The following is a 72,089-nucleotide window of genomic DNA, read 5'->3' on the forward strand; positions in this document are numbered from 1 at the left end:
AGCTACCTAAGCCAAGTCCAGGGTCAGGGCTAGGCTTAGTTTTCCTTGGCTTGTTCTCCCCACCCTGCCTTCCATCTTTGCCTAATTGATAGAAGCTGAAAGACATAATTTGCTAAATTAAAAATTCAGTTCCTAGTCACCTCACCATGGCAACTCCATTATTGCCTAGACATATGCTGTATGTAGTCCTTCTGAGAACCCAAGTGTCTCTTAAGAGAACCCACACAAGCCTTCTGTGAGGTTTCACCAGACTTCATATAGAAATTCCCATATTCTCAGGGTTAGGATGGGCTTAGGGTCCTATTTTACTAGAGGAAGAGTGGAAGTGAGTGATACTCATATCAGGGCCTTTTAGCCTGGGTTTCACTGATGGTCTATGGGGACTCTATGAACCTCCATATATTGAATGAAAAATTTGGTGTGTATGTATGTATATTTTTTTACAAAGGGAAGAGACAGGATTCATAGCATTCACCAAGTTTTGAAAGAATTTCATAGCCTCCCTTGCACCATTTGGAGCCTTTCTCTTGATTGATCTGTTAGGTAAATCCAGATTTGCTCTATCTAATTTTAAAACATCATTAAAATACTATGCAAATAAATGGGTTAAAACTGGATTTTTAAGGAAAGAGAAGTATCCTCAATTATCATTAAACTCATAACCTGCTTGCTACTCTGTCCCACTGGTAATTGGTGACCACAACCCAGCTGTTCTGAATTGATAGCCAATAAAATCAACTACATTAAATGGCATACATTGCAAAGGGTGTGCCCTGAGCTGAATGGTGGCTGGAGAGACTCACTGCCATTGAGGGGTCAGTGTGGAAATGACCACAGACCGAATTACAATGTAGGAAGGAAAAAAATATGAGTGTTGCAGTGGTTTACTGCCAGGTACTATGCCACATATTTTCATAAACTAAACTTAATTTTCACAACCACCTTGTGAGGTAAATATTGCCATTCTGATTATATAAGCTCAGAACAGTGAAATGACTTGGTCAAGGTCTTATAGTCAGTAAAGTGTCAGATCTGCAACTGAATTCTTCTATTTCTGTCATTGTCTGGTGTGTTATGAGAGCCTAGAACCAGGAAGAATATCCACAGGGAGTCAGTCTTTGAGTGAGGGTCTGGTCTTTTAGCCTCAGAAGTAATTCACTTGTCATGCCTTTAAGAGAAGTGGGCAGTCTGCTCCAGGATGACTCAGTGGCTCTAAAAAGTACAAATTCTTTTGCTGGGGAGGCCACTGTTTTGTCCCCTTGAGCAGCTCTAAGTCTTGATTCCGTTTGCATGTTCTCTAAATAACACTGGCATTAGCCCACACTAAAACCACCTCCTCATGATTTTGAAGTGCTGCACAAATACTTAAGAGAGAGCATTGTCTAAAGCTATATAAAAGGACTTGAATTTGTCTGGTGAACAAAAATTTTGCAATCATAACACCCTTTACTCCCACGGCAAGCAGAACTTTTTCTTTGTGGATCCAGGAAGCAAACATTTTATTTTCAGAATAATGATGCTCTTTAAAGGGACAGTGCCATTAGTTTAGTTCTTGAGTTACTTCTCTTTGCCATCAGAGGAGAAAACTAGAATTCTAAATGCATATTCTTAAAAGCACTGAAAGCAGAATTTATATTCCTTTTACTTGAATGGATCCATGTGGGCTTTATTGACAAGCTAATAAGTATGGTATTTCAAAGGCTGTTTCTCAGCATCCCTGACATCAGAATTACCTGAGTGCTTATATAAACTGAAGAATCTTGGACTGCACCCTAGACATACTGACTCATAATTTTTTGTGGGGGGTGTGTGATGGGGCCCAGGAATATGCATTTTAACTGCCCCTCTGGAGATTCTTATGCACACTAAAGTCTAAAAACCACTGTAATACAAATATAAAGCTCATAATAATTCTAGTTAGAGTATTCTTGCTATAATAGCATTTGACTGAAATGAATCTAGTAACTACATTCCTTAAAAGAAAGCCAAGTTAAATGCAGTTTTTCTGTAGTAAATCCCCACATGAAGAGAGTTGAAACAATATCTGGATAAGAGCTTTAATGTCTTTAAAATCTGGAAGGGCTGGAAGACATACTCTGAGATGCCTCAGAGGTCAGAACTAGTGTCATATTTTAAAACAAGGAGGGGAAGACATGGAAAAACTGACATCCACAACTAGACTGAGATAAATGGGTTGAGGCAGGTAAACACCCAGCTAGAGAGTCTTGGAAGAAGTTCACAGTTTAGTAGGCCAAACAGGTTACCCCCAAATATGGAAACAGACAGCATGTGAGACTCTAGGACTAGAGCATGCAGGACCTTTTTGGTCCTGAAAGCTGCATCAAGAATGGTGGTGCCAGGCCCAAATGCAGACTCCAGGAAGGAGCATAAAGCCAGATAGTAATTGGAAACAAGCTAAGTCATGTGGATAATTGTACTGCAACTGGCTGCAGTTCCCCATGGATGGTATTTTAAGTGGGGGAAGGAAGTCTGGGCACAGCCTTGGACTGTTCCAGCATAGGGTGACTGGAGGGTTGTTTTTTTTTTTACTCACATTTACTGTGAGTGAGTGTGTGTATCTCTGTGTCTGTCTATGAGAAGGGGTGAGGCATTGTGATGGGATTTGAGGAGTAAACAATAAAACAAAGGCCCTATTACCTGATATGATCAGGTAGGTTAGGCTAATCAAGAAATTAGTTACATCAGGGAATGTTAAAGAAGATGCATATCTAAATATTTCACTTTAGGAGATGTTAAGAAGATGGTGACCAAGTAGGATGGAGCAGATTCCAGCTCCCATACACATGGGTGAAAATCCTGGCAGAGCTACTGAGAAATAGTGCAATCAACTAACAGATCCACAGCACTTATGAAATTGGGAGAGCAGCGATTGTGATGGACACTTAGGGTCCAGTCAGTGGCAGGTCAGTGACTATCGGGGAGTTGAGTGGAGACAGGAGCCATGGTGGGGCTGGTGCCTGGGGCTGGGCACTCTGGTGCTGCCCCGCGGCAGGCCTGGGAGCCAGAGGAGTCATCTGCAGGAGCCGGGACATTCGCGGCCCCCGGTACTGCTGCCGGCCGGTGGGCCTGGGCTCTGGAGGGCTCAGCTACTGGAGTCAGAACACTCAGCGGTGGTAGGCAACCAGTGCAGGGACCAGCACAGGTGAGCAGCTTTCTCTCTCCCCATCTGGGCAGCGCCAAGCAGAGGCTTGTTTGCTTGAGTTTACACAGAGAGAAACAAGAACAAAGGGCTGTGTCTGTCTTTGGACTCTGTGGTCATCAGCCCAGGGGAATCCAAAGACACATTGTTGTCACCGGTCTGGCTGGAGATTGGGCTGGACTGAGAAGCAGGCTGTCGGGAGAGGGTTTTTTTTTTTTTTTGAAAGTGGACTGAGGTGCTCTCCTGGGACAGCTTGGCTTGCATCCCACACAACCTGGCACACAGGAAATACCGAGCCAGAGACCAAGGGGCCCAGGCAGCCTGCAGATGCGCTGGCACCCACATCTCAGTCTGGTAGCCTGGCTGGCTCTGGATGGCAACCCAGCCCACAGAGAGGTCCTGCTGCCACCAGAAAAACCGGTTTGGACAGTTTAAAACCAACAAGGGAAGTTTTTGTTTTGTTTTGTTTTGGGGGGGTTTGTTTGGAGTTTTATGGGTGTTTTTTTTATTTTGAATTTTATTAGTAACGTTATAGATTTTTAATTTTACTATTGCTTTATCTTTCAATACTTTGATCCTCTTCTTTCCTTTTTTACTGTTTTAGTCCTTCTTCTCTTCTTCCAAAACATCGCTTTCTCCTCCTCCTGCTTTTTTGTATTGTTTTCTTTTGTTTGTTGTTTTGTTTTCTTTTACCCACAAGAGACTCAAACAACTGGGAACTGCGAAAAGACCAGAGTGGGGCCCAAGGAGAGGGCATGTCAACAATAGAGACAGAGAGACAAAGCTCACTTTGCTATAGCAGAGAAGCCACAAGTTGCTGCATACCTGTATTATTTTTTTCATCATTCTCACTTCTTTTATATTCTAATAGTATCTTTGTATTCCTCCTCCTTCTATATAGGCTTCTTAGTCTTGGCTGGTTTTACTGTATTATTAGACAGGTTTCCTCTGTTCTTTCCTCCACAATGTATTTCTAATTTTCTATACTTCACACTTCTTGTTTTCCTTTAGCACACTACCCGAAGCTCTACACCCCCTATTCAGACAGAACTCATAGAGTCAGTCATACAATTGTTGCTCTAATACTACTGTAAATAATAGCTGTTCTATATAACTGTAAATACTTCACAAAAAATCTACCAGAACTTAGCCCACTTTACAAGTTCCTGAATTCTATTACTGGAGTAATTAGCTCTTCTTGATTGCACACTACACCTATTTACAATTCCTTACTCTCACCTTACCTCAAAATCTGACCGTCTGCAACCTCACTGCTTTCTAGTTGCAGCTCACAAGACTTCCATCCCCAAAAAGAGGCTTATTTTTTTCTCCATCCTTTCGTAAAAGTGGCAAGTTGGGTTGAGGAATACGGTTAATACTATATATAGGCTGAAGATCACCTATCTCCTCTCTACCGCTGTGACTATAAATATCATAATATACTCTTCTGCTGTCATAAACCATTTTTCCTCCCCCTCCAACTGATAACACACACACACACAAAGGAGTAGGTGGAGATGGAGAATATCAAGATACCTGAAGGCGTCTGAACCACTGAAATTCACAGATATTATACCACAGAGGTTCACACCAGAAACCTAGAGAGTCAGAACAGATCAATCTTAGAAGCTGGGAGTAACAAGAAGAGTCTCAAACAATGGAAAGACAAAGAAACAATCCCCAAATGAAATAAAAAGCAGAAGCTTCAGAAAGAATGTTAGATGAAATAGATGCTAATCAACTATCAGACATTGAATTCAAAGCACTGGTTATCATGAAGTACAAAGAGCTCACAATAAGCTACCAGAAACTACAGGGAAGCTAAACGATCTCACCGCAAACTACATCAACATGAAAAAGGAAATAAAAACTATCAGCAATTGACAAGAGGAAATGAAGAATACAATTTCCGAATTGAAGAACACAGTAGGGAGTTTCAGAAGTAGTATTGATGAGGCAGAGGATTGGATTATCGAGTTGGAGGACAAAGTAGAAAACATCTCACAGAAAGAGCAAGAAAATGAAAAGAGGCTTAGAAAGAATGAAGAGAAATGCAAGACAATATGAAATGTAATAATATCCTAATAATAGGAATACCAGAAGGAGAAGAAGAAAAGCCAGGGATAGAAAATGTATTTGAAAGAGTAATGAGAGAAAATTTCCCTAATTTGATGAGAAAAAAAACTCACACAAATCCAGGAAACACACAGATTCCCAATCAAGAGGAACCCAAAGAGGCCCACTTCAAGACAAATCATCATTAAACTGGCAACATTTCAAGACAAAGAGAGAATCGTCAAGGCAGCAAGGGAGAAAAAAGAAGTAACATACAAGGGAGACCCAGTAAGGTTAGCTACTGACTTCTCAATGGAAACACTCCAAGCAAGAAGAGAATGGCAAGAAATATTCCAAGTAATGAGAACCAGAGGGCTACAACCAAGGCTACTTTACCCAGCAAGGCTCTCAATCAAGATAGAAGGCCAAATAAAGAGCTTCCAAGACAAAAGAAGTCTAAAAGTATATGGCTCACCAAACCAGCTCTGAAATAAATACTAAAAGGACTGCTTTAAGGAAAGAAAGGCAAAGAGGGAGACAGAGAGGAACACAAGTACAAAAATGGCAATGAATAAGTACCTGCCAATAATAACCTTAAATGTCAATGGATTAAATACTCCAATCAAAAGACATAGAATAGCTGAATGGATAAGAAAGCATGACCCACATATATGCTGCCTACAAGAGACCCAACTCAGGACAAAAGAACTACACAGACTAAAAGTGAGGGGCTGGAAACAAATTTTCCAAGCAAATGAATAGGGGAAAAAAGCTGGGGTAGCAATTCTCATATTAGACAAAATAGACTTCAAAAAAAGGGCCATAAAGAGAGACCCAGAAGGTCACTTCATTATATGCAAGGGAAGAATCCACCAAGAAGACATTAACATTGTAAATATATATGCACCCAACATAGGAGCACCCAAATATATAAAGAAAATCTTAGAGGACTTCAAGAAAGATATTGACAGCAACACATTTATAGTAGGGGATTTTAACACCCCACTATCTAAAATGGACAGATCTTCCAAACAAAATATCAACAAAGATATTGCAGCATTAAACAATACCCTAGATTAAATGGACTTCACTGATATATATAGGGCCCTTCATCGCAGAGAAGCTAAATACACATTCTTTTAAATGCACGTGGAACAATCTCAAAGGTAAACTGCATGATAGGACACAAAACAAGCCTCAACAAATTCAAGAAATTGAAATCACACCAAGCATCTTCTCTGACCACAAGGAACTGAAATTGGAAACCAACCCGAAAGGAAAAAACCCAAAGCACCCAAAATCATGAAGACCGAATGGTATGCTGTTAAACAACGAATGGGTCAAGAGTGAAATTAGGGAAGAAATCAAAATGTTTCTGGAAACAAATGAAAACAAACTCACAACAACCCAAAACTTATGGGACACAGCGAAGGCAGTCCCAAGAGGGAAGTTTATAGCAATACAGGCCTACCTAAAGAAGATAGAAAAATTCAAACAAAGAACCTAACCCTATGCCTGCAAGAACTCAAGGAACAACAACAAAGACAGCCCAGAGTAAGCAGAAGAAAGGAAATAACCAAGATCAGAGCAGAACTAAATGACATGGAGACTAAAAGCACAATTTTAAGAATCAATGAATCCAGGAGTTGGTTCTTTGAGAAGATAAACAAAATAGACAAGCCTTTAATTAGGCTCATGAAGAAAAGAAGAGAGAAGACACAAATAAACACAATCAGAAATGAAAGAGTAGAGATTACAACTGATACCACAGAAATAGAAGGGATTGGAAGAAATTACTATGAAGAACTATATGCCAAGAAATTTGAAAACCTAGGGGAAATGGACACATTTCTAGAAAAATACAATCTTCCAAAACTCAGTGAAAAAGAAGCAGAAAATCTAAATACACCAATAACAGCAAAAGAAATTGAAGAAGTAATCAAAAAATTCCCATCATACAAAAGCCCCGGACCAGATGGGTTCACAGGAGAATTCTACAAAGCATTTGAGGAAGAGCTAACCCCTATTCTCCACAGACTATTTCAAAAAATCCAGAAGGATGGAAAACTCCCAAATTCTTTTTATGAAGCCAGCATCATCTTAATTCCAAAACCAGATAGAGACACAACAAAGAAAGAAATCTTCAGGCCAATATCGCTGATGAACATAGATGCTAAAATCCTCAACAAAATATTGGCAAATCGCATCCAACAATATATCAAAAAGATCATACACCATGATCAAGTGGGATTCATCCCAGGGATGCAAGGATGGTTCAATATTCGCAGATCAGTAAATGTAACATCACATAAACAAAAGCAAAGACAAAAACCACATGATCATATCAATAGATGTAGAAAAAGCTTTTGTTAAGGTACTACACTCACTTATGATAAAAACACTCAGGAAAGTGTGAATAGAGGGAGCATTCCTCAATATAATAAAGGCCACATATGAGAGACCTACAGCCAACATCATACTCAATAGGCAAAAACTAAAATCTTTTCCACTAAGATCAGGAACAAGACAAGGATGTCCACTTTCACCACTTCTATTCAATCTAGTATTGGAAATTTTAGCCACAGCGATCAGGCAAGAAAAAGAAATAAAAGGCATCCAAATAGGAAAGGAGGAAACAAAACTGTCACTGTTTGCAGATGACATAATAGTGTACATGGAAAATCCTATAGACTCTACCAGAAAAGTGCTCGAACTAATTAATGAATTTGGCAAAAGAAGGGTTACAAAGTCAATATCCAGAAATCAAAGGTATTTTTGTATACCAAGAATGAATCAGCAGAAGCAGAAATCAAGGAAAAAAATCCCATTCAATATAGCAAAAAGAAAAATAAAATATCTGGGAATAAACCTAACTAAGGAGGTAAAAGACCTGTATGCAGAAAACTACACAGCACTGAAGAAAGAAATCAAGAAAGACACAAACAAATGGAAACATATACCTTGCTCATGGATTGGAGGAATTAACATCATCAAAATGTCCATATTACCCAAAGCAATTTACAGATACAATGCAATACCTATTAAAGAACCAATGGCATATTTCACAGACATAGAATAAACACTTCAAAAATTTAAATGAACCATAAACGACCCAAAATAGCAGCTGCAATTTTGAGAAAGAAGAACAAAGTAGGAGGGATAACAATACCTGATATCAAACTGCATTACAAGGCCACTGTAATCAAAGCAGCCTGGTACTGACATAAAAACAGGCACATAGAGCAATGGAACAGAACAGAGAGCCCAGAAATCAACCCAACTCTCTACAGTCAATTAATATTTGACAAAGGGGGCAGTAACATCAAATGGAGTAAAGATAGCCTCTTCAACAATGGTGTTGCGAGAACTGGACAGCTATGTGCAAAAAAATGAAACTTGAGCACCAACTTACACCATACACCAAAATAAATTGAAGGTGGATAAAAGACTTAAATATAAGCCGTGACAACATTAAAGTCCTAGAGGAGAACATTGCCAGGAAAATCTCAACTATTTCAAGCAGCAACATTTTTACTGATATGTCCCCTAGAGCAAGGAATGTAAAGGAAAGAATAAACAAATGGGATCTCATCAAAATGAAAAGTTTCTGTGTGGCTAAATAAAACAACAGTATTAAATTAGAAAGACAACCAACTGTATGGGAAAATATATTTGCCAATGATACCACAGACAAAGTTTTAATCTCCAAAACATACAAAGAACTTACATGACTCCACTCTAAGAAAACAACCAAACCAAATAAAAAATGGGAAAAGGACTTGAACAAACACTTCACCAAGGAGGACATACAGAGGATCCAGAGACACATGAAAAGATGCTCAATATGTCTTGCCATCAGAGAGATGCAAATTAAAACCACAATGAGATACCACTTTACACCAGTCAGGATGGCTATCATAAACAAAGCAACAAACAACAAATGTTGGAGAGGTTGTGGGGAAAAGGGGTCCTTAGTTCACTGTTGGTGGGATTGCAGACTGGTACAACCATTATGGAAAACAGTATGGAATTTTCTCAGAAAAATAAAAATCGACCTGCCTTTTGACCCAGCAATTCCACTGCTGAAATTATATCCTAAGAATCCTAAAACATCAATATCAAAGAACCTATGCACCACAATGTTCATAGCAGCACAATTTACAATAGCCAAGAGTTGGAAGCAACCTAGGTGCCCATCAGTAAATGAATGGATCCAAAAATTGTGGTACATATACACAATGGAATTCTATGCTGCAGAGAGAAAGAAGGAGCTACTACCTTTTGCAACAACATGGATGGAACTGGAAAGCATTATGCTGAGTGAAATAGGCCAGGTGCTGAAAGACAAATACCATATGATCTCACCTTTAACAGGAAGCTAAACAACAAAACAAACAAGCAAGCAGAAAAAAAAAAAAACAAAGACACTGAAATAGAGAACAAGGGGATAGTGACCAGAGGGGAGAAGGAAGGGAAGTTAACGGGAAAAGGGGGGAGGGATTTGGAGGAACAAATAGGAAGGACACAGGGACAAGAACTAAGGGGGGTGGAAATGGGAGGGAGGTGGGGAGCAAGGGGTGGGGGAGGCTGGGATGGGAAAAATAGACAAAAAACTGTACTTGAAAAATAACTAAATAAAATTAATAAAAAAAGGAACAAACAACAAATGTTGGAGAAGTTGTGGGGAAAAGGGGACCTTAGTTCACTGTTGGTGGGATTGCAGACTGGCACAATCATTATGCAAAACAGTATGGAAATTTTTTAGAAAAATCAAAATCAACCTGCCTTTTGATCCAGCAATTCCACTGCTAGGATTATATCCTAAGAACCCCAAAACATCAATTTGAAAGAACTTATGCACTACAGTGTTCATAGCAGCACAATTTACAATATCCAAGTGTTGGAAGCAACCTAGGTTGTTTGAAAGATGGAACTACTACCCTTTCCAACAACATGGATGGAACTGGAAAGCATTATCCTGAGTGAAATAAGCCAGGTGTTGGAAGACAAATACCATATGATCTCACCTTTAACAGGAAGCTAAACAACAAAACAAAAAAGCAAGCAGGAAAAAAAACACACAAAGACACTGAAATAGAGAACAAGGGGACAGTGACCATAGGGGAGAGGGGAGGGAATTTAAGGGGAAAAAATGGGAGGGATTTAGAGGAGCAAGTATAAAGGATACAGGGACAATAACTAAGTGGGGTGGAAATGGGAGGGTGGTGGGGAGCATGTGGCGGGGTAGGCTGGGATGGGAGAAATGAACAAAGAACTATAACTAAATAAAAAATATTAAAAAAATAAAATGAGAAAAAATTTCATTTTAACTTCATTCACTTACCAGGTTTACTATTACTTATTCTCCATCAAGCGAAATACCCCTAGATATCCTGATATTAATCATGCTTCCTCTAGTCTTCTGTCTGAAGGTGCAAATATTCAGATTGCCCTGATGGTGTTACCAAACAGAAGTGGGGTTTAGCTGCCCACCACCTCCTACAGGCAAATTTCAGAGGGAGAGGTTTGGGGAGAAAAGGAAAGAGGTTGTTTATTCAAAAGCTGCACAGTTTGGGAGGATGGCAGGCTCCTACCTGAAAGCCCACCCCTTCCAGAACACCCAGAGGAGAAACCAGCCACCCTATGCTGGACCAGTCCAAGGCTGTGCCCAGAGTTCCTTCCCCCACTTAAAATACCATTCATGGGGAACTGCAGGCAGTTGCATCCCAGTCATCCAGCTGGTTTAACTTATTCCCAGTTGCTGCCTGCCTATATGCTCCTTCCTGGAGTCTGCATTTGGGGCTGGCACCACCATTTTCAATTCAGTTTTCAGGACCAAAAAGCACCTGCATGCCCCAACCCACATATCTGTGCCATGGGTACATGAGGCAGGGAGTGTGTTTCTCTCTTCTCTTGGTTTAAATCTCCTGGCCCAAACTTCCTGGTGCTCCAAGAGGGTCTGCCCCTGCTCCCCACCCCTGCCTACACCCCAGCCAATCCCATCCTTTTCTCAGGCTAGACTGACAGGTTTTCCCAGTACAGGACCTCCCTCTTCCATTATGTAATGGAATGGAATAGAAGGTCCTTTCCCTTAGCCAAATATTTCACTAGCCTTGCAATACTCAGTGCAATACTTCCTCCTGCCTTGTCTGCTATGTTGTGGGGAAATCTTGTATGCCATGCTAGCTTGTTTACCCATTCAGTGAGGCCTTACCTGAACTGCTTTGGTTGGTTCCTGCGGCCCCTCTCTCACTCAGTATGCCGGTATGAATGGTACTGCACTCCACCACTGGAATTGCTCATTTGATGATTGAGTCCAGGATGAAAGAGCCTTCTTTTTCAGTACAAAGCCAAACCTTTGCAGGTAGTTTTAGATGAACAATTCTATTTAGGGAAACTGTTCTACCCTTTTTTTATTATTTAATCTAGGGAGGAAACAATGTATCTGTGGAGAAATCAAATTACACCTTCCTTTATCATTTTGGAATACAAAGGGAAAGATTTCTCCTTAATTTATTTATGAAGACACACATATATAAAAAAATAAGCAAAGAGGTAAGCAAGTGAGCGAGCAAGCAGTGTTCCTGAACTAAGGCGATTTATTTAATCAGGAAACCACAAGATAATTTACTTTCTTTTATGAAGATATGTAACTTTATGAACAGAGTTCCGTGACCTTGGCATACTTTCTTAAAAAAAAAAGTCATCAATATCCTCTGTTCTTGGGAAATGAACACTTCAATATATCTCATAATATGGAGTTTGAACTCTTATCTGTCTAAATGTAGAACCTGGTGAGTCATTGGAAGGAACTGAATAAAGATAAATATTGAAGGTAGATCACTGGGTAATAATTTACCTAGGTACATGAAATTTCATCTTTTCTCTAATCATGCCTTGACCTTTCGACCTTTGAGTTATTGCATCCAAGGCAAAATTAGAAGTAATGCTCAGGAAGATATTATTTTTTAATTTAAAATTTTTATCAAAGCATTATATACTCAGTTAAAAAGACAATTAGTACTCTAAGGCACATATATAAAAGCAGTAGTCCTCCTACTTTCCTTCATCATTTCAAATTACTGTTCCGCAGAGTTATTTCTTCTGTTATCTTTATATTTAAAAATAGTTTTTATTGTATTTCTTCATTTTTAAGTTTAACATTATCTATTGATTTCATACTGTTTAATATGAAGATTTAGTTATCAAACACTGCCTTCACTTACACACACACACACACACACACACATCTTTTTTTCTTCCATCTCCCTAATATAGGGATGGGCAAAAGTAGGTTTATAGTTGTGACTACATTAAAAAGTTTATTCCTGTAATATTTATTTATTAATTATGGCATTATTTATTATTGTTAACTTAGTTTTGCCCACCCCATATATGGATAAATCAATATTTAGTATTTACATTGTAGCAATATATTGTACACAGCTAGCTGAACTATGTAGTATACGATTTTCTTTCTTTTTAAAAAATATATTTTATTGATTATACCATTATAGTTGTTCTATTCCTCCCCTTCATTCCCCTCCACCCTGCACACCCCCTCCCCCACCATTCCCCCCCTTTAGTTTATGTCCACATGTCTCAAGTTCTTTAGATTCTATATTTCCCATACTATTCTTGCCCTCCCCCTATCTATTTTCTACCTACCATCTATGCTACTTATTTTCTGTACCTTCTCCCCTCTTCTCCTCCTCCCACTCCCCTGTTGCTAACCCTCCATGTAATCTTCATTTCTATGGTTCTGCTCCTGATCTAGCTGTTCTCTTAGTTTGCTTTTGTTTTAGGTGTGGTTGTTAATAACTGTGAACTTGCTGTCCTTTCACTGTTCATCTTTTTTATCTTCTTTTTCTTAGATAAGTCCCTTTAACTTTTATATAATAAGGGCTTGGTGATGATGAACTCCTTGAATTTGATCTTATCTGAGCAGCACTTTATCTGTCCTTCCATTCTAAATGAAAGCTTTGCTGGATAGATCAATCTTGGATGTAGGTCTTTGCCTTTCAGGACTTGGAATACTTCCTTCCAGCCCCTTCATGCCTGTAAAGTCTCTTTTGAGAAATCCGCTGACAGTCTGATGGGAACTCCTTTGTAGGTGACTGTCCCCTTATTTCTTGCTGCTTCTAGGATTCTCTCCTTCATTTTCATCTTGGGTAATGTAATTATGATGTGCCTTGGTGTGTTCCTTCTTGGGTCCAACTTCTTTGGGACTCTCTGAGCTTTCTGGATTTCCTGGAAGTCTATTTCCTTTGTCAGATTGGGGAAGTTCTCCTTTATTATTTATTCAAATAAGTTTTCCACTTGCTCTTTCTCTTCCCCTTCTGGTACTCCTATAATTTGGATGTTGGAGCATTTAAAGATGTCCTGGAGGTTCCTAAGCCTCTCCTCATTTTTTTTTTAATTCTTGTTTCTTCATATTTTTCTGTTTGGTCATTTTTTTCTTCCTTCTAGTCCACTCCCTTGATTTGAGTCCCGGTTTCCTTTCCATTACTATTGGTTTCCTGTGCATTTCCCTTAATTTCAATTAGTTTAGCCTTCATATGTTCCTCTAATTTGTGACTAAATTCAACCAAATCTGTGAGCATCCTGATCACCAGTGTTTTGATCTGTGCATCTGAAAGTTTGACTATTTCTCCATCACTTAGATTTATCAGCTCTGGGGCTCTGAGTTGTTCTTGAGCCATGTTTTGATCTGTTTGTGCCTGTTATGTATGAGGAATGGAGCCCTTGAGGTTCACCAGGGCGGAGCAACCCAGGTAGCTGGGTTGTGATACTGTATGTGGGGGCAGGGTCAAAGAGGGGTAATAATAGTCCCCTCTGCTGCTTCCTGCCACTGGGGCCTATGTAGTCTGTCTCACTGCTCACTCCTTTGCTAGTTTATCTGTGCATGAATGTGTGACTGTGGTCAGCCTGCCACCTTGCACCCTCACTGGGTCTGCCCATTGCTACTCCACACCTAGGATCCTCCAATGGCTGCCTGCACATCTGCGTGGGTCCAGGAGATCTTTCCTGCTTGACCCTGCTTCGCTGCTGGCTCTGGCCCTCTTACTGGTCTGGCTGAATGGTTCATTGTTGTTGAACTTCCATATAGTTCAATTTTCTGTGTTTTGGCTGCGTTTTTGTTATTAAAACTTTGTTGTCTATAAACTTGGTTGTTCGAGGAGGCAAAGTGTTCCCACCTAAGTCTCCATCTTGGCTGGAAGTTCCATATATCATGATTTTCTTTCTGGTGTGGTCTGAAGGTTAGTACCCTAAAATTCATATGTTGAAATCCTAGCCACCAAAGGTGATTGTATTAATAGGTGGGGTCCTTGGGAGATGATATAAGGTCAAGAAGATGGAGACCTCATGAAGGGAATTAGTGTTCTTATAAAAGAGATTCATTCGTCTTGTTGTAATTAAGCCTTGATTGTTATTGGCTCATCATGCAAAGGGATCACCCTCAGGCTGGGTGACTATGAGGCTCAACCCTGACCATAGTGTAAGAGCTGCTGTGCAGGTGCTGACTATGGGAAGCAGAATCCACCTCAGTTGGGACTGGTGCCTGTGGATAGCTCCCTTTAGATATGTTGCTTTTGAAGTTTATTGGATCCTGTGTGATGTTGTCTGAATGTTGCCAGTTGGTGTGTTGGTTCTGGGCCTCTTGGGAGGAACTCTGGTGCAGCCAATGTGAGGTGCTGCATGTGACTGACCCTGGGAAACCTATTTGGAGTTACATGTGATCCACAGTTTGTGGTTGCCTCTGCTGGGCCTGAGTACATGTGGGAAGGGCCAAGCTGTGTACCAAGTCTGGCTTTTACCAGGCCCAGGCCCAGGGGCAGGTCAGCAAAAGTCCCAAGGCACCCTGAGACCTGTCTTCACCTGCCTCTGCCTGTTGGCTGCCTGTTAAACTCAGTCACTGAAAGAGCCTCTGGAGGTACTCCAGTTGCATGAGATAGGTTCTCAGTGAGTCATTGGGTAGGAGTGAGTAGTGTTTTCACCAGATTGATACAGGTTCAAACTTAGTGCCAGTACTAGGTCTGAGGCCACTCAGCAGATGTCCCACAGTATACCAAGTCTAGCTGCTGTCTGCTGTGTGCTTCCACTCCTTTGTTTTGGGGGATGGACTCAGGATGTCGTCAGGGTGAGGCCAGCAGAGTTAAGGTCCAAATAGACCAAGATTTGGCTGTGTGAAGGGAAGGCTCTGCACCAGCGGGGTGTTTGAGGGGAAAATGGCCCCTGTGGGACCCAATGAAAAAGGTAAAGGGATTAAGCTAAAAACAAACAAACCCATAAATAAACCACAACCAAAAAACCTCTCATAGACACAGATGATAGTAAAATGATTACCAGAGTGAATTAGGGTGGCAGAGGTAGAAGTAGGTAAAGGCAGGATAAATGGTATTGGAAGAAGACTAGACTTTGGGTAGTGAACACACAGTACAACATATAGATGTCATATTACAGAATTATATACCTGAAACCTATAAAATGTTACTAACCCATGCCACCCCAATAAATTCAATACAAAAGTTAAAAATAGGGATTATGGGCGAGAGAGAGAGAGATAGAGATACCCTACAGAGTTCCTTAGCCCATTCTGTCATGTGAGGATACAACAAGAAGTTGTATTCTCAGACGGGGACTCTCCCTGATGGTCGATGCTGATACGTAGATCTTGAATTTCTAGCCTCCAGAACTGTGAGAAATATCTATGGTTTATAAGCTACCCAGCCTGTGGTATTCTGTTATAGCAGCCTGAATGATTGGACTAAGACACTTTCTTACAAATTGTTTTTCTTTGGAATTAAAAATGAGTAATGGATTTTACCAAACCAAGATTATTTTCTTACATTCTTTCATTGCTTCCTCTACTGCTTTTATGATTCCATTGATAAGAATTTAAATCTTTTTTCTTAATTTATTTATTTATTTATTTATTTTTATTGATTATGCCATTACAGTTGTTCTATTGCCCCCTTCATTCCCCTCCACCCTGCACACCCCTCCCCCACCATTACCCCCCTTTAGTTTATGACCATGTGTCTCAAGTTCTTTAGATTCTATATTTCCCATACTATTCTTGCCCCCCCCCCCCATCTATTTTCTATCTACTGTCTATGCTACTTATTATCTGTACCTTCTCCCCCCTTCTCCTCCTCCCACTCCCCTGTTGCTAACCCTCCTTGAGATCTTCATTTCTATGTTTCCACTCCTGATCTAGCTGTCCTTTTAGTTTGCTTTCGTTTTAGGTGTGATTGTTAATAACTGTGAGTTTGTTGTTCTTTCACTGTTCATGTTTTTTTAACTTCTTTTTCTTAGATAAGTCCCTTTAACTTTCATATAATAAGGGCTTGGTGATGATGAACTCCTTGAATTTGATCTTATCTGAGAAGCACTTTATCTGCCCTTCCATGCTAAATGAAAGTTTTGCTGGATAGAACAATTTTGGATGTAGGTCTTTGGATTTCATGACTTGGAATACCTCTTTCCAGCCCCTTCTTGCCTGTAAGATCTCTTTTGAGAAATCCACTGACAGTCTGATGGGAACTCCTTTGTAGGTGACTGTCCCCTTATTTCTTGCTGCTTCTAGGATTCTCTCCTGCATTTTCATCTTGGGTAATGTAATTATGATGTGCCTTGGTGTGTTCCTTCTTGGGTCCAACTTCTTTGGGACTCTCTGAGCTTCCTGGATTTCCTGGAAGTCTATTTCCTTTGCCAGATCGGGAAAATTCTCCGTTATTATTTGTTCAAATAAGTTTTCCACTGGTGGCTGTTCCTTTCCCCCTTCTGGTACCCCTATAATTTGGATGTTGGAGCATTTAAAGATGTCCTGGAAATTCCTAAGCCTCTCCTCAATTTTTGAATTCTTGCTTCTTGACTCTTTTCTGTTTGGCCATTATTTGCTTTCTTCTGGTCCACTCCATTGATTTGATTCCCAGTTTCCTTTTCATCGCTATTGGTTTCCTGTGCAATTCCATTCATTTCAATTAGTTTGGCCTTCATATGTTTCTCTAATTTGTGGCTATAATCAACCAGTTCTGTGAGGATCCTGATCACCAGTGTTTTAAACTGTGCGTCTGAGAGTTTTGCTATTTCTTCATCACTAAGATTTATAGACTCCGGGGCTTTGAGATCTTCTTGAGCCAGTTTTAGTCTTTTTGCGCCCCTTAAGTACCAGGAGCAGAGCCTTGGACTCCCAGGTCGCTGGGTTGTGACGCTGTATATGGGGGCGTGGTCAGAGCGGGGAAATGGCGGCCCCCTCTGCTGTTTTGCGCAGCTGGGTGCGGAGCAGAGCCTTAGGTCGTTCACCAGGGCAGGGCCATTTAGGTCACTGGCTTATGACGCTGCATGTGGAGGCGGGGTCAGAGGGAGGAAATGGCGGCACCCTCCGCTGCACCTCGCCACTGGGGCCTGCTGGGTCCTGGTCCAATCGCCCACTTCCTCGCTTGTCTATCCACACACGAATGCGCGACCACAGTCAACCCGCAGCCCTGCTCCCTCGCTGTTTCCCCGAGGTCGCTTGCTGAGTTGCCCACCAGGTCCAACCCTGCGCCTGGATTCCACGCACCTGAGTCAGTCTGACCGAGTTTTCCTGTGCAACCCTGCTCCGCCAGCTGCTGGTTTCGCCCCTCTTACCGGTCAGGCTGAAGAATTTGTTGTTATCAGACTTCCAAAAAGTTCAATTTTCTGTGTTCTGGCTATGTTTTCTGTTGCTATTATTTAGTTGTCTCTAAACTTGGTTGTGCGTCTCCACCTATGCCTCCATCTTGGCGGAAGTCCTAAATCTTTTTTCTCACTTTTTAAATTTTGTTCAAATACAGTTGTCTCCATTACCCCCCCACAACTCCTACCACCCCACCCATCCCAACCTCTCACTCTCGATTCTATCCCCATTTGGTTTTGTCCATGTGTCCTTTATACATGTTCCTGACAACTCTTTCCCCTTTGCTCCCATTATCCCCTCCTACCTTCTCTCTGCTCACTGTCAGTTTGTTCTTAATTTCTAATTTCTTTTTTATAAATGTATTTTATTTATTATGCTATTATAGCTGTCCCATTCCCCCACTTCACTCCTCTCCATTCTTCACACCCTCACCCGCCCACATTCCCCCCTTTAGTTCATGTCCACGTGTCATACTTATAGGTTCTTTAGCTTCTACATTTCCCATACTATTCTTGCCCTCCCCTGTCTATTTTTTACCAACCTTCTAAGCTACTTATTCTCTGTACCTTTTCCCCCTCTCTCCTCCTCCCACTCTCTTGTTGCTAACCCTCTATGTGATCTCTATTTCTGTGGTTCTGTTCCTGTTCTAGTTGTTTGCTTAGTTTGTTTTTGTTTTTGTTTTACATGTGGTTAATTATTGTGACTTTGCTGTCATTTTACTATACATGCTTTTAATCTTCCTTCTCTTAGAAAGGTGCCTTTAACATTTCATTTAATAAGGGCTTGGTGATGATGAACTCCTTGAACTGGACCTTATCTGAGAAGCTCTTTTTCTGCCTTTCCATTCTAAATGAAAATTTTGCTGGATAGAGCAATCTTGGATGTAGCTCTTAGCCTTTCATGACTTGGAATAATTCTTTCCAGCCCCCTCTTGCCCTGTAAGGTCTCTTTTGAGAAATCAGCTGATAGTCTGATGGGAACTCCTTTGTAGGCAACTGTCTCCTTATCTCTTGCTGGTTCTAGGATTCTCTCCTTCATTTTAATCTTGGGTAATGTAATTATGATGTGGCTTGGTGTATTCCTCCTTGAGTCCAACTTCTTTGGGAGTCTCTGAGCTTCCTGGACTTCCTGGAAGTGTATTTCCTTTGCCAGAATGGGGAAGTTCTCCTTTGTTATTTGTTCAAATAAGTTTTCCACTTGTTGCTCTTTCTCTTCCCCTTCTGGTACCCCTATAACTGGGATGTTGGAATGTTTAAAGATGTCCTGGAGGTTCCTAAGCCTCTCCTTATTTTTTTTAAATACTCGTTTCTTCATTCTTTTCTGTTTGGTTGTTTCTTTCTTCCTTCTGGTCCACTCCATTGATTTAAGTCCCAGTTTCCTTCCCATCACTATTGGTTCCCTGTACATTTTCCTTTATTTATAGTGTAGTCTTCATTTTTTCATCTAATTTGCAACCAAATTCAACCAATTCTGTGAGCATCCTGATTACCAGTGCTTTGAACTGTGCTTTGATCTGATAGGTTGGCTATCTCTTTGTCACTTAGTTGTATTGATTCTGGATCTTTGAACTGTTCTTTCACTTGGGCCATTTTTTTTCTTGATTCACATGTTACATAGTAAGGGGTGAATCCTTAGGTGTTCACCAGGGTGGGGCAACCCAGTTGCTGGGTTGTGATGCTATATGTGGGGAAGGGTCCAAGAGGGAACAGTGGCACTTCCTCTGCTCTCTGCCAGATTTCAGTTCTTTCTGCTGCTTCCCCCAAGCAAACTGGGCCCTTCTGGTGCTGATTCCTGGGTGGGTGGGCTTATGTGCATTCTAGGACCCTGTGGGTCTCTCCAGTGAACCCTCCTGTGAGGCTGGAATCTCTCCCAGCACCTGAGCCTTCACAGGTATTTTTAATTGGTGCTTTGAGGCTTTATTACCCCACGCTGAGACCGTGGGTTGTGTGGTGTGTCTCGCTCCCCAGTTTCACCTGGTTTATCTGAGCGCAAATGTGCGACCCTCTGGTCCACCATCCACCTTGAGTACTGCACCCCTCCACAATCCTCTGGCTTGCTGGGTCTGTCTGCTGCTATCCCATGCCCAGGGTCCACCAGCTGCTGCCTTGCATGCTTGGGGTCCTCTAGCCACCACTTTGCCGAGACGCCTCTCCATTCCTCCTACTTGTCTGGATGAATGTGTCTATTTTAACTTTTTGGTTGTTGGACTTCCATACAGTCAATTTTCTGTCAGTACTGGTTGTTTTTTTTTGTTTCTAAATTTTTGTTGTCCCTGTTTTGGTTGTGTGAGGAGGCACAGTGTATCTATCTACGCCTCCATCTTCACCGGAATTCCTCTGTTCTTAATTTCAGTGATCATTTTAAGGCATAGGAAAATGAGCCCTTTGGTAAATATCCCCAGAAATATATTTTTAAAAGCACATTATATAACTCTAAAAGTGTTAGAACAAAATAACTATAAATATAGTGAATGTGCTGTGGAAATTGCTATTATATTAAATTTATATTAAAAATGGGTAATGGGGGAAAATGGGGACAGATGTAATTGAACAAAAATTAAAAAATTAAAAACTGAACTCAAATTTGGTTTAGTTTTCTATGTAACTATCGTAATTCTACTAGAGTTGTAAGCTTTTCTTAATACAGGAAGGCACAGGAGTTAATTTGTCAGATTTATTTTTGTTCTTGGAGACATTCCTCCTATAGTTCCCCATCATACCATTTCAGTCTGAGCTGGTTGTTTTTTAGTTCTGCTGTACAGCTGTCATTCTGGAACTTCCTTTCACTATCATTAAAAAATGTGATTTCACTTATATATAGGTTTTCTATTTACTGGATCCCATGGTGCCATCTTTTTTGGCTTACTTTCTTCTTTCTGGTAGAACTCTTCTTTTATTTTTTGATCTTATGTGTCTCAAATGTCTTAAGTCTATTTTATTTAATTTTTTATCCTGTTGGAAATTTTGTGTAGTATATTTTCATTATCTCCTATCATTTATCAACATTTTAAAAATTTTAATTGTTGTGCAAGTGTAGTTTTCTGCCCTTTACCCTCTCTGGAGACTAATCCCCAGGCTTCCCCAACTCCCCCTATGTCTCCACCCCTCCTTTGTTATTGTCCATGTGTCCTTTTTACTAGTTCCTGAAAACCCTTCCCAACTTCCCCTGAAATTCCCTCCTCTCTTCCCTCTGGTCACTGTCAGCCTGTTCTCAATTTCAGTGTCTTTGGTTATATTTTGCTTGTTTGTTTGTTTGTTTGTTTTTATTAGATTCCTGTTAAAGGTGAGATCATATGGTATTTGCCTTTCACCGCCTGGCTTATTTCACTTAGCATAATGCTTTCCAGTTCCAGCCATGCTGTCACAAAGGGTAGGAGCTCCTTCTTTCTTTCTATTGCAGAGTATTCCATTGTGTAAATGTACCATAGTTTTTTGATCTATTAATTTACTGATGGGCACCTAGGTTGCCTCTAGCACTTGGCTATGGTAAACTGTGTTGCTATGAACATTGGGGTGCATAGATTCTTTTGGATTGGTGTTTCAGGGTTCTTAGGATATAATCTTAGCAGTGGAATTGCTGGGTCAAAAGGCAGATCCATTTCTAGTTTTCTGAGGAAATTCCATAGTATTTTCCACAGTGGCTGCACCAGTCTGCAGTCCCACCAACAGTGCACTAGGGATTCCTTCCCTCCACAACTTCTCCAACACTTTTTTTAAAATTTAATTATTTTAAAGTACAGTTTTCTGTCTATTTCTCCCATCCCAGCCCACTCCGCCCTGTGCTCCACACCTCCCTCCCTATTCCACCCCCTTAGTTATTGTCCCTGTGTCCTTTATACTTGTTCCTCTAAATCCCTTCCCTTTTTCCCCATAAATTCCCTCCCCTCTCCCCTCTGGTCACTGTCCCCCTGTTCTCTATTTCAGTGTCTTTGTTTTTATTTTGCTTGCTTGTTTGTTTTGTTTTTTTGTTGTTGTTTTGTTTTTGATGGCCATTCTGACTAGTGTGAAGTGGTATCTCATTGTGGTTTTAATTTGCATCTTTCTGATGGCTAGCGATACTGAGCATCTTTTCCATTTATCAACATTTTTACTGGTGAATACAGTTACCTTGTTTGTTTATTGTTGTTTAAGTAGTTTTTTTCCATTTTCCTCCGACAGTCACCCCATCCACTTCTACCTCCCATAGCTATTTTAATATATGATTGATATGAAGTAGAGAACATTTGAGGTCAAAATAATTTTTTCTAAGAATTTTGAAGGCATTATACTTCTTTTACCTTCTAGTATCACTGTGAAGAAGCACAGTGTTATTCTTTTGCATAATCCATTGCATGCTTTATGTTCTTTTTCCCTGAAAGCTTTTAAACATCTTTTTAGTCTGGGTTTCCAAAGTCCCATGGTCCTATTCCTTGTTGTATGTTGTAATAATCATTGTGCTGAACCTTTTAAATCTGTGAAGACATGATGCTTAAATGTAGAAAATTTTTGATATTATTTATTTAATTTCCTTCTCTTTATTTTTACTATTCCCTGAAAGCACTATTAGTTGAATGTCCTGGACTGATTGTATGTTTTATTATTTCTCTCCTACTGTCTATCTTTTTGTTTTTTGATTCTAATTCTTAGGAAAAATATGTTTAACTTTCTTTCATCTACATTTAGTTTTTAAAACATTTTATTTATTTTTAGAGAGAGGGGAAGGTAGGGAAAGAGAGAGGGAGAGAAATGTGTTGTTGGCTCATGTGCAACTTGTACTGGAGATCAGGTCTGCAACCCAGGCATGTGTTCTGACTGGTAACTGAACTAGTGATCCTTTGGTACACAGGCTGGCACTTAATCCACTAAGCTACTCCAGCCAGGGATACAATTTATTTTTAAATTTTATTTCCTTTATACATAATGGTTGTGTATATACATGTATACAAACATATGTATGCATACACATTTAACATACAAGGTCTGTCCAGAAAAAGTCCAACCATTGTTAATATACAAGTGTAGTTTGTGCAACATTGATGTGACCTGGCAGCCAGGGAGAGTGGACTGGGATGTACATGTGTGAACAATGATAACTTCACTGTACTAGTCAGTGGGGGCAGTAGATGCCATTGAATGAGCATGTGTTCTCTGTGGCTGTCAGATGCAAAATGACTGAAGAAGTACAACAAGAAATCTGCATCAAATTTTGTGTTAAGCTTAAACATTCCTCCATAGAAACTATTTGGATGATTCAGAAGGCCACAGCTATGGGCAACTGGTGATTGACAGCTCCACAACATTGTGCCCACTCATACATAATGTGTCATGCAGAATTTTTTTGTGAAACATCAAATCACCCAGGTGATTCAGCCCCCTATAGTCCAGATTTGGCACCCTGTGACTTCTGGCTTTTCCCAAAACTAAAATCACCTTTGAAAGGGAAGGAATTTCAGACTGTCGATGAGATTCAGGAAAATGCAATGGGGCAGCTGATGATGATTGGGAGAACTGTGTAAGGTCCCAAGGTGCCTACTTTGAAGGGGACTAATACATAATTGTCCTATGTACAATGTTTCTTGTATCTTCCATCTTCTTCAATAAATGTCTCTCTTTTTCATAGTGCGCGGCTGGATACTTTCTGGACAGACCTCATACACATACATTTATATATAATATATTTAATTTCTAATACTTGTTTTCTGAATTTTCCTTTTTTACAGCATCCTTTTCTTATTTTATAGATGGACTATCTTATTTCTCCAAAGATATTCATTATAGTTCTGAAACTATTTCCTTCTTTCTGTATTATCAGTTTCCTATAATGTTTTGTTTGCTTTGATATCTTTGTTTCATGTTAGAGACTGTCCTCAAATATATGGTGGTTTGTGACTGTATGTTCATATTTAAGAGTGAAGTATTTAAAAAAAATAGTGAAGTATTTAGAGCTCATTGGGAAGCACTTCCCACCATGATAATAGGCTGGACTTCCTGCCATAAACATTGAGAAAATTGGACAAAGTAAATTAATTAAACAACTTTTTCAGACTTTAGATTAGTGGTAGTACATGACTGTAATCTCTGAGAAAAAAGAAAAGAAGAAGGTGATATCTATGATCATCTCAGCTTTCTACCTAGAGGCACATTCCAGACCACAGCACAGGGAGAGGGTACCCAAGCAAAGCATGGTAGTGTCAGAGTTGAGAAGATTGTAGTTTGGGGAGTCTGAGGGATCTGGAATTTGTAATGCAAAGTATGTTGACATTGACCATGGTTGGAGAATTTATACCTAGGCACTCAGTAAATATGATAAATTAGAGTTTTTTGTTTGTTTGTATTCATGTCCCAAAGTACCTGTTGGTAAACATATACCAGCCTTCCACTGGTAATATCCCTTGCCCTTAATTATACTTTAACAGAAATGAGACAGAATATGGAGTCCAGATATAAACCTACACATATATGTTCAATTTTTGACAAAAGTGCCAAGGTACTTGACTAGAGTAAGGATAGCCATTGCAGCAAATGGTATCAGAACGACTAGATAATGGTATGGAAAAAAATGGATGTTGGCCATTAACTCATATGATACACAAAACATACTCTAAATTGATCATAGAACTATATATAAACAAGTAAAGCTATAACATTTCTAAAAGAATGTATGGCAGGAAATCTGCAGCTCTGCATCAAACAGAAAAGGAAAACAAAATGAAACAAAACAAAATAAAACATGTTCTTCAAGAAGCAAATTGGAAGGCAATTCACAGGCAGGGGGAAAGTACTTGCAATATGTCTGATAAAGACATTTTTCCCACAATATATGAAGGACTCTTATGTCACAATAAAACAAGTAACACAATATAAATGGGGGAAAAGATTTAAACATACTTCAAAAAAGAATATATGAATAGCCAAAGAGTATGTTAAAAGATGTTTATTTAACATCATGAGTCAACAGAAAAATGCAAATCAAAAACACAATGAGATACCACCCTATACTCACTAGCGTGGCTAAAATTAAAATGACTGATGATGTAACTGAGCAAAGAGTTTGTCTATGTAGCACTACAGATAGCCAATTATGCTGACACCAGGGTGCAGTGAAAGAATGAAATGTTTGTTGTACATTGCAGCATAATAGAAAACAGGCAGCTTGTGCTGGAAAAAACCCAAACTTGCATTCCACTTATCGGCAGCTGGTTTTAAAGGGTGAGATTGGGGGTAGGGATCTTCGATATGTGATCAGCTCAGAGGTATCTTCTAATTGGTTGGAGCTGGAGTTACAAAGACATTTTAAGAACGTTAAAAAGCGTCAAGACAGAGGACCTACAGCTAGAGCACGCCTACTCCTTGTAGCTCAGCTCTCTTTCTTTCAAACTCTAAAGGACATCACAATACTTGCAACAGGGGGAGGTAGCAAGTAGTGGCAGCTTGTCCCAGGCTTACCCCATGAATCTGTCTCTGAGGCTGCCTTTTTCTCTGACTTCCCAGTGAACTCACCTCTGTTACCGTGACATTTCTCAGAGAGCCAAAGCAGCCCTGCCTATGCTTTCTTCTGTTGCTTCTTCTGCCTTAAGCCCTTCCTTTATTTCACTGTCCCCTGCTTTAATAAACATACTCTAAAAATTAAAAATACAGATTTCTGGCCATCAATACTCTAGCACCAGTTAGGGTTTACCTGAGGTGGTCAGGAAGAATCAGTAGTTTTCTATCTGTTTGAGGGTTTTAGTTCCTGTGAAAACATCTGAAGGTATGCATCCATATTTTATCTGTGATTTCAGAGGGGAGACAAGTACCAATGACCCTGATTTATGTCTGAGAAAGCTGACTTAGGTGAATGTAAGAAAAAGGGGCTCAAATCTTATTTCTTGCAAGCAAGAAATTGGGTGGGGGCTGGGTAAAGGTGGGAAGCTTTGCCAAGAAGGGATTCTGGCTCAGCTTCAACAATCAAGTTTTGGGAAGGATATGGAACAACTGGGACTCTAATACATTGGTGGTGGTTGTGCAAAATAGTACAGCTACTTTCAAAACTGGTTGGGTAGTTTTTAAAAATGAAGATCAACATATTTTTACTATATTGCCCAGCATTTGTTCCCAGATTAAAGGTGTCCATTTGCTTGCATGCATCAATGCTCAATAAGATATAAACAGGAGTTTGTAGCAAAAAAGGTAAGGGTTTATTTTTAGGAAGTGGCCCACACTTGGTGACAGGTGAGCTAATGGTAAAATTCCTGGCTGCCTGATGGCCTTTAGGGGATGGGTTGTATAGGGAAAAATAATTAATCATGGTGACTAATGGAGTTAGGGACATGGTCCCTACTGATTGGTTAGTGCTAGGGTAGGGGGTAGTTGATCGGTGCATCTGTTTTTGATGTCAGCTATGGCATTGCTTTCTCTGGTTTCACTGCTTTTCCGGGACCTCCAGCTGAAATACAACTGAGGCCTAGATGTTGCCTCTGGTTTGAGCAACACTGTGTCTCTGTGGTCGACAAACTTGAGCCTTTGTTCCTAAACTTATTTGATGATGATCAGAACTTCATTTTCCTGAGGGCTTAGTGACTAAGAGAATGGACATGCAAGGGAGATGAGTTACGTCAGGGTAATGAATGAGGCCAGTTTGCATTTAAAAAGGAACAAAGGAGAAAAGGTCATATTAAATAGTTTCTATGCATTTACATATTTTGGACTTCCGTCTACTTATACATTTCAAATGAAATGAAATATATCTACACAAAGTAACTCACATGTAAATGTTCATAGCAAGTTTATTTATTATAATCCCAAACTAGAAATCAACCAAATGTCTATCAACATTTAAATAAAAATAAAAAGTGAGGGACACTTACGGCCCCTGCACCAGGCCTGGGCACCAGAGGAGAGCTATGGGAGCCTGGACACTCACGGCCCCTGTGGCGCAGCCATAATGATGGGCCTGGATACCGGGGAGTCAGCTACTGGTGCCAGTACACTCATGGCCCCTGTGCCACTGCCATAGCAACAGGCCTGGGCACCAGATGAGTCAGCTACTGGAGCTGGTACATTCTTGGCCCCTGTGCCGCTGCCATAGCAATGGGCCTGGGTGCTAGAAGAGTCGGCTACAGGAGCCTGGACACTCACCAGTGGTAGGTGACCAGTGCAGGGACCAGCGTGAGGACCAGCGTGGGAGTAGGTGGAGAAGTAGAACATCAGGAGAGCTGAAGGAGTCGGCACCACTGAAATTCACAGATATTATACCACAGAAGTTCAAAACATAAACCCAGGGAGTCAGTACACATCAATTTTAGAAGCTGAGGCTAACAAGAAGAGTCTCAAAAACAATGGGAGGACAAAGAAACAATCACCAAATGAAAGAAAAAGCAGAGGCTTCAGAAAGAATGATAGATGAAATAGAGGCTAATCAACTATCAGAGAGTGAATTCAAAGCACTGGTTATTAGGAAGTTCAAAGAGCTCACAATGAGCTACCAGACACTACAGGGGAACTACAATGATCTCTCTGCAAACTACATCAACATGAAAAAGGAAATAGAAACTATCAGCAAGGGAAAAGAGGAAATGAAGGATACATTTTCTGAATTGAAGAACACAGTAGAAAGTTTCAAAAGTAGAATAGATGATGTGCATGATCGGATTAGCCAGCTGAAGGACAAAGTAGAAAGCATCTCACAGAAAGAGCAGGAAAATAAAAAGAGGCTCAGAAAGAATGATGAGGTATTAAGAGAAATGCAAGATATTATGAAACGTAATAATATCCGAATAATAGGAATACCAGAAGGAGAAGGAGAAGAACAAGGGATAGAAAACATATTTGAAAGAGTAATGAGAGAAAATTTCCCTAATTCGATGAGAGAAAAAAAAAATCACACAAATCCAGGAAACACACAGACTCCGAATCAAGAGGAAAACAAAGAGGCCCACTTCAAGACACCTCATCATTAAAATGGCAAAAATCACAGACAAAGAGAGAATTTTAATGCAGCAAGAGAGAAAAAAGAAGTAACAAACAAGGGAGCTCCAATAAAGTTAGCTACTGACTTCTCAATGAAACACCACAAGCAAGAAGAGAATGGCAAGAAATATTCCAAGTAATGGGAACCAGAGGCCTACAACCAAGGCTACTTTACTCAGCAAGGCTCTCAATCAAGATAGAAGGCCAAATAAAGAGCTTCCAAGACAAAAGAAGTCTAAAAGAATATGCTTCCACCAAACCAGCCCTACAAGAAATACTAAAAGGACTGCTTTAAGGAAAAGAAGGAAAAGAGAGAGGAAGGGAGGAACACAAGTACAAAATGGCAATGAAAAAGTACCTATCAATAATAACCTTAAATGTAAATGGATTCAATGCTGCAATCAAAAGACATAGAATAGCTGCGTGGATAAGAAAGCATAACCCACACATATGCTGCCTACAAGAGACCCAACTCAGGACAAAAGGCCATCACAGACTAAAAGTGAAAGGCTGAAAACAAGTTTTCCAAGCAAAGGGACAAGGAAAAAAGCTGGGGTAGCAATTCTCATATCAGACAAAGTAGACTTCAAAAAAAGGGCGATAAAGAGAGACCCAGAAGGTCACTTCATTATACTCAAGGGAAGAATCCACCAAGAAGACATTAACATTGTAAATATATATGCACCCAACTTAGGAACACGCAAATTTATCAAGAAAATCTTAGAGGACTTCAAGAAAGATATTCACAGCAACATAATTATAGTAAGGGATTTTAACACCCCACTATCAAAAATGGACAGATCTACCAAACAAAATATCAACAAAGATATTGCAGCATTAAACAACATCCTAGATGAAATGGACTTCACAGATATATATAGAGCCCTTCATCCCAAAGAAGCTAAATACACATTCTTTTCAAATGCACATAGAACATTTTCAAAGATAGACCACATGATAGGACACAAAACAAGCCTCAACAAAGTCAAGAAAATTGAAATCATACCAAGCATCTTCTCTGACCACAAGGGACTGAAATTGGAAACCAACTCCAAAGGAAAAAACGCAAAGCAGCCCAAATCATGGAGACTGAATGGTAGGATATTAAACAACGAATGGGTCAAGAATGAAATTAGGGAAGAAATCAAAACATTTCTGGAAATCAATGAAAACGATCTCACAACAACCCAAAACTTATGGGACACAGCGAAGGCAGTCCTGAGAGGGAAGTTTATAGCAATACGGGCCTACCTAAAGAAGATAGAAAAATTCAAACTAAGAACCTAACCCTACGCCTGCAAGAACTCAAGGAATAATAACAAAGACAGCCCAGAGTAAGCAGAAGAAAGGATATAACCAAGATCAGAGCAGAAATAAATGACATAGAGACTAAAAGCACAATCCTAAGGATCAATGAATCCAGGAATTGGTTGAAAAGGTAAACAAAATAGACAAGCCTTTAAGTAGGCTCATCAAGAAAAGAAGAGAGAACCCAAATAAACACAATCAGAAACGAAAGAGGAGAGATTACAACTGATACCACAGAAATAGAAGGGATTGTAAGAAATTACTATGAAAAACTGTATGCCAAGAAATTTGAAAACCTAGGGGAAATGGATACATTTCTAGAAAAATGCAATCTTCCAGAATTCAGTGAAAAAGAAGCAGAAAATCTGAACACACCAACTGCAAAAGAAATTGAAGCAGTAATAAAAAACCTCCCATCACACAAAAGCCCTGGACCAGATGGTTTCACAGGAGAATTCTACAAAGCATTTAAGGAAGAGCTCACACCTATTCTCCACAGACTATTCCAAAAAGCCAGAAGGATGGAAAACTCGCAAATTTTTTTTTTTATGAAGCGAGCATCATCCTAATTCCAAAACCAGATAGAGACACAACAAAGAAAGAAAACTTCAGGCCAATATCACTGATGAACATAGATGCTAAAATCCTCAACAAAATATTGGCAAATCACATCCAACAATATATCAAAAAGATCATACACCATGATCAAGTGGGATTCATCCCAGGGATGCAAGGATGGTTCAATATTCGCAAATCAGTAAATGTAATACATCACATAAAAGGAAAGACAAAAACCACATGATCATGTCAATAGACGTTGAAAAAGCTTTTGATAAGGTACAACACCCATTTATGATAAAAACACTAGCAACATGGAAATAGAGGGAGCATTCCTCAATATAATAAACTCCATATATGAGAGACCTACAGCCAACATCATACTCAATAGGCAAAAACTAAAATCTTTTCCACTAAGATCAGGAACAAGACAAGGATGTCCACTTTCACCACTTCTATTCAATATAGTATTGAAGTTTTAGCCACAGCAATCAGGCAAGGAAAGGCAATAAAAGGCATCCAAATAGGAAAGGAGGAAACAAAACTGTCACTGTTTGCAGATGACATGATAGTGTACATGGAAAATTCTATAGACTAACAAAAAACTGCTTGAACTAATTAATGAATTTGGCAAAACAGCAGGTTACAAAGTACATATCCATTATTCAAAGGCATTATTGTATAGTAACAATGAATCAGCAGAAATCAAGGAAAAAATCCCATTTTTTTTCAAAAGCAAAAATAAAATACCTGGGAATAAACCTAACCAAGGAGGTAAAAGACCTCTATGCAGAAAACTACACAGCACTGAAGAAAGAAATCAAGGAAGACACAAACAAATGGAAACATATACCTTGTTCATGGATTGGAAGAATTAACATCATCCAAATGTCCATACTACCCAAAGCAATATACAGATTCAATGCAATACCTATTAAAGTACCAATGGCGTATTTCACAGACATAGAACAAACACTTCAAAAATTTATATGGAATCATAAATGACCCCAAATAGCAGCTGCACTTTTGCAAGAACAAAACAAACAAACAAAAAAACAAAGTAGGAGGAATCACAATATCTGATATCAAAGTGTATTACAAGGCCACTGTAATCAAAACAGCCTGGTACTGGCATAAAAACAGGCACATAGACGAATGAAACAGAACAGATAGCCCAGAAATCAACCCAACTCTCTACAGTCAATTAATATTGGACAAAGGGGACAGTGACATAAAATGGAGTAAAGATAGCCTCTTCAACAAATGGTGTTGGGAGAACTGGACTACTCGTGCAGTAAAATGAAACTTGAGCACAGACACCATACACCAAAATAAATTCAAGGTGGATAAAAGACTTAAATATAAGCCATGACACCATTAAAGTCCTAGAGGAGAACATTGGCAGGAAAATCTCAGATATTTCATTGAGCAACATTTTTACTGATATGTCCCCTAGAGCAAGGAATATAAAGGAAAGAATAAACAAATGGGATCTCATCAAAATTAAAAGCTTCTGCATGGTTAAAGAAAACAGTATTAAATTAAAAAGACAACCAACTGTATGGGAAAACATATTTGTCATTGATACCTCAGGCAAAGGTTTAATGTCCAAAATATACAAAGAACTTGCACATCTCCACTCTAAGAAGACAACCATGCCAATTAAAAAATGGGAAAAGGACTTGAACAGACACTTCCCCAAGGAGGACATACAGAAGATCCAGAGACACATGAAGAAATGCTCAATAGCACTAGCTATCAGAGAGATGCAAATTAAAACCACAATGAGATACTACTTTACACTGGTCAGTATGGCCATCATAAACAAAGCAACAAACAACAAATGTTGGAGAGGTTGTGGGGAAAAGGGGTCCTTAGTTCACTGTTGGTGGGATTGCAGACTGGTACAACTATTATGGAAAACAGTGTGGAATTTTCTTAGAAAAATAAACATTGACCTGCCTTTTGATCCAGCAATTCCACTGCTAGGATTATATCCTAAGAACCCCAAAACATCAATTTCAAAGAATCTATGCACCACAGTGTTCATAGCAGCACAATTTACAATATCCAAGTGTTTTAAGCAACCTAGCTGCCCATCTGTAAATGAGTGGATCAAAAAATTGTGGTCCGTATACACAATGGAATTCTATGCAGCAGAGCGAAAGAAGAAACTACTACCCTTTGCAACAACATGGATGGAACTGGAAAGCATTATGCTGAGTGAAATAGGCCAGGTGTTGAAAGACAAATACCATATAATCTCACCTTTAACAGGAAGCTAAACAACAAAACAGACAAGGAAGCAAAATAAAAAGAAAGACACTGAAATAGAGAACAAGGCAACAGTGACCAGAGGGGAGAGGGGTGGGAACTTAAGGGGAAGAAATGGGAGGGATTTAGAGGAATAAAGGACACAGGGAGAATAACTAAGGGGGATGGAAATTGGAGGGAGGTGGGGGTGCGTGGGGAGGGGTGGGCTGGCTTAGGAGAAATAAACAGAAAACTTGAAAAATAACTAAATAAAAATAAAAATTAAATTAAATTTAAAAACAATGTATATATTTTTAATTTTTTTATTGATTATGCTGTTACAGTTGTTCTATTCCCCCTTTCATTCTCCTCCACCCTACCCCCCCATCCCCACCGTTACCCCCCTTTAGTTTATGACCATGTGTCTCAAGTCCTTTAGATTCTATATTTCCCATGCTATTCTTGCCCTCCCCTTCTATTTTCTATCTACTGTCTATGCTACTTATTTTCTGTACCTTCTCCCCACTTCTCCTCCTCCCACTCCCCTGTTGCTAACCCTCCTTGAGATCTTCATGTCTATGTTTCCACTCCTGATCTAGCTTTCCTTTTTGTTTGCTTTTGTTTTAGGTGTGGTTGTTAATAACTGTGAGTTTGTGTCCTTTCACTGTTCATGTTTCTTTAACTTCTTTTTCTTAGATAAGTCCCTTTAACATTTCATATAATAAGGGCTTGGTGATGAAAATATATTTTTTCTTTTATTTTTATTTTTATTTTTATTTATTTATTTTATTAATTTTATTTAGTTATTTTTCGAGTACAGTTTTTTGTCTATTTTTCAATCCCAGCCTCCCCCGCTCCCTGCTCCCCACATCCCTCCCATTTCCACGCCCTTAGTTCTCGTCCCTGTGTCCTTCCCATTTGTTCCTCCAAATCCCTCCCCCTTTTTCCCCTTAACTTCCCTTCCTTCTCCCCTCTGGTCACTATCCCCTTGTTCTCTATTTCAGTGTCTTTGTTTTTTTTTTCTGCTTGCTTGTTTGCTTTGTTGTTTAGCTTCCTGTTAAAGGTGAGATCATATGGCATTTGTCTTTCAGCACCTGGCCTATTTCACTCAGCATAATGCTTTCCAGTTCCATCCATGTTGTTGCAAAAGGTAGTAGCTCCTTCTTTCTCTCTGCAGCATAGAATTCCATTGTGTATATGTACCACAATTTTTGGACCCATTCATTTACTGATGGGCACCTAGGTTGCTTCCAACTCTTGGCTATTGTAAATTGTGCTGCTATGAACATTGTGGTGCATAGGTTCTTTGATATTGATGTTTTAGGATTCTTAGGATATAATTTCAGCAGTGGAATTGCTGGGTCAAAAGGCAGGTCGATTTTTATTTTTCTGAGAAAATTCCATACTGTTTTCCATAATGGTTGTACCAGTCTGCAATCCCACCAACAGTGAACTAAGGACCCCTTTTCCCCACAACCTCTCCAACATTTGTTGTTTGTTGCTTTGTTTATGACAGCCATCCTGACTGCTGTAAAGGGGTATCTCATTGTGGTTTTAATTTGCATCTCTCTGATAGCTAACGATATTGAGCATCTCTTCATGTGTCTCCAAATGTTCTGTATGTCCTCCTTGGAGAAGTGTTTGTTCAAGTCCATTTCCCATTTTTTAATTGGGTTGGGTGTCTTAGAGTGGAGTCATTTAAGTTCTTTGTATATTTTGGAGATTAAACCTTTGTCTGAGGTATCATTGGCAAATATGTTTTCCCATACAGTTGGTTGTCTTTTTAATTTAATACTGTTTTCTTTAGCCATGCAGAAGCTTTTTACTTTGATGAGATCCAATTTGTTTATTCTTTCCTTTACATTCCTTGCTCTAGGGGACATATCAGTAAAGAAGTCGCTGCGTGAAATATCTGAGATTTTCTTGCCAATGTTCTCCTCTAGGACTTTAATGGAGTTATGACTTACATTTAAGTCTTTTATCCACCTTGAATTTATTTTGGTGTATGGTGTAAGTCTGTGCTCAAGTTTCATTTTTTTTGCACGTAGCTGTCCAGTTCTAGCAACACCATTTGTTGAAGAGGCTTTCTTTACTCCATTTTATGTTACTGCCCCATTTGTCGAATATTAATTGACTGTAGAAGTTTGGGTTGATTTCTGGGCTCTCTGTTCTGTTCCATTGGTCTATGTGCCTGTTTTTATACCAGTACCAGGCTGTTTTGATTACAGTGGCCTTGTAATACAGTTTGATATGAGGTATTGTGATCCCCCCTACTTTGTTCTTCTTTCTCAGAAGAGCAGCTGCTATTCGGGCTCATTTATGGTTCCATATAAATTTTTGAAGTGCTTGTTCTATGTCTGTGAAATATGCCATTGGTACTTTAATAGGTATTGCATTGAATCTGTATATTGCTTTGGGTAGTATGGACATATTGATGATGTTAATTCTTCCAATCCATGAACACGGTATATGTTTCCATTTGTTTGTGTCTTCCTTGATTTCCTTTTTCAGGGCTGTGTAGTTTTCTGCATACAGGTTTTTTACCTCCTTAGGTAGCTTTATTCACAGATATTTTATTTTTCTTTTTGCTATATCACATGGGATTTTTTTCTTTATTTCTGCTTCTGCTGATTTACTGTTGGTTACAAAAATGCCTTTGATTTCTGGATATTGACTTTGTATCCTGCTGTTTTGCCAAACTCATTAATTAGTTTGAGCAGTTTTTGGGGAGAATCTATAGGATTTTCTATGTACACTATCATGTCATCTGCAAACAGTGACAGTTTTGTTTCCTCCTTTCCTATTTGGATGCCTTTTATTGCCTTTCCTTGCCTGATTGCTGTGGCTAAAACTTCCAATACTATATTGAATAGAAGTGGTGAAAGTAGACAACCTTATCTTGTTCCTGATCTTAGTGGAAAAGCTTTTAGTTTTTGCTCATTGAGTATGATATTGGCTGTAGGTCTCTCATATATGGCCTTTATTATTTTGAGAAATGCTCCCTGTATTCCCACTTTGCTGAGTGTTTTTATCATAAATGGGTGTTGTACCTTATCGAAAGCTTTTTCCGCATCTATTGATATGATCATGTGGTTTTTGTCTTTGCTTTTGTTTATGTGATGTATTACATTTACTGATTTGTGAATATTGAACCATCCTTGCATCCCTGGGATGAATCCCACTTGATCATGATGTATGATCTTTTTGCTATATTGTTGGATGCGATTTGCCAATATTTTGTTGAGGATTTTTGCATCTGTATTCATCAGCGATATTGGCCTGAAGTTTTGTTTCTTTGTTGTATCTCTATCTGGTTTTGGAATTAAGCTGATGCTGGCTTCATATAAAGAATTTGGTAGTTTTCCATCCTTCTGGATTTTTTGGAATAGTCTGTGGAGAATAGGTGTGAGCTCTTCCTTAAATGCTTTGTAGAATTCTCCTGTGAAACCATCTAGTCCAGGGCTTTTGTGTGATGGGAGTTTTTTGATTACTGCTTCAATTTCTTTTGCTGTTATTGGTGTATTTAGATTTTCTGCTTCTTTTTCACTGAGTTTTGGAAGATTGTATTTTTCTAGAAATGTATCCATTTCCTCTAGGTTTTCAAATTTCTTGGCATACAATTCTTCATAGTAATTTCTTACAATCCCTTCTACTTCTGTGGTATCAGTTGTAATCTCTCCTTTTTCAATACTGATTGTGTTTATTTTTGTCCTCTCTCTTCTTTTCTTGATGAGCCTGCATAAATTCTTGTCTATTTTGTTTATCTTCTCAAACAACCAACTCCTGGATTCATTGATCCTTAAAATTGTGCTTTTAGTTTCTTTGCCATTTAATGCTGCTCTAATCTTGGTTATTTCCTTCCTTCTGCTTGCTCTGGGCTGTCTTTGTTGTTGTTCCTGCAGTTCTTGCAGGCATAGGGTTATGTTGTTTGTTTGAAATGCTTCTATTTTCTTTAAGTAGGCCTGTATTGCTATAAACTTCCCTCTCAGGACTGCCTTCGCTGTGTCCCATAAGTTTTGGGGTGTTTTGAGATCATTTTCATTTGTTTCCAGAAATGTTTTGATTTCTTCCCTAATTTCATTACTGACCCATTGGTTGTTTAATAGCATACCATTCAGTCTCCATGATTTTGGGTGCCTTCTGTTTTTTAGTTTGGGGTCCCTTTCTAATTTCAGTCCCTTGTGATCAGAGAAGATGCTTGGTATGATTTCAATTTTCTTTACTTTGTTGAGGCTTGTTTTGTGTCCTATCATGTGGTCTATCTTTGAAAATGTTCCATGTGCATTTGAAAAGAATGTGTATTTAGCTTCTTTGGGTTGAAGGGCTCTATATATATCAGTTAAGTCCATTTCATCTAAGGTGTTGTTTAATGCCACAATATGTTTGTTGATAATTTTTTGGAAGATCTGTCCAGTTTTGATAGTGGGGTGTTCAAATCCCCTACTATAATTGTGTTGTTGTCAATATCTTTCTTGAAGTCCTCTAAGATTTTCTTGATATATTTGGGTGCCCCTATGTTTGGTGCATATATGTTTACAATGTTAATGTCTTCTTGGTGGATTCTTCCCTTGAGTATAATGAAATGACCTTCTGGGTCTCTCTTTATAGCCTTTTTTTTGAAGTCTATTTTGTCTGATATGAGAATTGCTACCCCAGCTTTTTTTTCCTTGTCCCTTTGCTTGGAAAACTTGTTTTCAGCCTTTCACTTTTAGTCTGTGATGGTCTTTTGTCCTGAGTTGGGTCTCTTGTAGGCAGCATATGTGTGGGTCATGCTTTCTTATCCATTGAGCTATTCTGTGCCTTTTGATTGGAGCATTGAATCCATTTACATTTAAGGTTATTATTGATAGGTACTTATTCATTGCCATTTTTGTACCTGTGTTCCTCTCTGTCTCCCTCTTATCCTTCCTTCCCTTAAAGCAGTCCTTTTAGTATTTCTTGTAGAGCTGGTTTGTTGGAGGCGTATTATTTTAGACTTCTTTTTTCTTGGAACCTCTTTATTTGGCCACCTATCTCGATTGAGAGCCTTGCTGGGTAAAGTAGCCTTGGTTGTAGGCCTCTGGTTCTCATTACTTGAAATATTTCTTGCCATTCTCTTCTTGCTTGAAGTGTTTCCATTGAGAAGTCAGTAGCTAACCTTATTGGGGCTCCCTTGTATGTTATTTCTTTTTTCTCCCTTGCTGCTTTTAAGATTCTCTCTTTGTCTTGGAATTTTGCCATTTTCATGATGATGTGTCTTGAAGTGGGCCTCCTTGGGTTCTTCTTGGTTGTGACTCTCTGTGATTCCTGGATTTGTGAGACTTTTTCTCTTATCAAATTAGGAAAATTTTCTCTCATTACACGTTCAAATACGTTTTCTATCCCTTGTTCTTCTTCTTCTCCTTCTGGTATTCCTATTATTCGGATATTATTACGTTCATATTGTCTTGCATTTCTCTTAATCCCTCTTCATTCTTTCTGAGCCTCTTTTCATTTTCTTGCTCTTTCTGTGAGATGCTTTCTACCTTGTCGTCCGACTCACTAATCCTATCCTCCGCTTCATCTATCTTACTTTGGAAACTCTCTACTGTGTACTTCAATTCGGAAATTGTGTTCTTCATTTCCTCTTGTCTCTTGCTGATAATTTCCATTTCCTTTTTGATGTTGCTTTAGTTTGCAGAGAGATCATTATAGTTCCCCTGTAGTTTCTGGTAGTTCACTGTGAGTTCTTTGAATTTCGTAATAATCAGTGCTTTGAATTCACTGTCTGATAGTTGATCAGCGTCTATTTCATCTAACATTCTTTCTGAAGTTTCTGCTTTTTCTTTCATTTGGGGATTGTTTCTTTGTCTTCCGTTTGTTTGAGACTCTCCTTGTTAGTCTCTGCTTCTAAAATTGATCTGTTCTGAAACCCTGGTTTTATGGTGTAAACTTCTGTGGTATGATCCTTGTGAAGTTCAGTGGTGCAGACTCCTTGAATTTTTTTGATGTTCTTCATCTGCACCTACACTCACGCTGGTCCTTGTGCTGGTGTCTGTGTTGGTCGCCTACCACTGCTGAATGTTCCGGCTCTAGTAGCCGCCTCCTCAAGCACCCAGGCCCGTTACTACGGCAGCGGTACAGAGGCTGGCAATGTCCTGGCTCCCGTATCCGGCTCTCTCTGCTGCCCAAGGCTGTCACAGGGGTTTGGAGTGTCCCGATTTCTGTACCTGACTCCCCGGAGTCTAGTCCTGTCTCTATGGCTTGGCACAGAGGCTTAGAATGTCCCAACTCCCGTACCTGATTCCCCAGTGTCCAGTCCCGTCGCTATGGCAGCAGCACAGTGGCTGAGAACGTCCCAGTTCCTGTAGAGGGCTCCTCTGCCACCCAGGGCTGTCTCAGGGGTTTGGAGAGTCCCGGCTTCCGTGCCTGACTCCCCGGCATCCAGTCCTGTTGCTATGGCAGTGGCACAGGATCTGAGAACCTCCTGGCTCCTGTAGCTGACTCCTCTGCTGTGTCACAGGGGTTTGAAGAGTCCCGGCTTCTGTACCTGACTCCCCGGAGTCCAGTCCCATCGCTATGGCAGCGGCACAGGATCTGTGAACGTCCCGGCTCCCGTCGCTGGCTCCTCAGGGCTCAGGCCTGTCTCTATTGGCGGGGTCACAGGGGCCTTTGGTGTCCCAACCCCTGCAACTGACCTTTCCGTTGCCCAGGCCGGTAACTATGGCATCAGCACAAGGGCCAAGAATGTCTCCGCTCCGGTTCCTGACTCCTCTGTCTCCCAGGACCGTCACAGGGGCTTGGAGTGTCCAGCTTCCGTACCTTACTCCCCGGCTCCCAGGCCTGTTGCTCTGGCGGCAGCACAGGGGCAGCGTGAGACCCAGCTCCAGTAGCTGACTCTGCTGCCGTCTGGTGTTTCAGCATCGGTCACAATCTCTGGTCTTTTAATTTCATAAATGCTGGGTAACCAATGGTTTATTGTGCTGTTTCTCTATAGATCTGCCAGGATTTTCACCCATGAGTACAGGAGCTAGTATCAGCTCCATCTGACTCCGTCGCCATCTTCCCAGCATCCTGAAAATATATTTTTAAAATATTTTAAAAAGTGGTACATTAGTACAGTGGAATACTATGTAATAAAAGTAACATACTGGTACATGGAACGACATGAGTTAACTTCAGAACATTAAACTCAGCAAAAAAAACCAGAAACCAAAGAATACATATTGTTCCACTCCATTTAAAGGAAATAATACAATAAACAAAATTTATCTTTATTAATAGCAAGTAGGTCAGTGGTTGTCTGATGGCAGCAATGGGGTGGGTGTTGATTGCAAAGAGGCTGTAGGGAACTTTTAGTTGTGTGGAAATGTTCTATATCTTTATTGTGGTGTATAACAGTGCACACATTTGTCAAAATTCATTTAACTGTACACTTAAGTGGGTACATTTTATTGTTATATTCAAATAAAGTTGAGTTTAAAAGAAAGCAATGCTGATTGGAAGTTATTTGTGGGTGATTGAGGTTTATCTTTTTGTTAGCCTCATTGTTAGGTGGCAACATACTTTTTTTAAAATAAGGGGACCACTAAATGTCACTAGGTCCTCCCAAAACAATATAACTTTTTATGGAAACAATTCCTTTTTTTATGTAGTTGTATCATTGTTTTATGTAAATTCTAATTATATTTTACAATTACTATTATACATGTGAGTGGTATACAACTGAGTTGGGAACTAAAATAGTTGAATCTTAAGCATACAATTCAACCGTTAGAAATTGAAGTGTGAATGAATCCTACAGCATAGCGTATATGCTATAAGCGTTTGTCATTCTCAGGGTATCAGTATGTTTTCCAGAGGAGACTGAGAGTTTCACTTAACCTCATTAGTTAGCTAAGTAGAGTCGGTTACCAGAGCTATGAAATCTAGGTAGCCATGGAACAGTTTGTAACAGGTGAATGCTGGTTTTTGCCACTAGGATGGTGATCCAGGGAAACACTTTTGTCCTGAGATAGATGACTGGTATTGAAGAGAAACAAATATAAAATCTCCTGCCAACCCAGTAACACCTCTCCACAAAATGTAGAAAATAATGAAATAGTATTATTACTGAATGTGTTAAACCAGACTGTGATGCATCATCAAAGGCAATCCCCTAAAGAAGCTGTAAAGACAAAAAAGAAATCTCACCCTTTTATATAGCCAGGCAGATAGAATCCATTATATACATGTTAATTATCTTTATCCAAAGGAAAATAAATAGGAAAAATAAGAAAGGTACTCTTAAGAAAATACGGCACTACCCCTCTTGATGTTCATTTTTCAAAGAGGTGGCTCCTTGGCCCCCGAAAATGACAGTCTTTGAATGCAAAACAGGTGAGAAGCTTACTTATCATTTATATACATCTCGAAGAGGTAGAGATAGCATTTATAATCTCAAATTTTCTGATGAAAATGCTAAAAGAAAAGGGAGGGGGAGAAAAGTTCTTATTTGTACTAGAGAAAATTTTAAATTACATTTCAGATTTGTAGTTACCCTTACAATTTTCTATTTCTGTTACTATTTACTAAAAAAACTACAGTTTTCTAATTATCTACACATTGCCATTTCTGTTTTCTCAAGCAGCAATCTATATAACCATCAAATCAATTAGTAAGATAAAAAACCAAACAAGTTATCAGAACTATAATATAATAAATTAAAAATTATAATACTTGTCTTGGGGACAATTTTGAAATATAACATACCAGTGTTATAACATACCAATGGTGATTGGTTAAAGCAGGTTCTTGTTTAACAATGCACAAAAATTATCCTTCATCATACTTTAATTTTACAAACTATTGTGATATCTTTGTGCTTTCAAAGAATTCACTACTTGAGTATTATTTTGTAATTTTAAAATTATATCCCATCCATGCCTAATGAGTTGTTTAACTGTAGAGCCTGATAATCTAAATTTTTTAAATCTTTTTTTAAGATTTTATTTATTTGTCTTTAGAGGAGGGAAGGAGAGAGGGAGAGAAATATTAATGTATGGTTGATACATTCGTGTGGTGTCTCATGCATCCCCTGCTGGGAACTGGTCCACAACCTAGGCATGTGCCCTGACTGGGAATCAAACCTTGGTTGTTTGGTCCGCAGGACCTCGCTTGGTCCACTGAGCTACACTAGCCAGGGCCTGATAATCTAAATTTTTAACTAAAGTTTTCTTAAGGCCCAATGAGTTTCCCCTCAGTTCTTATCTGTCACAGAAGTAACATTACAATTATAGGATAAACTAGGCCCTTCTGTAATTCTTCCATCTTCCCAAATAATTTCTCCCAGATACAAACACAAAGACACCCCTGGTCATTCTCTAATATCAAAATCCTACTTATGAGGAATCCATTGAAGGGTACATATTGAACTCTAAAAACTTATTGGGAGTACAGAAAGAAAGAGCAGTATAACCATATGTTTGGTTTCTTGTAAAATCTGAATCTTATTGTAACAAATTACTATGATGAATAAGATAACAAGGCAGTCTGAGAATAGTAGTATGTTTTTAAGAATACCTCCTTTCAGCCAAGTTCAGTACCAATAGGTTTACAGTTGTATGTGAAACACAGAATTAATAAAGCTACTCTAATAGTCATAACCTGCATGGGTTTTTTCATATGAAAAACTGTAAACCTACTTTTGCCAGTCCCTGTATATCAGTTATTCTAGAAAATTTAAGCATCAAATCCTTTGGGAACCACAGTTCAGTGCTCCTGAATATGAATCCATCTGGGTATTCTTTCACTTTCATATGATCAGCAGCACTTGAAGTGGTCTCTCTGCATAGTGACAGCTCGTCTTTCCTCTAAGCCAGTTTTATGTAAAATAAATGGTCTGGTTTGATAGGTGTGGCTGACTTATTCCTGTAGGTCCCTCCAGGCAATTGACTTTATATCTCATGGTTTTCAGGGAAGAAATAAGCCAATTTAAGTACTGAACATGAATATGAGAAGATTCAGTTAAGTTAGGCAGAGGAAGTGATTTCAGACCCAAATTCACAGCCCTGCCAAATAGAAATTCAAATGATTGCTTGCAAGAGTAACTCTTTAAAAAAATTTTTCTTTCTTTTTAAAAATTTATTTAATTGTTGTTCAAGTACAGTTTTCTGTCTTTTACTCCCATCCCAGCCCACACCCCAGTCCTCCCCACCTCCCTCCCATTCCCCCCCCTTAGTTATTGTCCATGTGTCCTTTAAACTAGTTCCTGTAAATCCTTGTCCTTTTCCCCTGACATTCCCTCCCCTCTCCCCTCTGGTCACTGTCTGCTTATTTTCTATTTCAGTGTCTTTGGTTATATTTTGCTTGCTTGTTTGTTTTGTTGTTTAGCTTCTTGTTAAAGGTGAGATCATATGGTATTTGTCTTTCACCCCCTGGCTTATTTCACTCAGCATAATGCTTTCCAGTTCCATCCATGCTGTTGAAAAGGGTAGGACCTCCTTTTTTATCTCTGCTGCATAGAATTCCATTGTGTATATGTACCATAGTTTTTGGATCCATGCACTTACTGATGGTCACCTAGGTTGCTTCCAACTCTTGGCTATTGTAAACTGTGTTGCTATGAACATTGGGGTGTATAGGTTCTTTTGGATTGGTGTTTCAGAGTTCTTAGGATATAATCTTAGCAGTGGAATTGCTGGGTCAAAAGGCAGATTCATTTTTAGTTTTCTGAGGAAATTCCACAGTGGTTGTACCAGTCTGCAATCCCACCAACAATGGATTAGCGTCCCTTCTTCTCCAAAACCTCTCCAACACTTGTTTGTTGCTCTGTTTATGATGGCCATTCTGATTGATGTCAAGTGGTATCTCATTGTGGTTTTAATTTGCATCTCTCTGATAGCTAGTGATATTGAGCATCTTTTCATGTGTCTCTGGATCTTCTGTATGTCCTCCTTGGAGAAATGTCTGTTCAAGTCTTTTGACCACAATTGGTTTGCTTGTCTCAGAGTGGGGTCTTGTGAGTTCTTTATATATTTTGGACATTAAACTTTTGTCTGAGGTATCAATGACAAATATGTTTTCCCATATAGTTGGTTGGTTGTTGGTTGTCTTTTTAATTTAATACTGTTTTCTTTTTTTTTTTTAAGATTTTATTTATTTATCTTTAGAGGGGAAGGGAAGGAGAGAGGGAGAGAAACATCAGTGTATGGTTGCCTTTTGTGCCTCCCCTGCTGGGAACTGACCTGCAGGGAACTGGCCTGCAACCCAGGCATGTGCCCTGACTGGGAATCGAACCGCGATCATCTGGTTCGCAGGCCTGCGCTCAATCCACTGAGCTATACCAGCCAGGGCTGTTTTCTTTAACCATGCAAAAGCTTTTAATTTTGATGAGATCCCATTTGTTTATTCTTTCCTTTATATTCCTTGCTCTAGGGGACATATCAGTAAATATGCTGCTGCGTGAAATATCTGAGATTTTCTTGCCGATGTTCTCCTCTAGGACTTTAATTGTGTGATGGCTTATATTTAAGTCTTTTATCCACCTTGAATTTATTTTGGTGTATGGTGTAAGTTGGTGCTCAAGTTTCTTTTTTGTTTGTTTTACACGTAACTGTGTATTTCTCCCAACGCCATTTGTTGAAGAGGCTTTTTTTAGTCCATTTTATGTTATTGCCCCCTTGTCAAATATTAATTGACCATAGAGACTTGGATTTACATACCTTTTAAAGAGGCAGAACTAGCATTTATAATCTCAAGTTTTCTGAAGGAAATGCTAAAATAAAAGTGGGAGGAGGTAAGTACATTTTTGGCATTAGAGAAAATTTTAAATTGATTTCTTCAGATTTTTATTTACCCTTACACTGGCAAAGAAAAACTGAGGTTACAGTCCCAGAGGACCTATAACACATAATAAATTACCAGACAGGGAATAAGAAAAGGCCTTAGTAACTGGATCTCTAGAATATGAGGTGAGCACTAGTTCTCAGGTGTTAAAAACAAGACGACAAAATGGAGTTACTTGTGCTAAGCCTTGCGTCACCAAACCAAGACTTAATTACAGTTTTGGCTTTCTGTGAATGGAATTTTAAACTTTCCAAACAGTAATAGCCTGATCAGTACTAGTTAGGTAATCTTCCTGATAGGCCCGTACTATCTCCTAAAGGAAAGTAACCTTACCATAACCAATCTGCTTTTATGCCTGGTATAACTCCCTTGTTCCTCCTTCCTTCTGCCTATAGAAGTTTTCCTTTTTTTTTTTTTTTTACACTTCTTGGAGCTCCTTTCTTTTCTTTTTTTAAATTTAACTATTATTCAAATACAGTTTTCTGTCTTTTACATGCTTGCTTCGGCAGCACATATACTAAAATTGGAATGATACAGAGAAGATTAGTATGGCCCCTGTGCAAGGAGCTCCTTTCTATCTGCTAGATTGAATGCTGCCCTATTCAAATTGATTTTTCCTTATATAAACACAATTTTTAACATGCCTCACTTTATTTTTTAACACAGCAAAGGGGCAATGCCCCATTATAACTGAGGCATAAGGTCAGGGTTGGAGTAGCAAGAAGGATTTGATGCTGTGTTTGACATACGTAGGTTAGAGCTGCTTGAATACTTCTGATTTGTGTGGCTTCTAGACTACAGGTCAGGGATCAGCCTGCAGATAATCCAAAAGCAATTCGAGTCTAGATACAAGGACATTAAAAGTTACAGAGAAAGCCCTGGCTGGTGTAGCTCAGTGGATTGAGCGCAGGCCTGCAAACCAGAGGATCGTGGTTCAATTCCCAGTCAGGGCATATTCCTGGGTTGTAGACTGGTTCCCTGCAGGCCAGTTCCCAGAAGGGGATGCACGAAAGGCAACCATACATTGATGTTTCTCTCCCTCTCTCCTTCCCCTCTAAAGATAAATAAATAAATAAAATCTTTAAAAAAAGTTACAGAGAGATAGACTTATATACAAAAGCCTTTTTGTTTTCTTACAACCATATTAAAATTATTCCTTTTACCCAGGTTAACAAAATATATCTGAAGGAAAACTAAGCATTTGGTTTAATAAAAACAATACTTTTTAAAGTAGAATATAATTTTTTAAGGAAATAATATTGCTAATGGTCACATATGGATCAATTTACTACACTGGAACAACAAAATCTTAGAGGATATTTATGCTCAAGTAAGTCATTTATTTTCACTATAGTAAAGGTGCTTGAACTCATCCCTAAGATCAAGATTTAAAACCATTTTAATAGATAAGACTTTGTATTTCATAGCCACTTCTGTAAAGAGGTGCTTTTCCTTCACCCAAAGGTCAAAGCTTGTAAGAAGTTTGACAACATTTACTTTTTTCTCATTATGCCTTCTATTCAAAATAATATTATTATTAGTAATATAGTTTATATCTTGTCTGACCTGGATGATGCAGTCCAAGAAGTGTAGTTTGAGAAGACAAACCTTACATTCATTGAGAAAGGGATGATTTTCTGGGTGCAAGCCACATACCATGACTCACTTCCCCTAGTTACATAAATAGAGGGCTCAGAGTTCCTTGGTCTTCAGTGAACTGGGGTAAAGAATGAAAGGGATGGTGAGAAGGATGTGTATTTACAAATGAAGTATTCTGCTGAGGTGGAGCAGGTCCTGGAGGAAGATATTTCATATAAGGTGCCATCTGAGCAATAATATGCCTATGAAGAGGGTGGTAGAATAGAAAGCATTGGTGGACCTGAAGCCTGTTTATGAATCAAGTGAGAAACATCCACAGCCTGGGGAGGATGTGGGATTTGATGGCTTGTTGTAAATGGAGAAGATAATATGGTACAGAATGCTGTTCTGGAGACATAACATGATGAGAGTTCAATATTGCTGGTTGGCTCTGATATTCAGAATGATGGTGAACAGATGTAGAGGAAGGCAGTGATGGTGCTTGCCTGAATTTGAGTGATTCTAAATAGGGAGTTATTCAATTGCTGTTTTCTTGTTGAAACAGTTTTTCTGATCACAAAAGGAGGTAGAGGTGAGGCCAAGGACAATAAATTTGGGCAGATGAGCACTCATGTCTTCTTATGGCTGATTGTAGGACTCTGGCACATGTTGCAAAGGAGGTGGTAGTATAGTATAACGTACTACTTTGGTGGAATACAGTTCATTTCTGTTGTCATTATGAAATGATCAGAGATTTCCTTTGGTGGTAGGGCAATGTGCAGAACAAACATTTTTTCTTTCTGTTTTTAACAAGTGTTTTTAAAAAAGAAATAGGCAAAGCCAGCTTTCTTTTCAGAATCAAAACACAGATCAAATGGAAACATTTTGGTATTTAACCTTCACAAGTTTGAGCCTCCACAAACAGTGCAACGAAGTTTTACAGTTTCAACAGCCCTTCTACATATGCTCCACCTTCTTCTCTATCTTGGTTCCAAGTTTTATCTCCCAGAATGAACATTTTCAACTTAAATATAGACAACAAGATTTTAAACTCTCATATGGTGTAAATTGATATGAGCATCCAAGTTTCTCTGAGATAAATAGGTTCTCTTACCTTTTTTAACACTGCAACACATGAAGAGAGAACCTTGTGTGTGTACCTCAATTTGCTCCACAGGATTATCACAGCATGGACACACCCTATCACCTTCTTTTCTATAGAAAACAGCACACCTACAGCAAAAAGCGTGCTTGCATGGAATCATCTACCCATAGATTTTAATGGATGAGTTGCATTCTTCACAGAAACGAATTGGTGTATCACCCTTTTTACCTAGGATGTTGGTCTTAAAGTCCCAAAGAAGATTTTGAGGAGATATTTGATCATATCTAAACAATTTCCCCCCTGCAGAGCTGTAATATTCTTCTTTTCTGGAATGAAGTCCTTTGTTGGCTCACTCCATGATTCGACTTGCAGGGTACACTGGGAACAGAGGTGAACCTCACTGACTCAGGGAGTGAGCATATGCATCCTATCTATGCTGTGGGCCCCAGGAGGTGTAAGTGAGCTTGTGTTACCCCAGATTTGATGTATTCTTATCTAGCCCCATTGCAGCGAGTGCATCAGGCAGGAGAAAGAGCAAGCAAATGAAGAGTTTCAGTGTTGAGATGGCTTAGGCTGCTCTTACACTGCAAAGAAAAGTAGCCTTTAACAGGAAAGAGACTGATCCAGAATGGGCTGTGGGGAAAGAGGATGCAGAGGCACTAGTACCTAAAATCATAAGCTCTAGTCAGGTAAGGCAGCCATCTTGGTTTTGAAGGATTTTTCTTTTAGACATGATATTTTTATTTTTTATTATAAGGTTTTGGAAAATATGATTTCACAAAACATATGAAGTTACAAATACAGATGAGGCAAGATGGCGACGGAGTAGGACGGAGCAGAATCCAGTTCCTTGTACACAAGGGAGAGAAACCTGTGGGCAGAGGAGAAGCCAGCAAGCCAGCAGTTGCCCAGCATATATTAAAATAAGGGACCAGAAATCTCCATGGTCACAGAGGAACCAGACAGTAGGTAGACAATAGTGGTACAGTAGAGTCTCGGGGATGGAGCAAAGAGAGGAACAGCAGGGAATCTGGGGAGTGCGCAGTCCGGGGACTAGTGCTTGGTGCACGGCACCCCTTGATGAGCGCCCAGCATTCTGGTCCAGTGACCCTGCGCAAACCCCTATTTTGGATTCGTCTGGAGGCTGCAGCCTCCCAAAACAAAGTCAGGAGCTGAAGAGATTTCGGCTGGTGCATGGTTGGGGGGCCAGCGCTGATTGCCGGGCATGCTTGCGCCAGTGCCCTGAGCTGCTCCCTCCCTAGGATTTTTCGGCCGGGTCTGCCAAGGGACCCAAATAAAGACAGGAGCAGAAGAAATTTCGGCCGGTCCACAGTTCAGAGGATCAGTACACAACCTGCAGCGTGCCTTGATGGGCGAGCGCACCGCTGGAGCACAAATTTTCGTTGGCGCCTAGCCCTCAGATCGGCTCCCAGCTTTCAGTTCATTTCCCTCGGACTATCTGGAAGCGATGGGCCTGCCTAGGGGTTCTGGGGAAAGAGCTGAGATCCTCAACTCCCTCCCTTTCTGGCCAAGCAAGGTTGGGTGCCAGGAGAGACTTGTTTGCTAGAGTTTATAGAGAGGGTGCTGAGGACTCTGTGCTTGCCAGCCCTGGAGATCTGATAGGTACAGTGTGGGGACCTGAATCCAATAGACACAACTGCCTGGTAGGCACCACACCCAAGCTGGCAGCAAACCCAAGGTTGGGCAGAGGGCCTGGAGCTTCCCCACAGAACGGAGCAGGTCTGTGCTCTGTGCTTGATGCATTGGGAACCAGGCAACTTGGCCAGCACAAGCACCTGCACGCACCCTGCAACACAACTAACAGTGGTAACACCTGGGAAAAGAGCGCTGAGAGGAAGTACTAGTTCCCCAATGTAGGGAGATGGGGAGAGGTGCCAAGTGTCTGGCTCCTGAGAGGGGCTGGCTGAAAAAATCACAACAATCGACCCTCAGCCAACTGTAGCCAGAAAAACTGGTTTGGCCAGTTTGAAACCAAAAAGCAAAGTCCCCCCCCCCCCTTTTTTTTTGTTTTCTTTCTCTCTTTTCTTTTTTTTAAATTTTAGTTTACTTTATTTTATTTTTTTATTCTTTTTTTAACTTTTCTTTCTTTTTCCTTTCCCTTTTTTATCTTTTTGCTTTTTTAAAGTAATCTGTTATTTCTTTTGAAGTTTATTGTTTTATCTTCGGATACTTTTGTCCTCCTTTTTGGATTTTCTGTTTTATTCCTTCTTCATTTCTTTCCAAACTTATCGCTCTTTCCTCCATTCCACTACCTTCCTTTTTTCTTCCTTTTATCTCTTTCCTTGTCTTTTCTTTCTTTTACACACAAGAGACAAAAACAAATTCAAAATATGAAAAAGCTAGAGCTGGACCAATAGAAGACGCCTCCGAATAGTAGAGTCAGAGAGACAAATTGCACTTCGCTGCAGGAAAGAAGCCACAAGTTGCTGCATATTTGAGTAGGAGGAAGCAGAGAATGACAGGATAACTGAAAGAGACTGCACCACTGAATTTCACAAGCATTCCACCACAAAAGATCACACCATTAACCCATGGAGTCAAAACAGATCAATCTAAGAAGTTGAGGCTAACAAGAAGAGTCTCACAAACAATAGGAAGACAAAGAAACAATCCCCAAATAAAAGGGAAGGAGCAACCCTCAGAAAGAATATTAGATGAAATAGAGGCAAGTCAACTATCAGATACTGAATTCAAAGCACTGGTTATCACGAAGTTCAAAGAGCTCACAATGAGCTACCAGAAACTACAGGGGAGCTGCAACAATCTCAACGCAAACTATATCAACATGAAAAAGAAAATGGAAACCATTACCAAGGGCCAAGAGGAAATGAAGAATACAATTTCTGAATTGAAGAACACAGTTGAAAGTATTAAAAATAGAGTTAATCAGATATAAGATCGGAATGGTGAGTTGGACGACAAAGTAGAAAGCATCTCGCAGAAAGAAGAGGAAAGGGAAAAGAGGCTCAGAAAGAATGAAGAGACATTAAGAGAAATGCAAGACAATATGAAAGGTAATAATATCCTAATAATAGGAATACCAGAAGGAGAAGAAAAAGAACAAGAACAAGAGATAGAAGAAGTACTTGAAAGAGTAATGAGAGAAAACTTCCCTAATTTGATGAGAGAAAAAGTCACACAAATCCAGGAATTACACAGAGTCCCAATCAAGAGGAATCCAAGGAGGCCCATTTCAAGACACATCATCATTAAAATGACAAAATTCCAAGACAAAGAAAGAATCTTAAAGGCAGCAAGGGAGAAAAAGGAAGTAACATATAAGGGAGTCCCAATACAGTTAGCTGCTGACTTCTCAATGGAAACACTCCAAGCAAGAAGAGAATGGCAAGAAAGATTCCAAGTAATGAGAACCAGTGGGCTACAACCAAGGCTACTTTACCCAACAAGGCTCTCAATCAAGATAGAAGGCCAAATAAAGAGCTTCCAAGACAAAAGAAGTCTAAAAGAATATGCTTCCACCAAACCAGCCCTACAAGAAATACTAAAAGGACTGCTTTAAGGAAAAGAAGGAAAAGAGAGAGGAAGGGAGGAACACAAGTACAAAAATGGCAATGAAAAAGTACCTATCAATAATAACCTTAAATGTAAATGGATTCAATGCTCCAATCAAAAGACATAGAATAGCTGCATGGGTAAGAAAGCATGACCCACACATATGCTGCCTACAAGAGACCTACCTCAGGGCAAAGGTCATTACAGACTAAAAGTGAAGGGCTGGAAACATATTTACCAAGCAATGGACAAGAAAAAAAATCTGGGGTAGAAATTCTCATATCAGACAAATAGACTTCAAAAAGAGGGCCATAAAGAGAGACCCAGAAAGTCTCCTCATAATACTCAAGGGAAGAATCCACCAAGAAGATATTAACATTGTAAATATATATGCACCCAACATAGGAGCACCCAAATATATCAAGAAAATCTTAGAGGACTTCAAGAAAGATATTGACAGCAACACAATTATAGTAGGGGATTTTAACACCCCACGATCAAAAATGGACAGATGTTCCAAACAAAATATCAACTAAGATATTGTGGCTTTAAACAATACCCTAGATGAAATGGACTTAACTGATATATATAGAACCCTTCATCCCAAAGAAGCTAAATACACATCGTTTTCAAATGCATATAGAACATATTTCTTAATGGACCCCATGATAGGACACAAAACAAGCCTCAACAAATTCAAGAATATTGAAATCATACCAAGCATCTTCTCTGACCACACGGGGCTGAAATTGGAAACCAACCCCAAAGGAAAAAACCCAAAGCAACCAAAATCATGGAGACTGAATGGTATGCTATTAAACAACGAATGGGTCAAGAATGAAATTAGGGAAGAAATCAAAACATTTCTGGAAACAAATGAAAACGATCTCACAACAACCCAAAACTTATGGGACACAGCGCAGGCAGTCCTGAGAGGGAAGTTTATAGCAATACAGGCCTACCTAAAGAAGATAGAAATATTTCAAACAAACAACCTAACCCTATGCCTGCAAGAACTCGAGGAACAACAACAAAGACAGCCCAGAGTAAGCAGAAGGAAGGAAATAACCAGATCAGAGCATAACTAAATGAGATAGAGACTAAAAGTACAATCCTAAGGATCAATGAATCCAGGAGTTGGTTGTTTGAAAGGTAAACAAAATAGAGAAGCCTTTAAGTAGGCTCATCAAGAAAAGAAGAGAGGGGACTCAAACACAATCAGAAAAGAAGGAGGAGAGATTACAACTTATACTACAGAAATAGAAGGGATTGTAAGAAATTACTATGAAAAATTGTATGCCAAGAAATTTGAAAACCTGGGGGAAATGGGCACATTTCTAGAAAAATATAATCTTCCAAAACTTAATGAAAAAGAAACAGAAAATATGAACACACCAATAACAGCAAAAGAAATTGAAGCAGTAATCAAAAAACTCCCATCACACAAAAGCCCTGCACCAGATGGTTTCACAGGAGAATTCTACAGGCCTATAAGGAAGAGCTAATCTTGATTCTTCACAGATTATTCCAAAAAATCCAGAAGAATGGAAAACTCCCAAATTCTTTTTATGAAACCAGGATCATCCTAATTCTAAATCCAGATAGAGACACAATAAAGAAAGAGAACTTCAGGCCAATATTGCTGATGAACATAGACACTAAAATCCTCAACAAAATATTGGCAAATCGCATCCAACAATATATCAAAAAGATCATACACCATGACCGAGTGGGATTCATCCCAGGGATGCAAGGATGGTTCAACTTTTGCAAATCAGTAAATGTAATACATTACATAAACAAAAGCAAAGACAAAAACCACATGATCATATCAATAAATGTGGAAAAAGCTTTTGATAAGGTACAACACCCATTTATGATAAAAACACTAGCAACATGGGAATAGAGGGAGCATTCCTCAATATAATAAAGGCCACATATGAGAGACCTACAGCCAACATCATACTCAATAGGCAAAAACTAAAATCTTTTCCACTAAGATCAGGAACAAGACAAGGATGTCCACTTTCACCACTTCTATGCAATATAGTATTAGAAATTTTAGCCACAGTGATCAGGCAAGAAAAGGAAATAAAAGGCGTCCAAATAGGAAAGGAGGAAGCAAAACTGTCACTCTTTTCAGATGACATGATAGTGTACAAGGAGAATCCTATAGACTCTACCCAAAAACTGCTTGAACTAATTAAGGAATTTGGCAAAACAGCGGGTTACAAAGTCAATATCTAGAAATCAAATGCATTTTTGTATACCAACAATGAATCAGTAGAAGCAGAAATCAAGGAAAAAATCCCATTCAATATAGCAAAAAGAAAAATAAAATATCTGGGAATAAACCTAAGGAGGTAAAAAACCTTTATGCAGAAAATTACACAGCAGTGAAGGAGGAAAGCAAGGAAGACACAAACAAATGGAAACATATACCTTGTTCATGGATTGGAAGAATTAACATCATCAAAATGTCCATACTACCCAAAGCAATATACAGATTCAATGCAATACCTAGTAAAGTACCAATGGCATATTTCACAAACACAAACACTTCAAAAATGTATATTGGAACCATAAATGATCCCGAATAGCAGCTGCACTTTTGAGAAATAAGAGGAAAATAGGAGGGATAACATTACATGATATCAAACTGTATTACAAGGCCACTGTAATCAAAACAGCCTGGTACTGGCATAAAAACAGGCACATAGACCAATGTATCATAACAGAGAGCCCAGAAATCAACCCAACTCTCTACAGTCAATTAATATTTGACAAAGGGGCAGTAACATAAAATGTAGTAAAGATGGCCTCTTCAACAAATGGTGTTGGGAGAACTGTACAGCTACGTGCAAAAAAAATAAAACTTGAGCCCAAACTTACACCATACACCAAAATAAAGTTAAGATGGATAAAAGACTGAAATGTTAGCCATGACACCAGTAAAGTCCTAGAGGAGAACATGGGCAAGAAAATCTCAGATATTTCATGCAGCAACATTTTTACTGATATGTTCCCTAGAGCAAGGAATATAAAGAAAAGAATAGACAAATGGGATCTCATCAAAATAAAAAGCTTCTTCATGGCTAAAGAAAACAGTATTAAATTAAAAAGACAACCAACTGTATGGGAAAACATATTTGCCAATGATACCTCAGACAAAGGTTTAATCTCCAAAATATACAAAGAACTTACATGACTCCACTCTAAGAAGACATGTAACCCCATTAAAAAGTGGGTAAAGGACTTGAATAGACACTTCTCCAAGGAGGACATACAGAACATCCAGAGACACATGAAGAGATGCTCAATATCGTTAGCTATCAGAGGATGCAAATTAAAACCACAATGAGATACTACTTTACATCAGTCAGGATGGCTATCATAAACAAAGCAACAAACAACAAATGTTGGAGAGGTTGTGTGGAACAGGGGTCCTTAGTTCACTGTTGGTGGGATTGCAGACTGGTACATCCATTATGGAAAACAGTATGGAATTTTCTGAAGAAAATAAAAATCAACCTGCCTTTTGACCCAGCAATTCCACTGCTAGGATTATATCCTAAGAACCCTAAAACATCAATTTCAAAGAACCTATGCACCACAGTGTTCATAGCAGCACAATTTACAATAGCCAAGAGTTGGAAGCAACCAAGGTGCCCATCAGGAAATGAATGGATGAAAAAATTGTGGTCCATATACACAATGGAATTCTATGCAGCAGAGAGAAAGAAGGAGCTACTACCCTTTGCAACAACAAGGATGGAAGTGGAGAGAATTATGCTGAGTGAAATAGGCCGGGGGTTCAAAGACAAATACCATATGATCTCACCTTTAACAGGAAGCTAAACAACAAAACAAGCAAGCAGAAAAAAAAACAATAAAAAACAAAGACACTGAAATAGAGAACAAGGGGATAGTGACCAGAGGGGAGAAGGAAGGGAAGTTAAGGGGAAAATGGGGGAGGGATTTGGAGGAACAAATAGGAAGGACACAGGGACAAGAAATAAGGGGGGTGGAAATGGGAGGGAGATGGGGAACAAGGGGCGGGGGAGGCTGGGATGGGAGAAATAGACAAAAAAACTGTACTTGAAAAATAACTAAATAAAATTAAAAAAAATAAAAATAAAATAAATAAAAAAAATTAAAGTATAAAATATAAAAAATTGACCAAAAGGATATGGTTCTCATGGTGACTAGGAGGAGAACGGAGGAGGGAATATGGCTAAGAAGCATGATTTAAAAGGACATAAATTATTCTGAGAGACTGCCAGTATTTATCTCAATGGAAAACTGATATTTCTTGCCTTAAATATTGATAGAAGGGAATTTAAAAATATATAGCTATTAAAATGAAAACACCCCTCAAAAAAAATTAAAAAAAAAAAAGAAAAGAAAAATCGACCTGCCTTTTGACCCAGCAATTACACTGCTAGGATTATATCCTAAGAACCCTAAAACATCAATTTCAAAGAACCTATGCACCACAGTGTTCATAGCAGCACAATTTACAATAGCCAAGAGTTGGAAGCAACCAAGGTGCCCATCAGGAAACGAATGGATCAAAAAATTGTGGTACATATACACAATGAAATTCTATGCAGCAGAGAGAAAGAAGGAGCTACTACTCTTTGCAACAACAAGGATGGAAATGGAAAGAATTATGCTGAGTGAAATAGGCCGGGGGTTGAAAGACAAATACCATATGATCTCACCTTTAACAGGAAGCTAAAGAACAAAACAAACAAACAAGCAGAGTAAAAACAAAGACACTGATATGCAGAAGAAGGGGACCGTGACCAGAGGGGCGAGGGAATGGAATTTAAGGGGGAAAAATGGGGAGGGATTTGGAGGAACAAATAGGAGGGACACAGGGAGGAGAACTAAGAGGGGTGGAAATGGGAGGGAGGTGGGGAGTTTGGGGCGGTGGGGGCTGAGATGGGAGAAATAGACAAAAAAGTGTACTTGAAAAACACCTGAAATAAAAGCAATCTAAAAGGACAGGTAGATCAGGAGTGGAAACATAGAAATGAAGATCTCAAGGAGGGTTGGCAACAGGGGAGTGGGAGCAGGAGAAGGGGGGAGAAGGTACAGAAAATAAGTATCATGGACAGTAGATAGAAAATAGATTGGGGGCAAGAATAGTATGGGTAATATAGAATCTAGAGAACTTGAGACACATGGTCATAAACTAAAGGGGGGTAATTGGGACTGGGAGGTAGGGTGGAGGGGAATGAAGGGGGAAATAGAAGAACTGTAATGGCATAATCAATAAAAAATAAATAAATTTAAATACAAAGGATATCAATCATGTCTCTAAACATTACCACGTGTCACAAAGGGCATGCCCTATGGTGTTGCTATCCATCATGGTAATTATACATACCTTTCCTATGTTTTATTAGTACTGAAACTTGTCTTCTCCTATTCTGGAATTTGATCATTCCCATCAACTCTAGAATCTAGAGCTCAGATGCTTGATGGCATCTCCTGCTGCCAACCCTGATCTACAGCAGAAGGTCACAACTGAGCTTCTAAAAATGATGGTGGCTCTTCATTAGAATTTTCTTTATTGTTTTAGTGAACAGATTATTCTCAGGCATATATCATGGACTATTTTTAGCTTATGGGTTCTCTGGTTTCTCATAATAAATTCATTGTTTATTACCTAAAAAAATAAAAAAATAAAAATAACTAAATAAAATTATTTAAAAAATAAAAATAAAATAAAACCTAAAAAAAAAAAGAAAGAAAGAGTATATAGCCACATAGGACATTTTATCAGAGAGAAAGTGTGAGCAGCATAGGTAGGGCTAAAAGGGATATGATGTTGGAGATGATTATGAATCTTAAAGGTAGTTGAAAGAAGGAACAAAGGGCAGCAGATTAGGGAAAAATTGCTTCTCTTTATCCATTTTATGATTTATGAGTTTCTGCTAAGTTGCATGTAAGTAGATACAAGTTTTCTCATCCTGACCTATAATATGATTTCATGAGTTTTTTGTCTTTATTTTGAATTTGTTATTTGTGGGCAATAGCTACTGATACTAATGCTTTTGTTTTCTACATAAGTGTCCCAGGGGTCCTTGTGACTCAGTCTGTACCCTTCTTTCTGCAAAATAATCCTATTTCAAATGAAGTGGTTTTCAAATCTTCTTTATATCCAGAAGGGTGCAGTTGCTCTGAGGGAAGTTAGAGGGGGAGCCCAGAGTTCTACTTCCTCAACACTTACACAAGTCTGGCACACCTTTTACCCCCTCCTACAGTGGTCTTTTAGGCAACTCAGTGAAGCACAATTTGACTATTACTCCTCAAATATATATGTTCTGAACTGATGTGTACAATATTTATAATGAACTATATCATATATCCAAAATAATAAAAGATGAGTACCAATATATCTACCACCTATGTATTTACCACCCATATATCTGTCAGTGAATTTGAAAACACTGATTGTACCCCTCACTCATCACCACCTTCATGAGAGGAAAACATTATACTGAGTTGTGTGTTCATCATTGTCCAGCTATTTTCAGTTTTTTAAAAAGATTTATTTATTTATTTATCTTTAGAGGGGAAGGGAAGGAGGGAGAGAAACATCAATGTATGGTTGCCTTTCGTGCGTCCCCGGCTGGGAACTGGCCTGTAGGGAACTGGTTTGCAACCCAGGCATGTGCCCTGACTGGGAATCGAACTGGGATTGTCTGGTTTGCAGGCCCGCGCTCAATCCACTGAGCTACACCAGCCAGGAGCTATTTTTAGTTTTAAAAATTGCATATGTATATATCTTTATACAAAACATTATTTAAGAGATTGAGGCAAAAGGGAAAGGACTCATCAACATGGACAAGACTCTGGTGATTGCTGGAGAGATGATGGTGTAAAGGGAGTAAATGGTAATGGAAAAATACAATAAAGATTAATTAAAATATTGTTTATTTTTACATATTTTCACTTTATATGGATGAATAATGCTGTGATTTTCCTTATTTCCTTAGGATTATATTTCTGACATGCTTTCATATTAACTCATGTATTTTATTCATTTTTAGTACTGTATTCCCCTGTGTGAATATATTTTAATTTAAATATTATCCTATTGATGAATATTTGGTTTGTTCTCAGGTTTTGCAATTACAAGTGCTGCTATGAAACATTCTTATTTGTGTCTCTTGTACATGTTCAAGGATTTCTCTAGAGTATGTGTAAAGGAGTAGCAGTAGTGGATCAAGGAGAATGAATATATTCAACATTTCCAAAGTATTCATACAAATTTAACAGCAGAGTATAAGACTTTTTATTGCTCCTCATCCTTACCAACACTTATTAACAGACTGTTAATTTATTTGGTGGTTGTAAAACTCATTATATTTTTATTTTGTGGTTCTCAGATTACAAGTGATGTTGATCAGCTTTTCAAATTTTATACGCTGTTCACAGTTCTCTTTTGTCAATTACCTGTTCATATTATCAGACCATTTTCTGTTAAACAGTTTCTATTTTCCCTTATTGATTTGTAGAAGTTCTTTATATATCCCAGATACTATTTTTGCCATATATATATGGCATATATATACATATATACATTTATATATGTATATGTATGCATATATGGCACATATATACATATACACATATGTGTGTATCCATATATGTATACATACATATATGTATGCATATACATGCATACATACATATATGTATGACTTGCAGTTCTCTAAGTTTGTTTCTTTTTTAGAAAAGATTTTATTTATTTATTTTTTAGAGAGGGGAAAAAAGGGAAAAAGAGAGGGAAGAAACAGCAATGTGTAGTTGCCTCTTGTACACCCCCTACTGGGGACCTGGTCGACAACCTAGGCATGTGTCCTAGACTGCTAGTTGAACCGGTGACTCTTTGGTTCACAGGCCAGTGCTCAGTCTGTTACAGAACAGATACACAGGGGCCCAGACTCTCGAGGATGGTGTACTAATACCATCCGGACCACCTACTGTGCTTGATTATCTGCTGCCAATTGTAAAGACATCTCTCAAAGCCAGAGATTTATGAAAAGGAAAGAAAATGTTTATTTAATGGTTTACAGACTTAAAGTAGTAACCTAATGTCTTCATTAAAATATCAAAGTCCTTTAGGATATCCACCTACACACACAGTGCTCCCTTCTCCCCCTGCCCTAATTCAGGGTACTGTAACTGAGGAAAAGAGCATACATCTGTGTTTCTAGGCTGCTGGCACCATCAGCTGTGTCACCATCCAGGCAGGATCTGTAATTAATCCAAAGTCATGTGGCACCTTCTCATGGTCTACTGGCAAGAGTTCTTAGTACCCATTTTTCTAGGCAAAGTATCTCCTGCTTCCCAGGCCATGTGGCCAAAGGAAGCATCCCGAAGTCACATGGGCCTCTTCTACCAAAGCTGCAGGGTTCTGCACTCTGGCCAAAGCTGAGTGGTTCATTAGTTTTCTATTTTGTCTTCAAGGTATATATGGTAATTCAGATACCTTGGTATAAATAAGATTTGGCCAAAAGAAACTGATAGATATGTACAAGTTCCTAAATTAAATGGGCATCCTTTAATCCATTCCTTTCCTAGATGTTATGTTCAGGGTCTAGGGACAGAATGGTGACTGGCCAATCAGGGCTTAGCTAGATTATGTAGTTATGGAGCAGAGGGAAGTGGGGGCAATAGAGAGTCCACCTATATTTAGCTATGGTCTCTACTGTGCTCTTTCTAGAAGCATGCATATGACCAAGGAGCTCACTGGCTTAATCCACAGGTTAAGATCCCAGGGTCCTGAATGAGATAGACTCATCTTTGGCCCTTGAACCAGAATGACCTATGTGAAGATAGTGGTGAGATCTGGTGGTTTTACTTTGGTGGTATTAGTGTGGTGGGCCTGGGACCTTGAGCTGATTAGGTAGGGGTCCTGAGTGTGGCATATGCAACATGAGCAGAGCATTCTCTGTGGGAAAGAAGTTGTTTCTTGCTCTTAGTATAGCTGAGGTACCTGAGAATGGCTTCTGCTTTAAAGAGTAGGATCAATGTGAAGGAGCAAATTGGAGCCTAATCAGAGAGGACCTTACAGGAGGGTTGACCATAGGTCCTGGAGATAAACCCAATATGCACCTGCAGTTCTGGCATAATTACTTAGAACATCTGTTTTCATTCCTTAAATTCTTATGGTTTGGATGGTAAATTATATGGCAAGGAGCTTGGGTGAGGTTGTTTTGTGTCTGAATTTTCATTCTGCTCTACTGGTTGGCTCTACAATTGGTAATTACTTCATCTTCTCTGAGGTGCCCAGAGCTCTCCTATACACCCTTTCTGTTAGGTCCGTCTTCTATCTGATCCCTTATCCTCCTCCCTTTTCCTGTCCTAGGCTTTTACAAATTCTTTATATTCGTGGCTCTTTTTTTGACCATGGGGATTGGGTAACCTGAGTCTGGCTTTGTACCAAGCTGCAATGTCCCCACAGCTTCATTCATTTTTATCCTTTTGCTATTTTAGAATTTGATGCCCAAATTCACAAACAAAAGGAATCACCTCTCTATTCTTTTGGGCAGTCAGACTTGTATATCAGTTACTAATGTCTCTAGAGCCAAGGATTTGTGGAATTTAGTACGCCCACTTGCTATGATGGTCCTGGTCTGAGTGATGGTTAACCTTCACTGCAGCAAATACTTATAGTAATTTTCTCCAAAACAGTTTGTACCACTGTTCCTGAAGGAAATATAGGAAAAAAATAGAAAATAAAAGTTCTTTGGAGATCACCAGGAAAGCCTAATCATCCATCTGACCTGAACTTCTGCTGATTGAGTCCAGTTAGCTAATGTCAGGATTGCCCCACCCACACTCTTCCAGCCTAAGACATTGAAACCAATAGTCTTATGAAATCTGTAGATTTCCTATTCATCTTCATATTATTCAGTTTTTATATCTCTAGGGTATAAAGACTGTTAAACAGAAGAGCAATTTTATCGGGGCACTGATGTCATTTGGGGATAGAGTACTTCACTTATACATCATGTGTGAAAAATAGAATCAGACACAAATCACAGGGAAATGTAGTTGATGTTTTATGAGTTCATAAATTTGTAGCTGTGACTAACACTGAGACCTTCAATGGCAACTTCTAGCCTTATAGTTCAGCAACTTCAAGGATTAATTTTATCATACACAGTTTGGGCCAGGAGCTAATATATATTCACATGCAAATACACACTCTAAAGAATACCTGAATACATTCCTATATGGAGATTTGTGAATGTGCACTGGTAAAATAATCTCATAAGAGGCCTTTGAGTTGTCACTTGGTAGTTGTGCAAACAATGTGCACTATCTAGAAGCATAAACCTTCTGTTCAACTAAATCCTCAAGGTTTAATTATAAGAGAATTAGTCCTATAAAATTTAATTGTGATTGATAGCCATTATCTCATATGAATGTAAAATTTGTGTTCCTATTTCATAGGTGAGAAAATTGAGGTTAAGCCATGTTAAATAAATTGCTCAAGGTCATGATTCCATGAAGTTGTAGAATTGGGCTTTCTGACTCTATGACCAATTCTCTTTCTATAACATCATACTGCTTATGACAAGAATACAGTAAAAGTCATCCATCTCTTTTTGTTCCCGCAAACATGGGCTTCATGGATGGTAAAATGCACACCAAGTAAGATACAAGGATGAGGATGGTTGTGGGAGGAGGTCTCCATATAATACATATCATATAGGATAGGTCAGAGTTGGAGCTCCATAGCTTCATCTTTCATAGGAAAGGATTTCATCAGAGTTGAAGCTTCTTGTCAATTACACATCAATCCTAGAGGAAAAAGCTAAGCCCCTGCTTTCCACCTAATGGTTTATTTTGTACAAGCACAGTAGATTTCTGTCAGCCATGGCTGACCTTCCATGAAAGTAATGTTGATGACCATTCTTGTGGTGTGATTTAAAGGGACTGAGGAAAGCCGACTGGTGTAGCTCAGTGGATTAGTGGTCATCGTGTAAACCAAATGGTTGGCAGTTCAGGGCACATGCCTGGGTTGCAGACCAGGTTCCTGACTGGGGACATGTGAGAGGCAACCAATGTATGTTTCTCTTACACATTGATATTTCTTTTTTTAAATTTATTTTTAAACAGAAGGGGAAGAGAGGAAGAAAGAGGGAGAGAAACATCAATGTTTGGTTGCCTCTTGAGTGCCCCACACCCGGGGACCTGGCCCACAAGCCAGGCATGTGCCCTACTGGGAATTGAACTGGTGACCCTTTGGTTTGCAGGCTGGTACTCAATCCACTAAACCACATCAGCCGGGGCCACATTGATATTTCTTGTTTTAATGTTAAACACTATATTGACTCCTTAGCTATGATATATGTCTACTGCTCTTAACTCCATTTCCAAAATTTAATTTCATTATTATTTTACATTATTCAGAATTCTTATCTTTATAATCTGTTATGTACCTATAAATAATTTTCTGTGTTTTATTTATATATCAATTCTAAAACAATGTTGAATATCACAATATCACATTTATAATTATAGAATTATTGAAATATCAATCAAGGTAAAATTATATGGAGGGATTTTATCCAAGGAAAAGAATATGTTATTGAACCCTTGCCTCTGACAGGAAAATCAGAAATGTCAGGGTATCTTGTATACACTTTATTTTGTTTTAGGTTTCTTTTTTTTTTTTTTTTTTTTTTAATTTGGTTACTTTTCAAGTACATTTTTTTTTCCTCTTCCCCCCCCGCCCGGTCTCCCCCATCCCTCCCGTTCCCCACCCCCCAGTCCTCATCTCTGTGTCATTCATACTTGTTTCTCAAAATCCCTCCCCCTTTTTCCCCTTAAGTTCCCTTCCCTCTCCCCTCTGGTCGCTGCCCATTTGTTCTCTATTTCAGCGTCTTTGTTTTCATTCTGTTTGCTTGTTTGTTTTATTCTTTAGCTTCCTGTCAAAGGTGAGATCATATGGTATTTGTCCTTCAATGCCTGGCCTATTTCACTCAGCATAATGCTTTCCAGTTCCATCCATGTTGTTGCAAAAGGTAGTAGCTCCTTCTTTCTCTCTGCTGCATAAAATTCCATGGTGTATATGTACCACAATTTTTGTATCCATTCATTTACTGATGGGCACCTAGGTTGCTTCCAACTCTTGGCTATTGTAAATTGTGCTGCTATGAACATTGTGGTGCATAGGTTCTTTGAAATTGATGTTTTAGGATTCTTGGGGTATAATCCTAGCAGTGGAATTGCTGGGTCAAAAGGCAGGTCAATTTTTATTTTTCTGAGAAAATTCCATACTGTTTTCCATAATGGTTGTACCAGTCTGCAATCCCACCAACAGTGAACTAAGGACCCCTTTTCCCCACACCCTCTCCAACATTTGTTGTTTGTTGCTTTGTCTATTATAGCCATCCTGACTGGTGTAAAATGGTATCTCATTGTGGTTTTAATTTGCATCTCTCTGATAGCTAACGATATTGAGCATCTCTTCATGTGTCTCTGGATGTTCTGTATGTCCTCTTTAGAGAAGTGTCTGTTCAAGTCCTTTTCCCATTTTTTAATTGGGTTCGATGTCTTCCTAGAGTGGAGTCGTGTAAGTTCTTTGTATATTTTGGAGATTAAACCTTTGTCTGAGGTATCATTGGCAAATATGTTTTCCCATACAGTTGGTTGTCTTTTTAATTTAATACTGTTTTCTTTAGCCATGCAGAAGCTTTTTATTTTGATAAGATCCCATTTGTTTATTCTTTCCTTTATATTCCTTGCTCTAGGGCACATATCCGTAAAAATGTTGCTGCGTGGAATATCTGAGATTTTCTTGCCAATGTTCTCCTCTAGGACTTTAATGGTGTCATGGCTTATATTTAAGTCTTTTATCCACCTTGAATTTATTTTGGTGTATGGTGTAAGTTGGTGCTCAAGTTTCATTTTTTTGCACGTAGCTGTCCAGTTCTCCCAACACCATTTGCTGAAGAGGCTATCTTTGCTCCATTTTATGTTACTGCCCCCTTTGTCGAATATTAATTGACTGTAGAGGGTTGGGTTGATTTCTGGGCTCTCTGTTCTGTTCCATTGGTCTATGTGCCTGTTTTTATGCCAGTACCAGGCTGTTTTGATTACAGTGGCTTTGTAATACAGTTTGATATCAGGTATTGTGATTCCTCCTACTTTGTTCTTCTTTCTCAAAAGAGCAGCTGCTATTCGGGCTCGTTTATGATTCCATATAAATTTTTGAAGTGTTTGTTCTATGTCTGTGAAATACGCCATTGGTACTTTAATAGGTATTGCATTGAATCTGTATATTGCTTTGGGTAGTATGGACATTTTGATGATGTTAATTCTTCCAATCCATGAACACGGTACATGTTTCCATTTGTTTGTGTCTTCCTTGATTTCTTTCTTCAGTGCTGTGTAGTTTTCTGCATACAGGTCTTTTACCTCCTTGGTTAGGTTTATTCCCAGATATTTTATTTTTCTTTTTGCTATATCGAATGGGATTTTTTCCTTGATTTCTGCTTCTGCTGATTCATTGTTTGTATACAAAAATGCCTTTGATTTCTGGATATTGACTTTGTATCCTGCTGTTTTGCCAAATTCATTAATTAGTTTGAGCAGTTTTTGGGTAGAGTCTATAGGATTTTCCATGTACACTATCATGTCATCTGCAAACAGTGACAATTTTGTTTCCTCCTTTCCTATTTGGATGCCTTTTATTTCCTTTTCCTGTCTGATCGCTATGGCCAAAACTTCTAATACTATATTGAATAGGAGTGGTGAAAGTGGACATCCTTGTCTTGTTCCTGATCTTAGTGGAAAAGCTTTTAGTTTTTGTCCATTGAGTATGATATTGGCTGTAGGTTTCTCATAAATGGCCTTTATTATATTGAGGAATGTTCCCTCTATTCCCATTTTGCTGAGTGTTTTTATCATAAATGGGTGTTGTACTTTATCGAAAGCTTTTTCTGCGTCTATCGATATGATCATGTGGTTTTTGTCTTTGCTTTTGTTTATGTGATGAATTACATTTACTGTTTTGCGAATGTTGAACCATCCTTGCATCCCTGGGATGAATCCCACTTGGTCATGGTGTATAATCTTTTGGATATATTGTTGGATGCGATTTGCTAATATTTTGTTGAGGATTTTAGCATCTATGTTCATCAGCGATATTGGCCTGAAGTTTTCTTTCTTTGTTGTATCTCTATCTGGTTTTGGAATTAGGATGATGCTGGCTTCGTAAAAGGAGTTAGGGAGTTTTCCATCCTTTTGGATTTTTTGGAATAGTCTGTGAAGAATGGGGGTTAGCTCTTCCTTAAATGCTTTGTAGAATTCTCCTGTGAATCCATCTGGTCCAGGGCTTTTGTGTGATGGGAGTTTTTTGATTACTGCTTCAATTTCTTTTGCTGTTATTGGTCTATTCAGGTGTTCTACTTCTTTTTCATTGAGTTTTGGGAGATTATATTTTTCTAGAAATGTGTCCATTTCCCCTAGGTTCTCAAATTTCTTGGCATACAGTTCTTCATAGTAATTTCTTACAATCCTCTCTATTTCTGTGGTGTCAGTTGTAATCTCTCCTCTTTCATTTCTGATTGTGTTTATTTGTGTCCGTTCCCTTCTTTTCTTGATGAGCCTACTTAAAGGCTTGTCTATTTTGTTTATTTTTTCAAAGAACCAACTCCTGGATTCATTGATCTTTAGAATTGTACTTTTAGTCTCTATGTCATTTAGTTCTGCTCTGATCTTGGTTATTTCCTTCCTTCTACTTGCTTTGGGCTGTTTTTGTTGTTGTTCCTCGAGTTCTTGTAGGCGTAGAGTAAGTTCATTTATTTGAAATGTTTCTGTTTTCTTTAGGTAGGTCTGTATTGCTATAAACTTCCCTCTCAGGACTGCCTTGGCTGTATCCCATAAGTTTTGGGTTGTTGTGTGATCATTTTCATTTGTTTCCAGAAACTTTTTGATTTCTTCCCTAATTTCATTCTTGACCCATTCATTGTTTAATAGCATACCGTTCAGTCTCCATGATTTTGGGTGTTTTGGGTTTTTTCCTTTGGGGTTGGTTTCCAGTTTCAGTCCCTTATGGTCAGAGAAGATGCTTGGTATGATTTCAATATTCTTGAATTTGTTGAGGCTTGTTTTGTGCCCTATCATGTGATCTATCTTTGAGAATGTACCATGTGCATTTGAAAAGAATGTGTATTTAGCTTCTTTGGGGTGAAGAGCTCTGTATATATCAGTTAGATCCATTTCATCAAGGGTGTTGTTTAATGCCGCAATGTCTTTGTTGATATTTTGTTTGGAAGATCTGTCCATTTTTGATAGTGGGGTGTTAAAATCCCCCACTATAATTGTGTTGCTGTCTATATCTTTCTTGAATTCCTCTAAGATTTTCCTTATATATTTTGGTGCTCCTATGTTGGGTGCATATATATTTATGATGTTAATGTCTTCTTGGTGGATTCTTCCCTTGAGTATTATGAAGTGACCTTCTGGGTCACTCTTTATGGCTCTTTTTTTGAAGTCTATTTGTCTGATATGAGAATTGCTACCCCAGCTTTTTTTCTTGTCCATTTGCTTGGAAAATTTGTTTCCAGCCTTTGATTTTTAGTCTGTGATGGTCTTTTGTCCTGAGGTGGGTCTCTTGTAGGCAGCATATGTGTGGGTCATACTTTCTTATCCATGACGCTATTCTGTGTCTTTTGATTGGAGCATTTAATCCATTTACATTTAAGGATATTATTGATAGGTACTTATTCATTGCCATTTTTGTACCTGTGTTCCTCTCTGTCTGTCTCTTTTCCTTCCTTTCCTTAAAGCAGACCTTTTAGTATTTCTTGTAGAGCTGGCTTGGTGGCAGCAAATTCTTTTAGACTTCTTTTGTCTTGGAAGCTCTTTATTTGGCCTTCTATCTTGATTGAGAGCCTTGCTGGGTATAGTAGCCTTGGTTGTAGGCCTCTGTTTCTCATTACTTGGAATATTTCTTGCCAATCTCTTCTTGCTTGGAGTGTTTCCATTGAGAAGTCAGTGGCTAACCTTATTGGGACGCCCTTATATGTTATTTCTTTTTTCTCCCTTGCTGCCTTTAAGATTCTCTCTTTGTCTTGGAAGTTTGCCATTTTAATGATGATGTGTCTTGAGGTGGGCCTCTTTGGGTTCCTCTTGAATGGGACTCTGTGAGATTCCTGTATTTGTGTGACTTTTTCTTTTGTCAAATTAGGGAAATTTTCTCTCTTTACTCTTTCAAATATGTTTTCTATCCCTTGTTCTTCTTCTTCTCCTTCTGGTATTCCTATTATTCGGATATTATTACGTTTCATATTGTCTTGCATTTCTCTTAATCTCTCTTCATTCTTTCTGAGCCTCTTTTCCCTTTCCTGTTCTTTCTGTGAGATGCTTTCTACTTTGTCCTCTAATTCACTAATCCGATCTTCTGTTTCATCCACCCTATTTTTAATGCTTTCCACTGTGCTTTTTAATTCTGAAATTGTATTCTTCATTTCCTCTTGGCCCTTGCTAATAATTTCCATTTCCTTTTTCATGTTGATATAGTTCACGGTGAGATCATTGTAACTTCCCTGTAGTTTCTGGTAGCTGATTGTGAGCTCTTTGAACTTCCTGATCACCAGTGCTTTGAATTCAATATCTGATAGTTGACTTGCCTCTGTTTCATCTAGCATTCTTTCTGAGGCTTCCTCCTTTCCTTTCATTTGGGGATTGTTTCTTTGTCTTCCCATTGTTTGTGAGACTCTTCTTGTTAGCCTCAGCTTCTTAGATTAATCTGTTTTGACACCCTGGGTTTATGGTATGAACTTTTGTGGTGGAATGCCTGTGAATTTCAATGGTGCTGCCTCTTTTGGTTATCCTGTTGTTCTCTGCTTCCACCTACTCAAATATGCAGCAACTTGTGGCTTCTCTCCTACAACAATGTGCAATTTGTCTCTCTGATTCTACTATTGGGAGGCCTCTTCTATGGGTCCAGCTCTGGTCTTTTTATATTTTCAAGTTGATTGTGACTCTTGTGGGTAAAAGAAAGAAATGATAAGGAAAGAAATAAAAGGAAGAAAGAAAAAAATGGTAGGGGAATGTAAGAAATAGCAATAAGTTTAGAAAGAAAAGAAAAAGAAATAAAACAGGAAATCCGGGAAAAGAGGACAAAAGTATGGAAAGAAGAAACAGTAATAAAGTTTAAAAGAAATATCAGATTACTTTAAAAAAGCAAAAAGATAAAGAAAAGGAATGGAGAGGGGAGAAAGGTAAATAAAAAAAAGAAAGAATAAAAATAAAATAAATAAAAGAGAAAAAACCCAAAAAAACGCACCAAAATAATCTCTCTCAAAAAAAAAAAAACACACACAAAAAAAAACCCTCAGAAAAAGGACTGTCACTTGTTGGCTTCAAACTAGCCGAACCGGTTTTTCTGGTTGCAGTTGGCTGAGGGTCGATGGTTGTGGTTTTTTTTTTTTCAGCCAGCCCCTCTCAGGATCCAGACACTTGGCGAGGGGGGGGGGCTGGAAGCCGGGAGCCGATCTGAGGATTGGGCGCAGACCTAAAAACTCTGTGTGCTCGTCATGGCACGCTGCGTGGTGTGTATCCCTTCTGCTCCTGTGTTTGACTGGGTCCCCTGGCCAACCTCGGGCACACTCCCCGGCTGTCCGGGACTGCGCAACCAGCGCTTCCCGGTCCGCACGGGCCCCAGCTCTTCCCGACCCTAGTGGCGTCAGCCTAGAGTTCTCTGCGCCCCCCGCTCGTGCACGAAACCGTCTGGCGCTAGGACCGGTAGCCCCGGCTCAAAGAGCCCTGCGCCAGTGCGCGCCAGAGTCCGGCTATGTGTCCGATCAGGAAACCGTCAGGGAGCGTCCTTGTCCTGCGGCGCCTGTCTGAACTCTCTGCGCCAGCAAGCTCGTCTTTCTGGAACTGGCGTAACCGGCAGCGGGCTTCCCAGACCCCTGGTGTTGGCTCAGAGGCCTCCGCTTCCAAGACCTTCTGGGACCCGGAGTAACCGGCAGGGCGCTTCCCATTCGTGTGGCTAGCCCCCAAAAGCTTCCTCTTTCCCCCTGGCTCGCTGCCAGGCCGGATAGGAAACAAGTCAATCTGCCTTGGCAGGAGAACACCTCAGTCCACTTTCAATAAAACAAAACAGATCAAAACTTTCCGGACATCCTGTCTCTCATTCCTGCTCAGTCCCCAATCAAACCCGTGAGGCTAATGCGTCTCTGGATTCCTTACAGGCTTGCAATCACAGAGTCTGCAGCTGAACCGAGCCCTGTGTCTTTGTACCCCTCCCCAAAAATGCAAGCCGGCAAGCAAACAGGTCTCTGCCCGGTGTTGTCCAGTTTTGCTTATACATGAAGCAGGGGAGCTGCTGGCCCACGCTGGTGGCCACTGGAGCCGCTGGGTGCCCAAGCTCCTGTGGTAGACCTCTCTGGTGCTGGTCTCAGACCGATGGTTCTGGACCCCGGCTGTAGATGCAGCACCGGGGCCACCTGGCCTGGGGCACCAGCCCCCGCCGCCGCTTTGTCTTTAAACGGGTCCCCAAAGCCCCACTGACCTGCCGCTTTCTGGTGTTTCAGCGTCCAACAACCTGTTTTAGGTTTCTTTACTGCCTCTGGATTATACTCATCTGCCACTGTTGCTTTTATCCCATGCTTTTCTCATTCTTGCATTAAACTTTTATTTCATTGAAGAAGAATCTCAATGAAATACTTTAATATATTGAGTGGATATTAAACTTTGAATTTTTACATGTTCAAAAATTTTTGTTTTGTCTTATCCTTGATCAATACTTACTTATATTTACAATACTGGGTACAGAACCATTTTCCCTTAACACTTTGCAAATTTAATTCTGTTGCCTTTCAGCATTATGTAATGCTAATAAAACATGTTATGGTAGTCTGTTTATTTTTGAGGGAGGGTTATTTTCAGTTTTTTATTATATGATATTTTATGTATTCTGAGAATAAATGTAACACATCTAAGTGTGAATTTTGATAAAATAAACATCTTTTTTGTTTTCAAGAGCTTCATTTTTTTATTGTTGTTCAGGTATAGTTGTCTCACCTGTAAGTGGAACCTAATCAACAAAACAAGTAAGGAAGCAAAATGAGTATCTTTAAATCCACCAGCTAACTAGAACACTACCATACCTCTGCATCTATCTATGTATTTTTTTCTATTTCCCTACCTCCTTACTTCACTCCACTCCAGGTATGACTATTTCAAATTTTGTGTTTATTGTTGTTGTTCTGTTAGTCATAGCTATTGAATATGTATGAACCCATCCCTACATAATATATCACAGATGCTCCTCAACTACGATGGGGTTATGTCCTAATAAACCCACTGTAAATTGAAAATATCATAAGTCCAAATGGATTTAATATACCTAACCTATGAAACATCATAGCCTAGGCTACCTTAATGTGCTCAGAACATTTACATTGGCCTACAGTTTGCTAGATCATCTCACTGCTGCTGCCCAGCATTATGATAGAGCATTCTACTGCATATCACTAGCATGGGAAAAATATCAAAATTCAAGATTCTAAGTACAGTTTCCACTGAATGTGTGTTGCTTTCACACTATTATAAGGTTAAAAAATCATAAGGTGAGCTATTATAAGTCAGGAACCATGTGTATTTATTTTTTCTTGTCTGTTGTTTTTTCTTAGTTTTAAAAATGTGGTAAAATGTTCATAAAATAAAAATTTAACACTTCTCAAGAGTAAAATTTAGTATACAATGAAGTACATTCACATTGTTGTACAACTATAACCACTACTCACTTCCAGAGTTTTTTTCTTCATTCCAAAACAGAAATCTCCATTTGCCTCACAACCCTGCCCCTGGTAACTTTTTTACTTTATGTCTCTATGAATTTGCCTATTTTAGGTATCTAGTGTAAGTGGAAGCATTAAATGTTAGTTTGTGTCTGGATTTTATTTAACTTGACATAATATTTTCAAGGTTTATCAATGTAACATATATCAGAATTTCATTCCTTGTCTATGTCTCAATAATATTTCATTGTATGTATGTAGTAAATTTCATTTATTCATCTGTTGATGGGCACTTGGGTTGTGTTCAGTTTTTGGATGTTGTGAATACTGTTGCTATGAACACTGGTGTACAAGGATTGTCTGAGTTCTTATTCTAAATTCTTTTAGGTATACACCTAAGAACAGAATTGCTGGTTCATATGTTAATTCTCTGACCATTTGAGGAGCTACCAAACTGTTTTCCACAGCAGCTACACCATTTTACATTTTACATTCCCACTAGCAATGTGCAAGTACTCAGTTTCCCCACATCCTTGGTAACACTTGATGATTTTCCTGTTTTTTTCATTGTTATAGCTGTCCTAATTAGATGTAAAGTAGTATCTCATTGTGGTTTTGATTTACTTCTCCCTAATTATTAATGAGTTTGAATATCTTTTATTTGCTTATTATTGACCACTTGTATATCTTCTTTGAGTAATGTCTATTACAGTCCTTTGTTCATTTTTTCCTTTGTTCATTTTTTGATAGGGTTGTTTATTTTGTTGTTTATGTTGAATTGTAGGAGTTCTTTATGTATTCTGGACATTAATCTCTGATCAGATACAAGATATGCAAATGTTTTCTCCTGTTCTTTCACTCTCGTTATAGTTTTTTTTGATGCACAAGATTTTAATTCTGTTGATATCTAATTTATCTATTTTTTCTTTTGTTGCTTGTCATGTCCTAGAAATAGATGCCAACTCCAATAGCATGAATATGTTCTTCACTATTTTAGCTTGTAAGATCTTTGATCCATTTTGAATTAATTTTCATATATCATGTAAGGTAAGGGCCCAATTTCTTTTGCATGTGGATACCTGTTTTTCTCAGTTGTACTTGTTGACTCTCCTTTCCCCATCGAATGGTCTTGGCACCTTTGTAAAAAATCATTTGATCATATACATGAGGGTCTTTTCTAGACTCTATTCTACTCCAGTTATCTATATGTCTTCTCTTATGCCAGTACTACACTGTTTTGATTACTGTAGCTCTGTGTAGTAAGTTTTGAAATCAGGAAGTATAAATTCTCCAATATTGTTATTTTTCAAGATTGTTTTGGCTATTCTTGCTCTCTTGATATTCTAGGAGTTTTAGGATAGCATATTTTTCTTCTACCCAAAACATCATTAGGGTATTAATAGAGGTTGCATTGAATCTGTAGATCACTTTTGAATAGAATTATAATTTTAACAATTCAAGTATTTTTTTGTTGTTTTTAAAAGATTTTATTGATTTATTTTTAAGGAGATGGGGAGGGAGGGAAAAAGCAAGGGAGAGAAACATCCATCTGTGGTTGCCTGTCACACACCCCTTACTGGGGACCTGGCCTGCAACCCAGGCATGTGGCCTGACTGAGAATCGAACTGGTGACCCTTTGGTTCACAGGCCAGCACTCAATCCACTGAGCCACACCAGCCAGGGCTAGGTGATTCTTAAAGATTAGAACTATAGAATAAATAACGACAGCCTTAGATTGAACTTTAGAAACCATTTAGTCCTGTTATAACCATTTTCATAAGAAGGGTCCAGGAGTTTGAAATGGGGAGTAGCCCTAGTTCAGATAGCAAGTTAATTGAGAGCTGAGGCTAAAATCTAGAATTGACGGGTGGTTCTCTGTTTCTGGAGGGAATGCAGAAGAAACAGAAGCAGAAGAACAATTTTTTGGCCTTGACAGATTTAATCCAAGGTTAACTCCATTTTTGAACTTTATTTCTTGAAATAGAGTATCTTCTACATTTACACTGACCCAACTTTCAGAAAATTGGGCTGTTAAAAGTCACAGAGGGAATTAGCAGCTGATATAAGAAAACCAAAAGGAATGTTGCCAGGCTTCATAAATTTGGCATATTTGAGAAAATGTCCCGACATGTTACATATGCTATTCATGTGTCTAAACTTTTGGGTATGGTGCTTTAGCAATATACATATGTTTTGCATTGTAAGTTGGTCTGAGTGCTGAACTGCATGTCTATTAGTCCCTGAGAACTCCAGTAGCTTTCCTTCTTTTCTGCTAGCTTTCCTTACTTCATTTCTCTTACTCTTTTGCTGTACTTATTTCCTCTGTGCACAAAGCAGCAGAGCGGTGGGGAATTATGGTCAGAGATGTCAAGAA

At 39.0% G+C, this 72,089-nt stretch overlaps 1 non-coding gene across 1 annotated transcript; it reads left to right on the forward strand.

Moving 5' to 3' along the window:
* The first annotated feature begins 44,201 nt into the window (after positions 1-44,201).
* LOC119054257 (U6 spliceosomal RNA) lies at positions 44,202-44,308 on the forward strand. The gene has a single exon (XR_005083483.1). It is a non-coding gene; the product is annotated as a U6 spliceosomal RNA (small nuclear RNA).
* Positions 44,309-72,089: the final 27,781 nt, after the last annotated feature.

This window comes from Artibeus jamaicensis, unplaced genomic scaffold (genome assembly GCF_021234435.1).
Source record: "Artibeus jamaicensis isolate MK-2021 breed Jamaican fruit bat unplaced genomic scaffold, CSHL_Jam_final contig_240, whole genome shotgun sequence".
Classification (NCBI taxonomy): Eukaryota; Metazoa; Chordata; class Mammalia; order Chiroptera; family Phyllostomidae; genus Artibeus; species Artibeus jamaicensis.